Source organism: Anomaloglossus baeobatrachus, chromosome 11 (genome assembly GCF_048569485.1).
Source record: "Anomaloglossus baeobatrachus isolate aAnoBae1 chromosome 11, aAnoBae1.hap1, whole genome shotgun sequence".
Taxonomy (NCBI): Eukaryota; Metazoa; Chordata; class Amphibia; order Anura; family Aromobatidae; genus Anomaloglossus; species Anomaloglossus baeobatrachus.
This window is the reverse complement of record NC_134363.1, coordinates 22,537,460-22,609,548: the sequence shown is the minus strand read 5'-3', so window position 1 is coordinate 22,609,548 and position 72,089 is coordinate 22,537,460. Positions and strand designations below refer to the sequence as shown.

The window sequence follows — 72,089 nt, the reverse complement described above, 5'->3', positions numbered from 1 at the left end:
GCTACAAAATCTGAAGGTCACACATAGTTGTCTAGACTGCATACAATTGCTTCTTATCTGGACAAAGCTCTGTGAGCTCATTACTGTAGTTTTTAGTTGTTTGCTATTAAGTCTGAAGGTCACAGATAGTTATATAGACTGCATACAATTGCTTCTTATCTGGGCAGTGCTCTGTGAGCTCATTACTATAGTCTTTAGTTGTTTGCTACTATGTCTGAAGGTCAGAGATAGTTGTCTAGACTGCATACAATTGCTTTTTATCTGGACAATGCTCTGTGAGCTCATTACTGTTGTTTTTAGTTGTTTGCTACAAAGTCTGAAGGTCACACATAGTTGTCTAGACAGCATACAATTGCTTCTTATCTGGGCAATGCTCTTTGAGCTCATTACTTTGTTTTTTAGCTGTTTGCTAGAAAAGCTTGAAAGTCATAGATAGGAAGCAATTGTATGCAGTCTAGACAACTATCTATGACTTTCAAGCTTTTCTAGCAAACAGCTAAAAAACAAAGTAATGACCTCAAAGAGTATTGCCCAGATAAGAAGCAATTGTATGCAGCCTAGACAACTATGTGTGACCTTCAGACTTTGTAGCAAACAACTAAAAACAACAGTAATGAGCTCACAGAGCATTGTCCAGATAAAAAGCAATTGTATGCAGCCTAGACAACTATCTGTGACCTTCAGACATAGTAGCAAACAACTAAAGACTATAGTAATGAGCTCACAGAGCATTGCCCAGATAGGAAGCAATTGTATGCAGTCTAGAAAACTATCTGGGCAATGCTCTGTGAGCTCATTACTGTCGTTTTTAGATGTTTGCTACAAAGTCTTCAATTTTAACTATCTTTGTTATATTGCTCTTTTTCTAAATATCATTTTCCTTCAGATAATGTGGTCAGATGCCCCTGAGTTTCTGCACCACTATAAAGCGTTGTGAAATATTGGAATTCTAATGCTACAGTATAGGAAGTAAGAGAGTGAGGAAGTCGTGCAATATTTTGTGAAATTTTCATCTGAATCATTTCCAGGTTTTGATTTGGAAAAACAGTGACACATAACAAAGACATGACAACCAATATAAACATGGACTGTAATAGCATGGAAATATAGAGAGAAGCCTGGCTCAACCGTCACCGGTGATCAGAAGTAAAAAACAGTCAGTAAAAATATATATATAATACTTCGGCACTCTGATTGAACAAAGGAAAAAATTTCAAGTTCCGGATGTAATAACTTTGTTTTTATTAGTTTAATAGTGATCATCGGAAAATACAGCATCCAACGAACGTTTCGGCTTTTTTTGGCCCTTGTCAATGTACTGTCTAAATAATATAAACAAAACATTGTTTACAATGTGGCAAATTATATTGAATAATGAAATTGTAAATAATGTTTTGTTTGTTTTGCTTGTATTATTTAGACAGTACATTGACAAAGGCCAAAAAGAGACGAAATGTCCATGTCACGTCCGTCTCCACCGGAGTCAACGTTTTCTTCAAGCATTAGTCGCCGCCACATCACCACTGTGGGCGCCGCTGGGGATGAAGGAGCAGTCAGTGGCTCTGCAGGGCGCAGACTCCACTCATCTATTAGGCTGGGTTTCACTAGGACCTGCAGTACCAATGGTTGACTGTGGTGGTGTGTTTCTTCTGGCTAGAGTAGCTACCTTTCAGCTGGGGCCAATGGGAAGGCACCACACCCCTCCTATGCTTTCTCTCTTCTGCTGGCAGGTGCCAGATATAGTCCTGTAATTCCCTGCTAGACTCTGGTTGCTTGCTGTTTGTTTGTATTCCCGTAAATTGACCTTAGCTCGACTACCTGACCACTCTTCTGCCTGCTGTTCCTGTACTTTGCTGCTAGCTCCGGTTTTGACCCTTAGCTTGTTTGCCTGACCACTCTTCTGCCTGCCATTTCTGTACTTCGCTGCTAGCTCCGGTTTTGACCCTTAGCTTGATATCTGACCACTCTCCCGCCTGACGATGTTTGTCCCTGTTCTACCTTCTGGACTTGACCCTGCCTGGTTACTGCTCTTGTCAGGACCGCAGTCTTCTGTGCTCAGCGATCACCTGGGCCCTGTCGTAATTCCAAATCTCTGTATAGGGGTTAAAGGGTTGCGGGGTCCGGCTTCCTGCTTTGTGGGTGGTTGCCTCTCTTCACTTCTTTTACCGATCCTGAGTCCGTGGCTCCAGGCAGGCGTCACAGTCCATTGGATGCTGTCTTTTCCAATGATCACTATTGAACTAATAAAATCAAATTTATTAAATCTGGAACTTGCAATTTTTTCCTTTGTTCAATCAGAGTGCCGGAGTATTGTATACATTTTCTCTAATAGCATGGAGGCACTCCAAAGCAAAACCGAGAGTGTCCATCCAGCTCGAAGGTTTGAGTTGTGTGGTTCCTAATAGATAGGTTTAAAAACATATACATATATATTTTGTGATATTCTGTCAGGAGTTGTTTATGCTGTACATGTTCTTCTGCATATGTACAAATTGTCATCAGTACATTGGATTCAATTTTCATCTATTTTAGGTTTACTTGAATAAGAGATTTTGACCTGAAAATCATAAAAAAAGTACGTCTCAATTAGTCTGCAAAACGTCCCATAAAATATATCTCGAATAGTGAATACGATGTTTCCAGTTATTTTATTTTAATGGGAATCAAATATAAGTGTTTGTATTGTCAACGCATCTCAAGTGCATGGATCAAGTATGCAAAGACTTCAGTCTTGGGCCTTCCCTTTGCAAGTGCACCACTCCACTCCGGGTGGGCTAAGAATATCAGGAATATCATGGTACTTACATGTCTACCCAATACTGTTTTAAGTTGTCCTGTTCATTAGAAAATCTGAGATTTGATCTGGTGGTGTGTTGACATGGCATTGCGAGAGCATGAAACTTGTAGGTGGCTAGTCCAAATCTCTGGCTTCTACATCACTGTCACCATTAAGGCTGCTTTCACACATCCGTTTTTCGCCGTGCGGCACAATCCGGTAAAACCCGGGAAGAACGGATCCGGCGTTTATTGCCGCCAGATCCGTTCTTTCACCCCTAGACTTGTATTAGCGCCGGATTGTGCCGCTTGGCCTCGCGTTGCATCCGGCTTTTGCCGGATCCAGCGTAAATAGCTGATCCGGTGGCCGGATGGAACGCTGCTTGCAGCATCTTTTGTCTCCAGCGAAAAAACCGCATGGCGCCGTGAGTTACAATGAAAGCCTATGGGCACCGGATCCGTCATCATCTGACATATGACAGAATCCAAAGACGGATCCCGTTTTTTGAACTGCGCATGCTCAGTAGCACAACGGATCCGTCAAAAAACGGAAGGAACGCATGGAAAAAAACTGATGCAATGGATCCGTGTTTTCGCCGGATCCGTTGCATCAGTTTTTTTGCCGGATTGCGCCGGACGGCAAAAAACGGATGTGTGAAAGCAGCCTAACAGTAAAGGTTGTAGCCTTAACCCTTTGTCAGGAACAATGCCTTCACTAAAAAGTTTAAGCTACCAAAGCTGCGCCTGTCAGATAAGTTGTTCCTGACGGAGGGGTTACTTTTGTTGAAAATCTAAAGGAAAACCTAACGCATAATCAAGACACTTGAAGGAGGTATACAGCCTAAACTTACACTATTGCTCATTAATTTTAGGGAACATTTCCATGTTCCACAACTTGGGACCAATGACGCTCTGGAGTCTACATTTTGATGCAATACTACTGATTAGTCCTCTGTTATGGAAAGGTGAGTACAAAGCTTCTCTTATTTGTCGTATTTGGTCTATTCTTTAATGTTGAGATATGTGTAGAAAATGATTTAGGCTCTGGAGTTACCCAACCGTCTTCATGGCATTGTACGGTGAAATAATGAGTAATTTAAGAAAGGAAGTCTAGAAATACTTTCTTAGTCATGTTCTTAGTACGGAGGCTTTCCCTATAATACGAGATGGAGAATTTGAAAAAATAAGATGAAGAGGTATTATTTTAATTGGTTTCATAGTAACGACTCAAACCTTGCAATAGAAAGGAAGTAAAATGTCACACTAGGTACGGGGAAGTACCAAGCACACGGCGAAAGGGAAAGGAAGGGAAACCCTGTGTCTAAGGAGAGAGAAGATGGTGACCTCCTGACTGAACCTACTGCTGGTCCCCTGTGTCCCTCACCACTTTAGATAGGTTCTGCACTTATGTACCGAGCAGGATACCTGACCCTATGTATCCCTAGTGCTGGAGAAAGGGAAAGGAAGGGAAACTCTGTGTCTAAGGAGAGGGAAGATGGTGACCTAGTGACTGAACCTACCGCTGGTCCCTGAAGTCCCTCACCACTCTTGATAGGTTCCACACCTATGCGCCAAGCAGGATACCTGACCCCCGGTATCCCTAGTGCTGGAGAAAGGGAAAGGAAAGGAAACCATGTATCTAGGAGAGGGAAGATGGTGGCCTAGTGACTGAACCTACTGCTGGTCCCTGTGGGCCTTCACCACTCTAGATAGGTTTAACACTTATGCACCAAGCAGAATACCTGACCCTAATAGGGTATGGGTTGGATGGGATCTTCCTCAACCCCACTAAACACTATAAAAGACACAAGGAGGACACACAGGGGGAAAATGCATGAACTACTTATCATTAGATGACTCAGGTAGAAGTTCAGCAGAGTTTTCAGCAACGATACAACAGAGGAGTACAAGCCACCTGCTTGAAACCAAGGCTTGAAGTAACTGAAAATATCACGAGCACAATTCCAAAGGAAGGGGTGTTTAAACACCAAGAGAATACAGACAATCAACAGCTGGGTGGAAGGTGAGCGATTGCTGGGTCCAAAAAAGAGAGAGATGAATCCAGCAGGAAAGCTACTGAGAGGAGAAACATTAGAAAGGCAGGGAGCATTCTGCGCAGCCAGACGTTGTGACCTTCAATGGCAAGAAACCACATGACTGTCTGTCACACGTGACACACCCATGACATAAAATCTAGAGACTTTGATTTTTTTCTTTTGAAAAAAATGTGATTACAAAGTAGAGTTGACCATGAAAATTTGCAGGACCTTGGCTCAGCAGCCATGTCGGTAGACCTTGGCCTCCACACCTGAGACCTGTGAAAGTCTTCCTAACCTGCCAAACTTCTTTCTACCCGGGCTCTTCTTCTGATCCCTGGATCAACCTCTAGCATGCATTACACTACAGCGATGACTTACTAAACAGAATAGGGGTCAAGTTTGCCAGCCGGTGGGAAGAAGTTCATAGAGCTCAGGTTTCAAAACCACAGACTAGTGACGTGGCTGCTGAAATAGGGTCCTGAAATACATTCTGGTCAACTATAACAATACAAAATATAATCATCAAGGAAACATTACCTAATTTTAACTAGAAGTAAATTTGAAAGAGCCTCTTTCCAATCAGCCCACATTTAAATATGGCAATGATCCTGTAAATTGAGTGAGAAGGTTTCAAAGTGAAGACCACAGAAACTTTCTGGAGTACCCCCAAAAATACTGAAAGTTGTATGCAAAATAAAGTTTACTCTAAAAAAATAGTAAGTAAGCAATTTGTAAACTACCGTCCACATTCCAACTAAACTTGTCTAGCCTCAATCAATCCACATGTGTTGAACAAGGCTGGGCACTTTTTGTCGCCATGTGATCACATGTATGCTCATCAGGTCCCCAAGAATCCTGACAGCATGCACACTTCACGCTGTGAGGACTCACAAGTAGAGATGAGCGAACCTGAGGTTTGATGTTCGGAGATTGTGTTTGGAAACCGACTTCCATAAAAACAAAGTTTGGCTTCGAAGGTTGAAGGTCGAATGCTTTGCTTGGGAATGTGTGATGCTCAGCACTATGCGAGCCACTGGCAGTGTTTGGACGGCTTTGACTGGGGGCAACAACAGTGTGATTAGATGACAATAAAAGAAATCAAAAATCTCCACCCACCCTCCCTCGGAAGTGGTCTGGTGGGTGGAGCCATGAACTGCTGAATTACTTACTTCCATTGAGGTTCAGATCAAGTCAAGGTCACAAATCAAATTTTTTTAGGGTTCGATTGTACCTGCCAAACCAAACTTCCAAAGGTTCACTCATTACTACTCCCAAGATTTCAGTTAGATAGTATGACTGCAAACTTTAACCCAAAGTTTGGACAACCGGTTTAAAAAACTTCTGAGGAAAATTTAACAAACATCTTTGTGGCTGAAAAAGTGAAAATGTTGGGCATTTTGTGGGTCAATTCTTGAATTTTTTGTCTATGTTCTTATCTTGTCTTAGATGTAGGATCACAGTATAATTTGGGAATTTCGATAACGGCTCCAACAAATGTCGTTGTCCAGGCAGCTCTCTGTGTGCATATTCCATGCTCATTTAAATTGCCACCGTTCACCCCCATCCCCAGGAACGCCCGAGGAATCTGGTTCAGGGGAAATTTTTTGTCCTCACAAACTGTTGCTGTTAAAAGCAATTCTGAACTTCGGAATAAAAGTGACAGGTTCTTTCTTACCGGAGATGTCTGGAGAGGAGATTGTTCTTTGATGATCAACGATGCAAGGGAGCAAGATTCGGATTTTTACAGTTTTACAATTGAAGATGGAGTCAGAGCTATTACTTTCCCTGACTTCAGAACCTCTGTGAGAGTGACGAGTAAGTACTAGATTATATAATCTTTTATCGTTCCCATTTCTTCAAAGCTATGCCTTCATAGTTTTAAATAGTGAGGACACAACCCACTGCTCTTTCTTAAGTTATCTTGGTTAGTGCTTGGAAAAGAATAGAGTTACCAACAAGATTGGTACCAGATGCTCATAGAGTAACCAACCATGGTGATGGTCTGTTGGACAAACTGAGGTTCATATTCAGTCTATGGTGGTAGCATCGGCAGATCTACCATTGAGGCAGCAACTTGTACAGCCGTAGAGGGATCCAAGAAGTAAGATTGTCCTCTTCCACTGTCAGGTCAGGTTGAATTGTGCTTTATGATGATCTATTGGACTTCAAATGGACCATATATTGTTCTTGCAAAGTGGCCTCTTCTGTCTGTGTCTGTCATTGTGTGGTATATCTGTCAATCAAGTCTGAACTCCTGAATATCAAGACTTTTTTCATACTTTATGTAGATAACAAATATTTACCAAAACAGATCTAGATCTATCAGGATAACTGATGTCCCCCTGTGTCAAGTGACTCAAATGTGAAGTCTTCAATGAATGGAATAATTCCCTCAATTTTCCATTAAAACATAGACTACTACATTAACTTGTCCTGATGACCGTAGAGCTTGTTGCCCTTTGCTCTCATGGCCATCTCTAGCCATTATAGTGAGATAAAAAAAATTTAGATCCCTAAAATTCATAATCACTAAATAAATTCAAACACCAGACCTCAGGAAATTTGAGTCAGACCCAAGTCTAGACCCTTACATTAATTGAGTTTTTACAGTAGAACTGAGACTGTGAAATATTTCAAACCCTAGAACAGACCACTCAGTCAGCTAGAACCTCAGGTTACACCAATCAAATTAGGCTCTAGAATTCACCCATAAATATATTCAAACTCTAGAGCTGACATACTCGATTAATTCAGACCTCAGACCAGACCACTCAAACAAGTCAGACCCCAGACCTCACGCATAAATATATTCAGACTCTAGTGCTGACATACTCGATTAATTCAGACCTCAGACCACACTACTCAATCAACTGATACCCCAGACCTCACCCATAAATACATTCAGTCCCCAGAGTTCACATCCTCCATTAATTCAGACCTCAGACTAGACCAATCATTCAACTCGCACCCTAGACTAGACTATTCAGTCAACTCAGACACCACACTAGACCACTCAGTCAACTCAATGCTCAGACTAGACTAGACTAGTCAAATCAGGCCCTAGAAGTCACCCAAAAATACATTCAATCTTTAGAGCTGTGATCCTCCATTAATTCCGACCTTAACCTAGACAACTCAATCAACTCAGACCCAGACCTCAACCATAAATTTATTCAGACTCTAGAGCTGTCATCCTCCATTAATTCAGACCTCAGTCCAGACCACTCAATCAACTCAGACCCCAGACCTCATCCATAAATACATTCAAATCCCAGAGCTGACATTCTCAATTAATTCAGATTCCAGACTAGACCACTCAATCTACTCAAACCCCAGACTAGACAATTCAGTCAACTCAGACACCAGGCCACTCAGTCAACTCAATGCTCAAACTAGACTAGACTAATCAAATCAGGCCCTAGAAGTCACCCAAAAATACATTCAATCTTTAGAGTTGTGATCCTCCATTAATTCAGACCTTAATCTAGACAACTCAATCAACTCAGACCCAGACCTCAGTCACAAATATATTCAGACTCTAGAGCTGTCATACTCCATTAATTCAGACCAGACCACTCAATCAACTCAAACCCCAGTACATTCCAATAAATACATCCAGACCCCAGAGCTGACATTCTCAATTAATTCAGATGCCAGACTAAACCACCCAATCAACTCAAACCCCAGACTAGACCATTCAATCAACTCATACCCCAGACCAGACCAATACATAAATTAAGATGCCATACCAGATCCCTCAATAAATTCCAATGACAGATTAGACCCCTCAATTAATTCATATTGTAGAATAATCCCCTCAATTATTTTAAACTGCAGACCATGCCCATGAATTTAACTTTGACACCCCGAACAGACCCCTACTTCAATTCAGACCCTCGAACAGACCCCTAAATTCACCTTTCTCTCTTTTGGTAGAGTTATCAGATAAACCGGAGATATCTCCTGCGGGAAGGATTATTGTTGGCCAGGAGATAACACTGACTTGTACAAGTCCTGGGAGATGTTCTGGAATATCTCCGACCATCACATGGGAAGGAGAAGTTAAAATGAAGACAGAGAAAATCTACTCAATAAATAATGAAGATGGCACCACCACACATGTTTCTAACATCACGTTTGTTCCATCGACCGAAGACAACCAACTTTCCCTCACCTGCAGAGTCACCTTCGAAAGTAATGTGACCACAAGTAGAAGCATCTCTCTAAATGTAGAAGGTGAGTTTTCCTGAACAAGAATGGCACCTCTATTGAAATAGAAGTATCCACATACCGTCATGTTATTGAAATACACTGTGTGCAGAATTATTAGGCAAATGAGTATTGTGATCACATGATACTTTTTATACATGTCGTCCTACTCCAAGCTGTATAGGCTGAGAGCCAACTACCAATTAAGTAAATCAGGTGATGTGCCTCTCTGTAATGAGGAGGGGTGCGGTGTAATGACATCAACACCCTATATAAGGGGTGCTTAATTATTAGGCAACTTCCTTTCCTTTGGCAAAATGGGTTAGAAGACAGATTTGACTGGCTCTGAAAAGTCCAAAATGTGCGATGTATTGCAGAGGGATGGAGCAGTCTTGAAATTGCCACACTTTTGAAAAGTGATCACCGAGCAATCAAGCGTTTCATGGCAAGTAGCCAACAGGGTCGCAAGAAGCGTGTTGGGCAAAAAAGGTGCAAAATAACTGCCCATGAATTGAAGAAAATCAAGCGTGAAGCTGCCAAAATGTCATTGCCACCAGTTTGGCCATATTTCAGAGCTGCAACGTTACTGGAGTATCAAAAAGCACAAGGTGTTCCATACTCAGGGACATGGCCTAGTTAAAGATGGCTGAAAAACGACCACCTTTGAACAAGAAACATAAGATAAAACGTCAAGACTGGGCCAAGAAATATCTAAAGACTGATTTTTCAAAGGTTTTATGGACTGATGAAATAAGAGTGACTCTTGATGGGCCAGATGGATGGGCCAGAGGCTGGATCAGTAAAGGGCAGAGAGCTCCACTCCGACTTAGATGCCAGCAAGGTGGAGGTGGGGTACTGGTATGGGCTGGGATCATCAAAGATCAACTTGTGGGACCTTTTCGGGTTGAGGATGGAGTGAAGCTCAACTCCGAGACCTACTGTCAGTTTCTGGAAGACAATTTCTACAAGCAGTGGTACAGGAAGAAGTCGGTATTGTTAAAGAAAAACATCATTTTCATGCAGGACAATGCTCCATCCTGTGCATCTAACTACTCCACAGACTTAGGGGTACTTTGCACGTTGCGACATCGCTACTGAAATATCGTCGGGGTCACAGTTGTTTTGACGCACATCCGGCGCCGGTAGCGGCATCACAACGTGTAAATCCTAGGAGCGACGATGAACGAGCGTGAAACAGTCAAAAATCGCTGATCTGTGTGTGACACCGCAGGAACGATGAATATCTCCTTACCTGCGTCCACCAGCAATGCGTAAGGAAGTAGGGGGGGCGGGATGTTACGTCCCGCTCATTTCCGCCCCTCCACTTCTATTGGCCGGCCGCTTAGTGACGTCGCGGTGACGTCGAACGCACATCCCCTTTGAAGGAGGGATTGTTCGGCGGTCACCGCGACGTCGCCGACCAGGTACGTGCATGTGATGCTGATAATGTTCGCTACGGCAGCAATTACAAGATATCGCATGTGTGACGGGGGCGGGTGCTATCGCGCTGCACATCGCTAGCCGATGCTAGCAATGTCGCAACATGAAAAGTACCCCTTAGTTTCATATTGATAACCAATAATGTGTGTTTTTTTTCCAACAGGTGCTCACCAAAAGGATATGTCTATACCTGGTGAGTTTACAGCTAAAACTCAGTGGTTGATGCATTATTTTATAGTCATCTATCTATCTATATATTATCTATCTATCTATTTATCTATATATTATCTATCTATCTATATATTATCTATCTATCTATCTATCTATCTATATATTATCTATCTATCTATCTATATATTATCTATCTATCTATTTATCTATCTATCCATCCATCCATCTATCTATCCCTCTATCTATCTATCTATCTATCTATATATTATCTATCTATCTATCTATCTATCTATCTATCTATCTATCTATCTATCTATCTATCTATCTATCTATCCCTCTATCTATCTTTCCCTCTATCTATCTATCTATCCCTCTATCTATCTATCTATCTATCTATCTATCTATCTATTATCTATCTATCTATATATTATCTATCTATCTATTTATCTATCCATCCATCCATCCATCCGTCTATCTATCTTAACACCAGCCTGTCTCCTCTTCAGCTTTAGACTCCTGCAATGAAGAGACCTTTGGTCACATAATGTGATATCACAAAGGTCCTTAAGCAGTCTTATTATCAGGATTTAAACTCTGAGGCCCCTAAGAGAGTGGGGCTCCTTTGAAATTACCCAGTTAGCTCTCCCTTCTCCCTAATGCCAGTCCTGCATACCAGCCTGTCTCCTGTTGACATGTTTTATTTTCCTGGAATGAAAAGACCTTTGGTCACATGACTGTGAAGTCACCAAAGGTCCTTAAACAATCTTAACCTCGGAATACAAATGTTGGGGTCCCTAAGAGAGTGGGTGCCCTGAGAAATTACGCAGTTTGACTGGCCCTAATGATCCAGAGCTGTCATGAAAACACGCTGGCATCCCTCAATCACATCACAGGTGACCAATGAGTGGTCAGAATGCAAAACCGTAGTCAGAGAATGAAAATGGAATTTATTAGGTTGAGACCACCAGCTAACCCATGGCTGTTAGAGGCAGATGAAGGCTGAATAATTTAAGGGGGTGTTGCATGCAGTGATATCGCTAGCGATGTCGCTGGTGAAAGCACCCGCCCCTGTCGGTTGTGCGTCACGGGCAAATCGCTGCCCGTGGCGCACAACATCTCTCGGACCCGTCACACGGACTTACCTGCTCAGCGACGTCGCTGTTGCCGGCGAATCGCCTCCTTTCTAAGGGGGCGGTTCGTTCGGTGTCACAGCGGCGTCACTAAGCGGCCGCCCAATAGAAAAGGAGGGGTGGAAATGAGTGGGATGTAACATTCTGTCCACCTCCTTCCTTCCGCATTGCTGGCGGCCGCAGGTAAGCTGTTGTTCGTCATTCCTGGGGTATCACACGTAGCGATGTGTGCTGCCTCGGGAACGATGAACAACCTGCGAGCTCAACAATCAACAATTTTTTGAAAAGTAACGACATGTCAACGATGGACGATAAGGTGAGTATTTTCCATCGTTAACAGTCGCTCCTTGCTGTCACATGCAACGACGTCGCTAACGATGCCAGATGTGCGTCACAGAATCTGTGACCTCGGCGATATATCGTTAGATATGTCATTGCGTGTAACGGGGCCTTAAGTCTTCATCTGCAGGAAAAGATGCAGGCTCAGCACGTGAGCCTAAAACAAATGAAGGGAGATGACTTATGACATGCATAGCACGTCATAAGTCGTTAAGATGGCAATCCATCATATGATTCCAGAAATATGAGCCTTTTTAAGGTCTTTAGAAGAGGAGGTGCTCTGAGGATCCTCAGGGGTGTGTTATTTAGTCTGCTTTACATTTATACCTTACCTTGTGAGCACAATAAAGAACATAACAACTAGTGTTAAATAAAAAGGCCAATATCTCTGGAACCAAATAGTGAAAAATAAAATATAAAAAAAATAAAAAAAATAAAAAAACAGGAATTCCCAGGGGAACAACAGTAATAAAATAAGAGCAAAAGTGTAAAACATTTTGACCTTGTGATCGATCAGTTTATGCGATCACTGTATAATCAGCTATTAGATGAAAATTAATTGTGAAATTGTTTCCTGTGCAATAGTTGTCGACAGTTTGCGTACAACGGTGGTGAGTTGGTTCTAGGAACAGTTGTATAGATCTACTGTTGCAATAACTCACATGTTTCTGTGTAGTTTGCAGGTCTATAGATTCTGAAGTCATTGCTGTGATGGCCGTTGGTAACGTTGTGATCCTGCTTTTGATTTTTATGGGCACCTACTACTTTTTGAAGAGACAACTGGAGAAAAGATCAGATGGTAAATATGGTATACATTCTCCAGCCATCTGGAAAATACCATAAATGTTAAGGCCGCTTTACACGCAACAATATCGCTAACGAGATGTCGTTGGGGTCACGAAATTCGTGCTGCACATCCGGCCTTGTTAGCGACGTTGTGTGTGACACGTATGAGCGACCGCTAACGATGCAAAATACTCAACAAATCGTTGACACGTCGTCCATTTCCCAAATATCGTTGCTGATTTTGGACGCAGGTTGTTCGTCGTTCCTGAGGCAGCACACATCGCTACGTGTGACACCCCAGGAACGACGAACAACACCATACCTCCGTCCTCCGGCAATGAGGTGGGCGTGACTTTCATGCGGCTGCTCTCCGCCCCTCCGCTTCTATTGGACGCCTGCCATGTGACGTCGCTGTGACGCTGCACGAACCACCCCCTTAGAAAAGAGGCTGTTCGCCGGCCACAGCGATGTTGCTAGGAAGGTACCGTATATGCCGGCGTATAAGACGACTGGGCGTATAAGACGACCCCCAACTTCTGCCCTAAAAATATAGAATTTGGGATATACTCACTGTATAAGACTACCCCGCTCCCAAATGAAAAAAAGCCTGCTTTGATTGCAACATGTTAATTTTAATTCCGCGAGAGCCGTACAATATGTTTTTAAAGGGCCATTGACAGATCAATCGCTCCAATGTTCACTTAGTACAGCAAGGAATGCTCCTCCCTGCTGTATAAAGCCACAACTGGACTGAAACAATGGTACTACACTCTGCTACAAACAGACACACACAACTCTGCTACAAACAGACAAACACACACAACTCTGCTACAAACAGACAAACACACACAACTCTGCTACATACAGACAAACACACACAACTCTGCTACATACAGACAAACACATACAACTCTGCTACATACAGACAAACACATACAACTCTGCTACATGCAGACAAACACACACAACTCTGCTACATGCAGACAAACACATACAACTCTGCTACATGCAGACAAACACACACAACTCTGCTACATGCAGACAAACACACACAACTCTGCTACATGCAGACAAACACACACAACTCTGCTACATGCAGACAAACACACACAACTCTGCTACATGCAGACAAACACACACAACTCTGCTACATGCAGACAAACACATACAACTCTGCTACATGCAGACAAACACACACAACTCTGCTACATGCAGACAAACACACACAACTCTGCTGCTCTGTGGGGCCTGCACCCGCGGCTCGGCGGGTACAGCACCCGCGGCATCGGCGGGGGGGGGGGATTGGCAGGGCATACATCTGGGGGGTTAGAAGCAGCTCACCGGGGCCCATAATAGGCACAAGTCCCCCTGTGTTAGATATCTCCCCCATAGTGCTGCCCATGGCCCCTATATAGATCGCACAAGTTCCCCTGTGTTAGATATCTCCCCCATAGTGCTGCCCATGGCCCCTATATAGATCGCACAAGTTCCCCTGTGTTAGATATCTCCCCCATAGTGCTGCCCATGGCCCCTATATAGATCGCACAAGTTCCCCTGTGTTAGATATCTCCCCCATAGTGCTGCCCATGGCCCCTATATAGATCGCACAAGTTCCCCTGTGTTAGATATCTCCCCCATAGTGCTGCCCATGGCTCCTATATAGATCGCACAAGTCCCCCTGTGTCAGATATCGCCCCCATAGTGCTGCCCATGGCCCCTATAGATCGCACAAGTCCCCCTGTGTCAGATATGGCCCCTAGGCTGCTGCCCAAAGTAAAATAAAACCCTCTTTCCTTATCTCCTGTCTGCTCCGTGCTTCTGTTCTTCCACTTCCTGGTTCTCAGTGCGGTCATGTGATCGGCACAGCAGCCTGAGATCTCTGCCTGATCACAGTGGAAGCAGGGACACGGGGAGAAACGCTGCAGGGGTAAGTAAAGCCAGGGCTGTATTTTGCCTTCATGCTGCCCTAGGCACTTTAAGTGGTCGCGCCCCTTAGTGACAACGTAAAACTGAGTTTTCGCACACGACATCTGTTTAAGGCAGATCTACTCTGTAGCACACTTTAAAAAGTATCAATAAGAAACGAACCCCCCCCCAATGGGAATCATCACAGGCACATCAAAACATAGCATGAGTATAAAATATTCCCACCACACCGTCCCCACTTATATACTGTGACTGTGACACTGCCCCTAATAAACACCACACTGCCCTCCCTTATAAACTACTGTATATCCACCACACCTTCCTCGATTATGAAATATGATCTGTACGTTGTGAGGAGGGAGCAGCATGATGTGAGGACAATGTCCCATGCATGGTGCCCCCTCCTCACAATGTCCTATGCATGCTGCCCCCTCCTCACAATGTCCCATGCATGCTGCCCCCTCCTCACAATGTCCCATGCATGCTGCCCCCTCCTCACAATGTCCCATGCATGCTGCCCCCTCCTCACAATGTCCCATGCATGCTGCTCCCTCGTCACAATGTCCCATGCATGCTGCTCCCTCCTCACAATGTCCCATGCTTTCTGCCCCCTCCTCACAATGTCCCATGCATGCTGCCCCCTCTTCACAATGTCCCATGAATGCTGCCCCCTCCTCACAATGTCCCATGCATGCTGCCCCCTCCTCACAATGTCCCATGCATGCTGCCCCCTCCTCACAATGTCCCATGCATGCTGCTCCCTCCTCACAATGTCCCTTGCATGCTGCCCCCTCCTCACAATGTCCCTTGCATGCTGCCCCCTCCTCACAATGTCCCATGCATGCTGCCCCCTCCTCACAATGTCCCATGCATGCTGCCCCCTCCTCACAATGTCCCATGCATGCTGCCCCCTCCTCACAATGTCCCATGCATGCTGCTCTCTCCTCACAATGTCCCATGCATGCTGCCCCCTCTTCACAATGTCCCATGCATGCTGCTCCCTCCTCACAATGTCCCATGCATGCTGCCCCTCCTCACAATGTCCCATGCATGCTGCTCCCTCCTCACAATGTCCCATGAATGCTGCTCCCTCCTCACAATGTCTCATGCATGCTGACCCCTCCTCACAATGTCTCATGTATGCTGCTCCCGCCTCACAATGTCCCATGCATGCTGCTCCCTCCTCACAATGTCCCATGCATGCTGCTCCCTCCGCACAATGTCTCATGCTTGATGCTCCCTCCTCACAATGTCCCATGCATGCTGCTCCTTCCTCACAATGTCCCATGCATGCTGCTCCCTCCTCACAATGTCTCATGCATGCTGCCCCCTCCTCAGTGTCCCATGCATGCTGCCCCCTTCTCACAATGTCCCATGCATGCTGCCCCCTCCTCACAATGTCTCATGCATGCCGCCCCCTCCTCAGTGTCCCATGCATGCTGCCCCCTTCTCACAATGTCCCATGCATGCTGTCCCTCTCCATGAGCTCCTAATGCTGCCTTCCTCTTTTCCATAATGAGACCTTCATGTTGCCCCACTCATGCTAAGACCACCACACTAACGCTTATGCTGAGACCCCCCACACACACACTACCCCACTCTTGATATTGACTCCCCTACATTGCTCCACTCCATACTGATCCCACACATGCTGCCCCTTCTTCACAATGAGCTCCCAATGCTGCCCCCTCTTATTCTGAGTCCTTACACTCCCCCCACCCAATCGATTTTGTCATTGCACTATCCCTCATCCCTTGTCCTCTGTCTCTAGCATTAGCCCCTCTCTCCCACTCCCCCAGCATCAGCCTCTCTCCCCCAGCATCAGCCTCTATCTTCCCTCAGCATCAGCCTCTCTTCCCCAGTCTCAGCCTTTGCCTCCCCCCAGCCTCAGCCTGCCCCAGTCTCCGCCTCAGCCTCCCTCCAGCCTCCCTCCAGTCTCAGCCTCAGCCTCCCTCAAGTCTCAGCCTCAGCCTCCCTCCAGTCTCAGCCTCAGCCTCCCTCCAGCCTCCCCCCAGTCTCTGCCTCTGCCTCCCTCCAGCCTCCCCCCAGTCTCTGCCTCTGCCTCCCTCCAGCCTCCCCCCAGTCTCAGCCTCAGCCTCCCTCCAGTCTCAGCCTCAGCCTCCCTCCAGCCTCCCCCCAGTCTCAGCCTCAGTCTCCCTCCAGCCTCCCCCCAGTCTCAGCCTCCCTCCAGTCTCAGCCTCTGCCTCCCTCCAGCCTCCCCCCAGTCTCTGCCTCTGCCTCCCTCCAGCCTCCCCCCAGTCTCTGACTCTGCCTCCCTCCAGCCTCCCCCCAGTCTCTGCCTCTGCCTCCCTCCAGCCTCCCCCCCAGTCTCTGCCTCTGACTCCCTCCAACCTCCCCCCAGTCTCTGCCTCTGACTCTCTCCAGTCTCAGCCTCTGCCTCCCTCCAGCCTCCCCCCAGTCTCAGCCTCTGCCTCCCTCCAGTCTCAGCCTCTGCCTCCCTCCAGTCTCTGCCTCTGCCTCCCTCCAGCCTCCCCCCAGTCTCTGCCTCTGCCTCCCTCCAGCCTCCCCCCAGTCTCAGACTCTGCCTCCCTCCAGCCTCCCCCCAGTCTCTGCCTCTGCCTCCCTCCAGCCTCCCCCCAGTCTCTGCCTCTGCCTCCCTCCAGCCTCCCCCCAGTCTCTGCCTCCCTCCAGCCTCCCCCCAGTCTCTGCCTCTGCCTCCCTCCAGCCTCCCCCCAGTCTCAGCCTCTGCCTCTCTCCAGCCTCCCCCCAGTCTCAGCCTCTGCCTCCCTCCAGCCTCCCCCCAGTCTCTGCCTCTGCCTCCCTCCAGCCTCCCCCCAGTCTCTGCCTCTGCCTCCCTCCAGCCTCCCCCAGTCTCAGCCTCTGCCTCCCTCCAGCCTCCCCACAGTCTCAGCCTCTGCCTCCCTCAGTCTCAGCCTCTGCCTCCCTCCAACCTCCCCCCAGTCTCAGCCTCTGCCTCCCTCCAGCCTCCCCCCAGTCTCTGCCTCTGCCTCCCTCCAGCCTCCCCCCAGTCTCTGCCTCTGCCTCCCTCCAGCCTCCCCCAGTCTCAGCCTCTGCCTCCCTCCAGCCTCCCCACAGTCTCAGCCTCTGCCTCCCTCCAGTCTCAGCCTCTGCCTCCCTCCAACCTCCCCCCAGTCTCAGCCTCTGCCTCTCTCCAGTCTCAGCCTCTGCCTCCCTCCAGCCTCCCCCCAGTCTCAGCCTCTGCCTCCCTCCAGTCTCAGCCTCTGCCTCCCTGCAGTCTCTGCCTCTGCCTCCCTCCAGCCTCCCCCCAGTCTCTGCCTCTGCCTCCCTCCAGCCTCCCCCCAGTCTCAGCCTCTGCCTCCCTCCAGCCTCTTCCCAGTCTCTGCCTCTGCCTCCCTCCAGCCTCCCCCCAGTCTCTGCCTCTGCCTCCCTCCAGCCTCCCCCAGTCTCAGCCTCTGCCTCCCTCCAGCCTCCCCACAGTCTCAGCCTCTGCCTCCCTCCAGTCTCAGCCTCTGCCTCCCTCCAACCTCCCCCCAGTCTCAGCCTCTGCCTCTCTCCAGTCTCAGCCTCTGCCTCCCTCCAGCCTCCCCCCAGTCTCAGCCTCTGCCTCCCTCCAGTCTCAGCCTCTGCCTCCCTCCAGTCTCTGCCTCCCTCCAGCCTCCCCCCAGTCTCTGCCTCAGCCTCCCTCCAGCCTCCCCCCAGTCTCTGCCTCTGCCTCCCTCCAGCCTCCCTCCAGTCTCAGCCTCTGCCTCCCTCCAACCTCCCCCCAGTCTCAGCCTCTGCCTCTCTCCAGTCTCAGCCTCTGCCTCCCTCCAGCCTCCCCCCAGTCTCAGCCTCTGCCTCCCTCCAGTCTCAGCCTCTGCCTCCCTCCAGTCTCTGCCTCTGCCTCCCCCCAGTCTCTGCCTCTGCCTCCCTCCAGCCTCCCCCCAGTCTCTGCCTCTGCCTCCCTCCAGCCTCCCCCCAGTCTCTGCCTCTGCCTCCCTCCAGCCTCCCCACAGTCTCTCCCTCTGCCTCCCTCCAGTCTCCCCCCAGTCTCAGCCTCTGCCTCCCTCCAGCCTCCCCCCAGTCTCTGCCTCTGCCTCCCTCCAGCCTCCCCCCAGTCTCAGCCTCTGCCTCTCTCCAGCCTCCCCCAGTCTCAGCCTCTGCCTCCCTCCAGCCTCCCCCCAGTCTCTGCCTCCCTCCAGCCTCCCCCCCAGTCTCTGCATCTGCCTCCCTCCAGCCTCCCCCAGTCTCAGCCTCTGCCTCCCTCCAGCCTCCCCACAGTCTCAGCCTCTGCCTCCCTCCAGTCTCAGCCTCTGCCTCCCTCCAGCCTCCCCCAGTCTCAGCCTCTGCCTCTCTCCAGTCTCAGCCTCTGCCTCCCTCCAGCCTCCCCCCAGTCTCAGCCACTGCCTCCCTCCAGTCTCAGCCTCTGCCTACCTCCAGCCTCCCCCCAGTCTCAGCCTCTGCCTCCCTCCAGCCTCCCCCCAGTCTCAGCCTCTGCCTCCCTCCAGCCTCCCCCCAGTCTCAGCCTCTGCCTCCCTCCAGTATCTGCCTTTGCCGCCTCCCCCCCCGCATGCGCAGATCTCTGGTCTGCATTAGAGACACACCCACGCTCCTTATGAATCCACTTACCTGCTCCAATGCCCGCCGCCATCTTCCTGGCTCATGTGAGTATCCTCTTCTGACACCGGCTTCCATCACGGCGTCCTCCGCGGCGTCCTGCTGTGAGCTCTGCATGTGACGTCCACACAGCAGTGGACGCAGCACAGAGGAAGGAGCTGATTGGCGCGCGCCTGTGACCCCGGAAGTGCAGGCGCCGGCAGTTCCGGGGTCAATCAGCTCCCTGTGCTCGGCGGCCACAAAAAAAAAAAATGTAAAAAAAAAAAAAAAAAAAAAATTTTTTTTTTTTTTTTTTTTTTTTGCTGCCAGAAGGTGCCGCCCCTCACAATCTGCCGCCCTAGGCACCGGACCACGGGTGCCTAATGGTAAATACGGCCCTGAGTAAAGCTTTTTTATTTTAGAATGAGCAGCAGCCTGGGGGCCAAATCTAACACATGGGGGACATGTGCGATCACACTGGGACGCAGACTCATAGAATATGCACCGCTGCTCCAGCCCCTCACTGCGTGCGATTTCAGCACCATTGGAGATGGACAGCGGCTGTGCATATTATATGAGTGGGTGCAGGAGATCAAAGGCTGCAGGCCGCAGCGTTCCCCTGTGCTCCAGAGCTGCTGCCCCCACCTCCCCTGGACGCTGCAGTGTACATACACACCCCCCCCCCGTATATCCGGCGTATAAGACGACCCCCCACTGTAGCCATTATTTTAAGGGGGTAAAAAGTCGTCTTATACGCCAGTATATACGGGTATGACGGGTACTAGCGATTTTGCTCGTGACGCACAAATGACGGGCGCAGGTGCGAATGCTAGCGACATCGCTAGTGATGTCGCAGTGTGTAAAGCCCCCTATAGTGTTAATAGAAACACATTGCTGGGACCATAACATTATGTTGGATAAGCCCTCAACTCTCTACCACCATAGTGTCAACCATGGTTACCCTAGTAGATTCCTTATCACATTGCACCATTACAGCTCCAGCCAATGCCACCATAGGGTCCCTATAAGTCTTAAGAAGTGTCCCAATTAGACTTTTAGAATCAATGCTCCTTTAAACAATGGAATCCCTAAAGCAGTGCTATGCCAAAATGTCCCCATAAGAGATGAGCCAACTCGAAATTCGGTGTTCTTGCCAAACACAAACTTTACACAAAACAGAATGGAGCTCGGGTGCTTTACGTATGAACACAACTCGTGTGAGTAACGTTGTGCTCGGGTACACTCGGTGCTCAGCCCAGTGCGAGCAGTTTGCAATGTTTGAACGGCTCACACTGTGGGGACAACAGCATGATCAAATTTGGTGCGCACCAAAAAAATGGAAAAACACCACCCACCTGGCCCCGGAAGTGATCTGTTAATGGCTAACTGCATGTGGGCGGAGACCCAAACTGCCCAACTGGTGACATCCATTGGGGTTCTTCAGGCCAAGTCCATGTCCCAAAGCGATCTTACGCAGGTCCACACATCTCTAGGCACCATCACTTTATTATGAGCAACCATCGCACATAATACACGTTTGACCTTTTGGGTATTAGTGGTGGGTCCAGGGGTTCACAGCCAAAAGGGGTAATTGAGATAAATGTTAACTCTGTTAAAATACAACTATATCAGTTCATTAAGGGTCCATGACCAACATTTCTTTGAAGACTAGACCACTTTCAGTCTATGTTTACAATTCCATACCAATACGTCACAGCCGATGTGCTGCCACGTTGGGTTCCAGCCACAGTGTTAGCCACAATTGCCCCAAAAATTAGTAGCCACTATACCCCAATGGTTTTTTGTTGAAATATACCAATAAGCTGATATCTTATCAATTATGTTCTCTAGGAAAAGTATCTCAAAATCAAACACAAGGACAAGAAAGCAACTATCAGGTAAGTTAGTGGTAATCGTATTGGAAGAAATCCAGCTAAACTGACATAATAAATGCAAAAATAATAAATAAAATACAATTATATAATAAACACATCAAATACTCATTAAATTTCATGTGGTTGAGTTCCCCTTCCCACTTTCTCGATTCTCATTTTTACGTGACCTTGGAAACTAAATATTTCAGAAAGGAATTTGAAATGTACATATGGTATGTTAATATCATATCTATTCCAGTCCCCTGAATTAGAGGTACTGCAAACAATAAAATTCTGCCTTCCTTCAGCCACCACTAGAGGGAGTTAATGAGCTTACTGCATACTACTTATACATTGACCTTAATAATAACACTGTCGTCAGTCAATTCTTGCGCTTCCACTTGTGGTGGCTTCAAGCAAAAAAACCTGTAACCTTTAGCTCGAATGTCCCAATTTATCAAGAATGGCGTTTGTTACGGTTGCTGTGGCTCTGGAGACTATGTCCGGATTTCTTGCTACTGCACATGTGCAAGCGCTGGAGACTAAGTCCTATCTTGGAGCCATTGCACATGTGCGGGTGACATCATCGCTGACACGAGGTCACATGTCTCTGACACCTTCTAAGATGATTGGCCACTGGTCATGTGCTTGTGACACGTGGTCACATGTCTCTGACACCTTATATGCCGATTGGTCGCTGGTCATGTGCTTGTGACACTTTGCTCGGTGATAGGCCAGCGTGACGTCATTGCTGTCATTCTGGCAGCGGATTGGCTCTGGTGTCTTCCATCTTGGATGAGGCACAGAGTCTATATAAGACCCTGACGCCCGGCGCTCAGTCCTCTTGGTTCATGCATGAGGGTAGAAGCCCTGTGCATGTCCCTCTAGGCATCTCTCTGTCTATGCTAGGTGAGCGCTACCGGCAGGGTAGCGTTCTTATACCTTACAGCTTCGGCTGCAGTCCGTATCCTTACCTCTTAGTGGAGCGGACATAGGCAGGTGCCTGAGGCACATGGTCCGGCTGGGCCTTGTGATTCTACTCGTAGGTGGATGTTGCCGCTAGGGTAACGTTCCTTATACTGTGTCTGGCAGTTGTTCGTATCCTCGCACACTAGGGGAGCGAACAGAGGTAGGAGCTTTGTGCGGCTTATGCTGCTGTCCGTCTCTTTTGCACCACTAGAAGAGCGGACCTAGGCAGGTGCCATATCTAGTGGTTCGTGTCCTCGCACACTAGTGGAGCGAACGCAGGTAGGAGCTTTGTGCGGCTTACGCTGCTGTCCGTCTCTTTTGCACCACTAGAAGAGCGGACCTAGGCAGGTGCCATATCTAGTGGTTCGTGTCCTCGCACACTAGTGGAGCGAACGCAGGTAGGAGCTTTGTGTGGCTTACGCTGCTGTCCGTCTCTTTTGCACCACTAGAAGAGCGGACCTAGGCAGGTGCCATATCTAGTGGTTCGTGTCCTCGCACACTAGTGGAGCGAACGCAGGTAGGAGCTTTGTGCGGCTTACGCTGCTGTCCGTCTCCTGGCACCGCTAGAGGAACGGACCTAGGTAGGTGCCATTTTACACTCACTGCTTGTGTCTCTGTGACCATTAACAGAGACCATTCCACACACCCTCCAAGTAAGGGAGGAATTGCCTTATTTACTAATTATATTCCTCTGTGAGTTTAACAGAGGTATTGCACTCTGCACTTGTGCTATTATTTTTTACAGTTGCACACTTATATACCCCTTATCCTCTGCCATAGTCTGCAGCAGAGTCTTTGCACGGTGGACCCTGACTGTCTGATATTCCTTTAGGTTTTATTATCAGACAGCCCCCGTAACAGCGTTCTTCATTAAGAGAACATGAAATATACACAAATCAGGGACTGGATGATATTTGTGTTATAATTTACGTTACTTTTGTAGTGTAAACTATGTTGAATTTGTTAGCCATGAGCCTCCAAGGCAAGACTTGCAAAAAATTTGTGGAGTTCGGAAAAATTTTGGTAAAATTGCCTAAAGTCAGACAATATCAACCAGTTATAGTTAAAGCACCAATAAAACATTTTTTTTGTGCCCTGCTGGAGTAGTACTTTAAATCTACATCCCCTGCATCGTGTCTGATACTCACCTTCCGGTATCTTCACATTTTTCCAACAGAGATCCGGTCGATCTGTGGGAATTTGGGACCTGCTGGTAGCTCCAATGTTTCATGGAGCGCACTGGTGGTCACAAGTCAATGTAACTCTATCAGAGCATTGTTCTGGCCTTGTTTTGGCTCTCATAGACTTGAATTGAGCTCCTGTGACGTAACTTCTGACTTACACCCTGTCACAAGCTACGGACACTGGAGGGGCATCGGTAAGAGGTGGGTGAGTATATGGCTGAGGGCAGGGGCCTTACATTTAAGGCACCACACCAGCTCTGAAGAAAAAACAAAACAAAAAACTGGAGTGGTAAGAAAAAAACAATATGTTTAAGCAGAAGATATAGAACAAAAAACATACTAAATGTAATTTAGTTAATTAAAGAAAATGTTTACTAATTTGATATAGACTTCCTATTGTCAGAAGAGGTCATCAATATCAGATTGGTGGGTATCAGGCACCCGACACCCCTATCGATCAGTTGTGCGCACTGCCGGCCGGATTTAAACAGTATGTGGAGCCGGCACATCACTGATCCATAGCCTATGTAGTGGCGGTTCTTGAGTCCTGAACTCAGCTCCTAATGAGCTGAGATGGAGGACCTCAGATTCTCCACTACTGTCACGGGGGTGTATGGATGGAACAGGGGCTCCTAGGCTTACCCTAAGACTGGGGCCCCTATGCTATCCTTTATCTCGATGGTAGACTTGATTTTAGCCAGGTTTGAGCCCCCAACATGACCCTGTCTCCTGTCCGAGCCCTGATACTACTTCCTCCCACCCAGGAAGCAGGACAGAAACCCAGTAACCAAAATGCCATAAATAATCACAGACAAGGGTAAATGAAAACCTATGCACACTGTACTCAAACACAAAGGAGGGCCACTATGTGCACTGGGGAGTAAAGCAAAAGGGGTAGGAAATATGTACACATCTTGAGGACTCACAAAGCACACAGAACCCGTAACTTCTAGATCACCATAGAACTGGATAATCACAGGAACCAGGAAGCAAAAAGCTATATCCGGCACTCAGCCCCAGAATCCAGAACCTTATAAAGGGTCAGGGCTGGTGATGATCAGCAGCCTGTGCTCCCAGTAGATGATCACGAGCCAGCAGGAATTAACTCTTGCTCTACTGGAGGGCAGTGAAACCAGAACTAGCCGACGCCCAATACAGGCTGTGCAATTAAGTGATCCCAGGCTATTTGTCAGACTCCGTAGAGTTAATAGAGTACGATGCTGCCATGACACCCAGCGAGTGCAACGCTGAACACCACATGACAACTACAGTTTACATTTATTTACCTTAAGGTCACTCCTCAACCTCCTTTAAAGTGCCAAAACACCACTTATATAATATTTATACACAGAGACAACCGTGGCATAAATTTTGAATAAATAATCTTTATTATACTCATATTAAAATTAATACAGCAAGTGAGTCCTCAAGAGGGTTTAGCTGGACTGCTGGAGTGGGTCAATAACAGTAATTGTGGTTAGTTTACATCACGACTGTATACAAAATGATCACAATTGCTAACTGATATAATACAATACAGTAGTTTGTACATAGATTTGTATTATGCTTCCTATTAATACTATTTAGTGGTCATGTACTCCAACTGACAGTTATTAGTTGCAATCACAGTTTTAAATATTATATATCTATGGTCATTGTGGTATAGCCAAAGCTTCGCCCATGTGGTAAGAAACACTTAGTGATCAAGAAGCGGCAATGCCATGATTTATAAATTGTCCCCAGCTGCAGCGATGCTACCAGTACATTGCAACAATTCTAACTGACCACTTGTCTAGTGTTAGTTAAGTTGCTGGAAATAAGTCACCAGCAATAGCCTATGACTAATCCACACCAAGTACCTCATGCAGCATAGCCATCAAGGTGTAATATAGTAGATTGTACATAGACTAGTGCCAGTTACAACCACAGTTTTATATGTCAAGACCATGCAATGATTACCTCATAACCTAGGCCTCGCCCATGTGGCTAAGGACAACAATAGTCAACCAACAAGACCATAGCCTGTATTCTAACCATAAACATAGTAAATAAGCAGTACTGACCAATTCACAGCAAGTCCAGGCAAACACCAGTCCCTACGCGCGTTTCACCTCTTCTTCAGGGGACGTGTGATGGACTATGTGCAGGCTAGGTATATATAGTGTATTATATTGGTCTTAATTAGAAAAGGAGGAACTTCCTGCAATTGGCTTGGCCAGAATCAAGGCTTGCCATTGGAGGAGTTAGATGTCACTCAATAGCCCAGTTGCATTCTGGCCCATACACAGCTGTAGATACTACATATGATTCCCATTTAATCCAGCCGCCAGTGATCGCATGCCGTGCTACCGCCAACGAGACATGTCTCTTAGCAACAAAGAACGTCATATCCGATGACGCTAACAAGAGCCCAGTTAACTGCGTTGTGATAAGCCTACGTCACTGAGACACATTCCTCAGTAGTGAAGGCACGCCCCAACCTAGGACGTTAGTAGGGGGGGGCGGAGTCAACCACGTCACAGGAAGTGACGTTTGTTTATGGAAGAGTCCGCCCAACCCATGCACGTCATCCGTGGGTTCGCGCAATCGTATGGTGCCGTCCCATCATAGCGGCCGCTAGTGGAGGACAGAGACAGACAGTCCATCCACATCACAGCACAATGGCGTCTGGTCCCGGCAAGGTCCGCCCCTCACCTTCGTGTCATCAGACAGGACGCATATCATTAGAGCAACCACGACCAATGTTAGATCCTAACATCTAATCAATGTTATGTCAGTCCGCCTGTCCAACGCGACCACAGTGGCAGTGGATCTCCAACCAGAGGGCACTTATCCCATGCGAACCAGCTCAGCTCATGCCATCACCGGCACACACTCGGGGTCAGTCAGCATGACGGCGACAAAACTCACAGCCTCAGCCACGCGTCCATATAGATCTGACACCCAATTACAGGCAAGCACCATAGTTCATCCCTTTAGATCAACAACCAGCATTCAAAATGAACAAGGGATGCATGCCCACAGATGTCGGGCCATCAACCCCGTGACATGTACAACCGCACCACCAATTCAACCAACCCCAGTGACAACAACGACATCTGTGCAAATTTAAGCCCAGAACAAACACCAGAAGCCTCACCCCTCTTCAAACTTGAATAAGCCAATCGCGGCACCCTATATCAGATTCCAGACCGATACCTATATCCAATTCCACATATCAAGATCATATTTATATTGCGACAGGAATAACCCCCATTCCAAATTAATTCACATCCATCCAAAAGTGTCAATAACATTCCATTTGGTCATGGATGGTGTTCAACAATGTGATTCCAGATTTATGCAGTGTAGGTGGTGTCGCCAGATTGAGCGTCCCCAAGTGGCAGCAACCACCCACTACTACTCTAAGGTTTTAATGGCGTGGTAGTCCCGAAGGACTCCAGAGCCACCTCCCCCACCCGGCCCATAGGGGCCGGGTGAGGGAGGGGCATCCAGACTCCATCAGGGCATCCACGCTCCACCTTAATTCTACATATGACCAAAGAAAAAGGAGTCAATTATTACACTTATACTACCATGCCTACATATATCCCCAATTTGTGCAATACAGTGCAATACAAATCAAAAGAAAGGATGTAATTCTTGACGTAGAATTTTTTCATAAATTCTTCTTGCTCAGATATGGTTGTATTTTCTTGATCCCATTTTGTCATCATGAATTTTCCTTATTCAAATATGGTTACTTCCTCACCATCCCAATTTATTATCATGTGGATGAATGGACCAGGTATCTATAGATCTTTAAATAAAAGGATAGAATGTTAATATAATTCCTTCAATTTCATTTACACAACTTGTCAGTCACCTTAATGATTCCTAGTTCCATACCCAGCCTGCACAGAATTATTACATTAAAATAATAATAATAAAATTGTTAAAAAATTACATTTAAATCCCATGCAACCTACAGAAAGGAACTGAATCCAAAATGCTCATTTAGTCCGACGGGAGCAACCGTACCCAATGTGTAGATCCACCTACTTTCCAATTTACTTAGAACAGTGCCCAGATCACCACCTCTCAAGTCCGTTTTTACTTGGTCAATGGCTTTGATTTTTAAAGAGGTAGGATTGGAGTCATGGTACTTTTTATAGTGTCTTGGTAGGGTTTTAAGATGTTCTGTGTCCTGTGCTGTTTTAGATTTTTCTATGTCACGGACGTGTTCACGTACCCGAATTTTTAGCTCTCGACTAGTGAGGCCAACATAATACTTACCACATCCACACTCCGCTTGATAAACCACATTTTTTGATGAACAGGTCAAGTGTGGTCTGCTGGTATATTCTTTTGAGTCTTTCAGACCAAAGAATGTTTTAGACTTAACCATATTCAGGCATCCTTTACACAACCCACATGGGAAAAACCCAGGAGAAAGTTGCGGATGGAGTTTCTTTTGGTGACCCTGATAGCAGCTATGGACCAAAAGGTCTTTCAAGTTTTTAGACCGTTGTGCTGTGATCAAAGGACGATCTGGTAGACATTTTCTCAGAATTGGATCAACCATTAGAACACTCCAATGTTTTTGAAGAATCGAGTGTAAATCATACCACCTGCTGTTGAATGTGGTAATAAGTCTGACAGGATGTTCTGTCTGAGTCTCTGATGGTTGGGGGTAAAGTAATTTCTCCCTCGGGGTTTTAAATGCCCTTCTGTAGCCCTGTTTTATGCATCTCTTACTGTAACCTCTATTTAGAAAACGATTTGTCAGGTCTTTAGCTTGTAATTGAAAACTATTCGTAGAGGAACAAATACGTTTTGCTCTTAAAAATTGTGACGTGGGTATACCCCTAATTGTGGCTGTAGGATGGCAGGATTGGGCATGTAGTAAAGTATTAGTAGAGGTCTTTTTTCTGTAGACATCGGTACTAATATCTCCATTGGGAGAAGCCTGAATTCTTATGTCTAAGAACTCTACTTCACGTCCATATTTATAGGTCAAGTAGATGTTTTGATTGTTCATATTTAACCGACCCATAAATCGTTCTAATTGTTCAACCGTGCCCTCCCAGATGAACCAGATGTCATCTATGTACCTGATCCAATTCTGGACCAGGTACACGGACTCATCTGGCTCAGTCTGGAAGATCTGGCGCTCCCAGGCTCCCAAAAACAAGTTTGCATATGAGGGGGCACATGATGCCCCCATAGCGGTTCCTTGTGTTTGCAGAAATGTCTCCCCCTTAAACATAAAACAATTATGTTTAAGAATGTAATTAAGTAGGAGGAGGATCAGTTCTACAAGTTTTGGGTCCAAGTTGCTAGATTGTAGAAAAAATTCTACAGCCGAGATTCCATCCTGATGCCTAATTGAGGAATATAAAGCTTCCACGTCCGTGGTTACCATCAGAGCCTGTGTTCCGATGTTAAGGTTATCTAGTCTCTGAAGGGCTGCAGTCGTATCTTTAATGTGAGAGGGAAGTGTGAAAACTAGCGGTTGAAGATAATACTCAATTAAATCACATACCCTCTCACATAAACCCCCATTCCCAGATACGATTGGACGTCCTGGGGGGTTTTCCTGATTTTTGTGCAGTTTGGGAATAATGTAGAATGTTGGCATTCTGGGATTGGATATTAGTAGAGAGTCCATGACCTTCTTAGGGATTGTTCCTTCTTGAAAGGCTTTATCCAGAATGTCATGAAGCTCTGCTTGATATTTAGATAGTGGATTATAAGTTAGTTTCTTATAGTTGTTAGTATTCCTAAGAATTTTATAGGCCTGTGTTTCCTACTGGTCATTGGGCCAGATAACCAAATTCCCGCCTTTGTCGGCGGGTTTAATGGTTACATCTGGCAGACACTGTAGTTCTTTTAATGCTCTCCTCTCAGAATAACTGAGATTGGAGGACCGATGAACATTACTCGCCAAGCTTTCTATGTCACCACTAACTAGTTTGACAAAAATATCCACCGCTGGACATGAGCTAAAAGGTGGGAATTTTTTCGATTTGGGGTATAGATGTTTTGGAAATTGTACCGCCATTGATGTCCCCTCTGATCGATCGTCAATAGAGGGTTCATCAGTGGATGAGGGTTCCTCAATTAATGGTGTACTTACATTGTCAAAATCATCAGTGTCACCTTCCATGGCCAGAGAATTTAGAGCTGATAATGCTTCTTGCTCTTTTTCGGAGCCATATACTTCTCCAGTATTGGAATGATGGAAAAACCGTTTTAATAAAATCTTTCTGGCAAATAAATGCAAGTCTTTGACAGCAGTGAATTTATCAAGGTTGCTGGAAGGTGAGAATGACAATCCCCTCTCCAGTACCTTGTTTTGACAATCTGTGAGTTTATGGGATGAAAGGTTTATTACCTTAAGTTGATCATCCCGAGTGAACCCATCATGGTGGTAGATCTTGGGTTGATTCTTAGTCTTATCTCCATTTCTCGTTCTCATGTATCTCTTATCCCATGTTTCTACTTCATAAGCTGATGACTCCCCTTCACTGGTTGAGGCGGCGGAAGATATGGATGCATTTCTTATTGATGTTTTTTCACTTTTTTTTGGAATCTGCCATCTAAATATCTTTTTGGATTCGAAATCTGCCATATCTCGATGATATTTTTTCCCTTTCAGTTGACTGATTTCAGTTTCCCATTTCACGATGTCTTTATCCAATGTGGTAAAGAAATCTTTTAGAATTGTTCCTTCCATATCTCTGGTCATAACTTGTTGCAACGCCTCCAATTCTGAGTCCAAGGTTTTAAGAAGGATTGTGTTTTTGTCTATAATGATTTTCATGAACTCATTAGAGCAAGTAAGAGATGCCTCAATCCATCGCTTCGTCAGTTCCTCATCCTCTAAAGGAAAAGTGGGGTGGGTCTGAATCCTCAGACCTCTGGGCACTGTTTTGGAAATCAGGTAGTTCTCCATGGACACTTTCGTCCACCAGATTTTCATTTTTTTGTGTGTTAAATTTTTAAATTTTATCAAATTCTCTTTCTCAGTTGCATGGGAATTATTAAAATCATGGGAGACTCCTTGCTGAAAAATGTTAGTAGCCTTATTCCGCCAGGACAATTCCTGAGCCTTGAAATCCATTATGGTCACAAGTGACCTAATTCTGTAATAAAACAGATGATTAATCATTTACCTTAAGGTCACTCCTCAACCTCCTTTAAAGTGCCAAAACACCACTTATATAATATTTATACACAGAGACAACCGTGGCATAAATTTTGAATAAATAATCTTTATTATACTCATATTAAAATTAATACAGCAAGTGAGTCCTCAAGAGGGTTTAGCTGGACTGCTGGAGTGGGTCAATAACAGTAATTGTGGTTAGTTTACATCACGACTGTATACAAAATGATCACAATTGCTAACTGATATAATACAATACAGTAGTTTGTACATAGATTTGTATTATGCTTCCTATTAATACTATTTAGTGGTCATGTACTCCAACTGACAGTTATTAGTTGCAATCACAGTTTTAAATATTATATATCTATGGTCATTGTGGTATAGCCAAAGCTTCGCCCATGTGGTAAGAAACACTTAGTGATCAAGAAGCGGCAATGCCATGATTTATAAATTGTCCCCAGCTGCAGCGATGCTACCAGTACATTGCAACAATTCTAACTGACCACTTGTCTAGTGTTAGTTAAGTTGCTGGAAATAAGTCACCAGCAATAGCCTATGACTAATCCACACCAAGTACCTCATGCAGCATAGCCATCAAGGTGTAATATAGTAGATTGTACATAGACTAGTGCCAGTTACAACCACAGTTTTATATGTCAAGACCATGCAATGATTACCTCATAACCTAGGCCTCGCCCATGTGGCTAAGGACAACAATAGTCAACCAACAAGACCATAGCCTGTATTCTAACCATAAACATAGTAAATAAGCAGTACTGACCAATTCACAGCAAGTCCAGGCAAACACCAGTCCCTACGCGCGTTTCACCTCTTCTTCAGGGGACGTGTGATGGACTATGTGCAGGCTAGGTATATATAGTGTATTATATTGGTCTTAATTAGAAAAGGAGGAACTTCCTGCAATTGGCTTGGCCAGAATCAAGGCTTGCCATTGGAGGAGTTAGATGTCACTCAATAGCCCAGTTGCATTCTGGCCCATACACAGCTGTAGATACTACATATGATTCCCATTTAATCCAGCCGCCAGTGATCGCATGCCGTGCTACCGCCAACGAGACATGTCTCTTAGCAACAAAGAACGTCATATCCGATGACGCTAACAAGAGCCCAGTTAACTGCGTTGTGATAAGCCTACGTCACTGAGACACATTCCTCAGTAGTGAAGGCACGCCCCAACCTAGGACGTTAGTAGGGGGGGGCGGAGTCAACCACGTCACAGGAAGTGACGTTTGTTTATGGAAGAGTCCGCCCAACCCATGCACGTCATCCGTGAGTTCGCGCAATCGTATGGTGCCGTCCCATCATAGCGGCCGCTAGTGGAGGACAGAGACAGACAGTCCATCCACATCACAGCACAAGGCGTCTGGTCCCGGCAAGGTCCGCCCCTCACCTTCGTGTCATCAGACAGGACGCATATCATTAGAGCAACCACGACCAATGTTAGATCCTAACATCTAATCAATGTTATGTCAGTCCGCCTGTCCAACGCGACCACAGTGGCAGTGGATCTCCAACCAGAGGGCACTTATCCCATGCGAACCAGCTCAGCTCATGCCATCACCGGCACACACTCGGGGTCAGTCAGCATGACGGCGACAAAACTCACAGCCTCGGCCACGCGTCCATATAGATCTGACACCCAATTACAGGCAAGCACCATAGTTCATCCCTTTAGATCAACAACCAGCATTCAAAATGAACAAGGGATGCATGCCCACAGATGTCAGGCCATCAACCCCGTGACATGTACAACCGCACCACCAATTCAACCAACCCCAGTGACAACAACGACATCTGTGCAAATTTAAGCCCAGAACAAACACCAGAAGCCTCACCCCTCTTCAAACTTGAATAAGCCAATCGCGGCACCCTATATCAGATTCCAGACCAATACCTATATCCAATTCCACATATCAAGATCATATTTATATTGCGACAGGAATAACCCCCATTCCAAATTAATTCACATCCATCCAAAAGTGTCAATAACATTCCATTTGGTCATGGATGGTGTTCAACAATGTGATTCCAGATTTATGCAGTGTAGGTGGTGTCGCCAGATTGAGCGTCCCCAAGTGGCAGCAACCACCCACTACTACTCTAAGGTTTTAATGGCGTGGTAGTCCCGAAGGACTCCAGAGCCACCTCCCCCACCCGGCCCATAGGGGCCGGGTGAGGGAGGGGCATCCAGACTCCATCAGGGCATCCACGCTCCACCTTAATTCTACATATGACCAAAGAAAAAGGAGTCAATTATTACACTTATACTACCATGCCTACATATATCCCCAATTTGTGCAATACAGTGCAATACAAATCAAAAGAAAGGATGTAATTCTTGACGTAGAATTTTTTCATAAATTCTTCTTGCTCAGATATGGTTGTATTTTCTTGATCCCATTTTGTCATCATGAATTTTCCTTATTCAAATATGGTTACTTCCTCACCATCCCAATTTATTATCATGTGGATGAATGGACCAGGTATCTATAGATCTTTAAATAAAAGCATAGAATGTTAATATAATTCCTTCAATTTCATTTACACAACTTGTCAGTCACCTTAATGATTCCTAGTTCCATACCCAGCCTGCACAGAATTATTACATTAAAATAATAATAATAAAATTGTTAAAAAATTACATTTAAATCCCATGCAACCTACAGAAAGGAACTGAATCCAAAATGCTCATTTAGTCCGACGGGAGCAACCGTACCCAATGTGTAGATCCACCTACTTTCCAATTTACTTAGAACAGTGCCCAGATCACCACCTCTCAAGTCCGTTTTTACTTGGTCAATGGCTTTGATTTTTAAAGAGGTAGGATTGGAGTCATGGTACTTTTTATAGTGTCTTGGTAGGGTTTTAAGATGTTCTGTGTCCTGTGCTGTTTTAGATTTTTCTATGTCACGGACGTGTTCACGTACCCGAATTTTTAGCTCTCGACTAGTGAGGCCAACATAATACTTACCACATCCACACTCCGCTTGATAAACCACATTTTTTGATGAACAGGTCAAGTGTGGTCTGCTGGTATATTCTTTTGAGTCTTTCAGACCAAAGAATGTTTTAGACTTAACCATATTCAGGCATCCTTTACACAACCCACATGGGAAAAACCCAGGAGAAAGTTGCGGATGGAGTTTCTTTTGGTGACCCTGATAGCAGCTATGGACCAAAAGGTCTTTCAAGTTTTTAGACCGTTGTGCTGTGATCAAAGGACGATCTGGTAGACATTTTCTCAGAATTGGATCAACCATTAGAACACTCCAATGTTTTTGAAGAATCGAGTGTAAATCATACCACCTGCTGTTGAATGTGGTAATAAGTCTGACAGGATGTTCTGTCTGAGTCTCTGATGGTTGGGGGTAAAGTAATTTCTCCCTCGGGGTTTTAAATGCCCTTCTGTAGCCCTGTTTTATGCATCTCTTACTGTAACCTCTATTTAGAAAACGATTTGTCAGGTCTTTAGCTTGTAATTGAAAACTATTCGTAGAGGAACAAATACGTTTTGCTCTTAAAAATTGTGACGTGGGTATACCCCTAATTGTGGCTGTAGGATGGCAGGATTGGGCATGTAGTAAAGTATTAGTAGAGGTCTTTTTTCTGTAGACATCGGTACTAATATCTCCATTGGGAGAAGCCTGAATTCTTATGTCTAAGAACTCTACTTCACGTCCATATTTATAGGTCAAGTAGATGTTTTGATTGTTCATATTTAACCGACCCATAAATCGTTCTAATTGTTCAACCGTGCCCTCCCAGATGAACCAGATGTCATCTATGTACCTGATCCAATTCTGGACCAGGTACACGGACTCATCTGGCTCAGTCTGGAAGATCTGGCGCTCCCAGGCTCCCAAAAACAAGTTTGCATATGAGGGGGCACATGATGCCCCCATAGCGGTTCCTTGTGTTTGCAGAAATGTCTCCCCCTTAAACATAAAACAATTATGTTTAAGAATGTAATTAAGTAGGAGGAGGATCAGTTCTACAAGTTTTGGGTCCAAGTTGCTAGATTGTAGAAAAAATTCTACAGCCGAGATTCCATCCTGATGCCTAATTGAGGAATATAAAGCTTCCACGTCCGTGGTTACCATCAGAGCCTGTGTTCCGATGTTAAGGTTATCTAGTCTCTGAAGGGCTGCAGTCGTATCTTTAATGTGAGAGGGAAGTGTGAAAACTAGCGGTTGAAGATAATACTCAATTAAATCACATACCCTCTCACATAAACCCCCATTCCCAGATACGATTGGACGTCCTGGGGGGTTTTCCTGATTTTTGTGCAGTTTGGGAATAATGTAGAATGTTGGCATTCTGGGATTGGATATTAGTAGAGAGTCCATGACCTTCTTAGGGATTGTTCCTTCTTGAAAGGCTTTATCCAGAATGTCATGAAGCTCTGCTTGATATTTAGATAGTGGATTATAAGTTAGTTTCTTATAGTTGTTAGTATTCCTAAGAATTTTATAGGCCTGTGTTTCCTACTGGTCATTGGGCCAGATAACCAAATTCCCGCCTTTGTCGGCGGGTTTAATGGTTACATCTGGCAGACACTGTAGTTCTTTTAATGCTCTCCTCTCAGAATAACTGAGATTGGAGGACCGATGAACATTACTCGCCAAGCTTTCTATGTCACCACTAACTAGTTTGACAAAAATATCCACCGCTGGACATGAGCTAAAAGGTGGGAATTTTTTCGATTTGGGGTATAGATGTTTTGGAAATTGTACCGCCATTGATGTCCCCTCTGATCGATCGTCAATAGAGGGTTCATCAGTGGATGAGGGTTCCTCAATTAATGGTGTACTTACATTGTCAAAATCATCAGTGTCACCTTCCATGGCCAGAGAATTTAGAGCTGATAATGCTTCTTGCTCTTTTTCGGAGCCATATACTTCTCCAGTATTGGAATGATGGAAAAACCGTTTTAATAAAATCTTTCTGGCAAATAAATGCAAGTCTTTGACAGCAGTGAATTTATCAAGGTTGCTGGAAGGTGAGAATGACAATCCCCTCTCCAGTACCTTGTTTTGACAATCTGTGAGTTTATGGGATGAAAGGTTTATTACCTTAAGTTGATCATCCCGAGTGAACCCATCATGGTGGTAGATCTTGGGTTGATTCTTAGTCTTATCTCCATTTCTCGTTCTCATGTATCTCTTATCCCATGTTTCTACTTCATAAGCTGATGACTCCCCTTCACTGGTTGAGGCGGCGGAAGATATGGATGCATTTCTTATTGATGTTTTTTCACTTTTTTTTGGAATCTGCCATCTAAATATCTTTTTGGATTCGAAATCTGCCATATCTCGATGATATTTTTTCCCTTTCAGTTGACTGATTTCAGTTTCCCATTTCACGATGTCTTTATCCAATGTGGTAAAGAAATCTTTTAGAATTGTTCCTTCCATATCTCTGGTCATAACTTGTTGCAACGCCTCCAATTCTGAGTCCAAGGTTTTAAGAAGGATTGTGTTTTTGTCTATAATGATTTTCATGAACTCATTAGAGCAAGTAAGAGATGCCTCAATCCATCGCTTCGTCAGTTCCTCATCCTCTAAAGGAAAAGTGGGGTGGGTCTGAATCCTCAGACCTCTGGGCACTGTTTTGGAAATCAGGTAGTTCTCCATGGACACTTTCGTCCACCAGATTTTCATTTTTTTGTGTGTTAAATTTTTAAATTTTATCAAATTCTCTTTCTCAGTTGCATGGGAATTATTAAAATCATGGGAGACTCCTTGCTGAAAAATGTTAGTAGCCTTATTCCGCCAGGACAATTCCTGAGCCTTGAAATCCATTATGGTCACAAGTGACCTAATTCTGTAATAAAACAGATGATTAATCATTTACCTTAAGGTCACTCCTCAACCTCCTTTAAAGTGCCAAAACACCACTTATATAATATTTATACACAGAGACAACCGTGGCATAAATTTTGAATAAATAATCTTTATTATACTCATATTAAAATTAATACAGCAAGTGAGTCCTCAAGAGGGTTTAGCTGGACTGCTGGAGTGGGTCAATAACAGTAATTGTGGTTAGTTTACATCACGACTGTATACAAAATGATCACAATTGCTAACTGATATAATACAATACAGTAGTTTGTACATAGATTTGTATTATGCTTCCTATTAATACTATTTAGTGGTCATGTACTCCAACTGACAGTTATTAGTTGCAATCACAGTTTTAAATATTATATATCTATGGTCATTGTGGTATAGCCAAAGCTTCGCCCATGTGGTAAGAAACACTTAGTGATCAAGAAGCGGCAAAGCCATGATTTATAAATTGTCCCCAGCTGCAGCGATGCTACCAGTACATTGCAACAATTCTAACTGACCACTTGTCTAGTGTTAGTTAAGTTGCTGGAAATAAGTCACCAGCAATAGCCTATGACTAATCCACACCAAGTACCTCATGCAGCATAGCCATCAAGGTGTAATATAGTAGATTGTACATAGACTAGTGCCAGTTACAACCACAGTTTTATATGTCAAGACCATGCAATGATTACCTCATAACCTAGGCCTCGCCCATGTGGCTAAGGACAACAATAGTCAACCAACAAGACCATAGCCTGTATTCTAACCATAAACATAGTAAATAAGCAGTACTGACCAATTCACAGCAAGTCCAGGCAAACACCAGTCCCTACGCGCGTTTCACCTCTTCTTCAGGGGACGTGTGATGGACTATGTGCAGGCTAGGTATATATAGTGTATTATATTGGTCTTAATTAGAAAAGGAGGAACTTCCTGCAATTGGCTTGGCCAGAATCAAGGCTTGCCATTGGAGGAGTTAGATGTCACTCAATAGCCCAGTTGCATTCTGGCCCATACACAGCTGTAGATACTACATATGATTCCCATTTAATCCAGCCGCCAGTGATCGCATGCCGTGCTACCGCCAACGAGACATGTCTCTTAGCAACAAAGAACGTCATATCCGATGACGCTAACAAGAGCCCAGTTAACTGCGTTGTGATAAGCCTACGTCACTGAGACACATTCCTCAGTAGTGAAGGCACGCCCCAACCTAGGACGTTAGTAGGGGGGGGCGGAGTCAACCACGTCACAGGAAGTGACGTTTGTTTATGGAAGAGTCCGCCCAACCCATGCACGTCATCCGTGGGTTCGCGCAATCGTATGGTGCCGTCCCATCATAGCGGCCGCTAGTGGAGGACAGAGACAGACAGTCCATCCACATCACAGCACAAGGCGTCTGGTCCCGGCAAGGTCCGCCCCTCACCTTCGTGTCATCAGACAGGACGCATATCATTAGAGCAACCACGACCAATGTTAGATCCTAACATCTAATCAATGTTATGTCAGTCCGCCTGTCCAACGCGACCACAGTGGCAGTGGATCTCCAACCAGAGGGCACTTATCCCATGCGAACCAGCTCAGCTCATGCCATCACCGGCACACACTCGGGGTCAGTCAGCATGACGGCGACAAAACTCACAGCCTCGGCCACGCGTCCATATAGATCTGACACCCAATTACAGGCAAGCACCATAGTTCATCCCTTTAGATCAACAACCAGCATTCAAAATGAACAAGGGATGCATGCCCACAGATGTCGGGCCATCAACCCCGTGACATGTACAACCGCACCACCAATTCAACCAACCCCAGTGACAACAACGACATCTGTGCAAATTTAAGCCCAGAACAAACACCAGAAGCCTCACCCCTCTTCAAACTTGAATAAGCCAATCGCGGCACCCTATATCAGATTCCAGACCAATACCTATATCCAATTCCACATATCAAGATCATATTTATATTGCGACAGGAATAACCCCCATTCCAAATTAATTCACATCCATCCAAAAGTGTCAATAACATTCCATTTGGTCATGGATGGTGTTCAACAATGTGATTCCAGATTTATGCAGTGTAGGTAGTTTCGCCAGATTGAGCGTCCCCAAGTGGCAGCAACCACCCACTACTACTCTAAGGTTTTAATGGCGTGGTAGTCCCGAAGGACTCCAGAGCCACCTCCCCCACCCGGCCCATAGGGGCCGGGTGAGGGAGGGGCATCCAGACTCCATCAGGGCATCCACGCTCCACCTTAATTCTACATATGACCAAAGAAAAAGGAGTCAATTATTACACTTATACTACCATGCCTACATATATCACCAATTTGTGCAATACAGTGCAATACAAATCAAAAGAAAGGATGTAATTCTTGACGTAGAATTTTTTCATAAATTCTTCTTGCTCAGATATGGTTGTATTTTCTTGATCCCATTTTGTCATCATGAATTTTCCTTATTCAAATATGGTTACTTCCTCACCATCCCAATTTATTATCATGTGGATGAATGGACCAGGTATCTATAGATCTTTAAATAAAAGCATAGAATGTTAATATAATTACTTCAATTTCATTTACACAACTTGTCAGTCACCTTAATGATTCCTAGTTCCATACCCAGCCTGCACAGAATTATTACATTAAAATAATAATAATAAAATTGTTAAAAAATTACATTTAAATCCCATGCAACCTACAGAAAGGAACTGAATCCAAAATGCTCATTTAGTCCGACGGGAGCAACCGTACCCAATGTGTAGATCCACCTACTTTCCAATTTACTTAGAACAGTGCCCAGATCACCACCTCTCAAGTCCGTTTTTACTTGGTCAATGGCTTTGATTTTTAAAGAGGTAGGATTGGAGTCATGGTACTTTTTATAGTGTCTTGGTAGGGTTTTAAGATGTTCTGTGTCCTGTGCTGTTTTAGATTTTTCTATGTCACGGACGTGTTCACGTACCCGAATTTTTAGCTCTCGACTAGTGAGGCCAACATAATACTTACCACATCCACACTCCGCTTGATAAACCACATTTTTTGATGAACAGGTCAAGTGTGGTCTGCTGGTATATTCTTTTGAGTCTTTCAGACCAAAGAATGTTTTAGACTTAACCATATTCAGGCATCCTTTACACAACCCACATGGGAAAAACCCAGGAGAAAGTTGCGGATGGAGTTTCTTTTGGTGACCCTGATAGCAGCTATGGACCAAAAGGTCTTTCAAGTTTTTAGACCGTTGTGCTGTGATCAAAGGACGATCTGGTAGACATTTTCTCAGAATTGGATCAACCATTAGAACACTCCAATGTTTTTGAAGAATCGAGTGTAAATCATACCACCTGCTGTTGAATGTGGTAATAAGTCTGACAGGATGTTCTGTCTGAGTCTCTGATGGTTGGGGGTAAAGTAATTTCTCCCTCGGGGTTTTAAATGCCCTTCTGTAGCCCTGTTTTATGCATCTCTTACTGTAACCTCTATTTAGAAAACGATTTGTCAGGTCTTTAGCTTGTAATTGAAAACTATTCGTAGAGGAACAAATACGTTTTGCTCTTAAAAATTGTGACGTGGGTATACCCCTAATTGTGGCTGTAGGATGGCAGGATTGGGCATGTAGTAAAGTATTAGTAGAGGTCTTTTTTCTGTAGACATCGGTACTAATATCTCCATTGGGAGAAGCCTGAATTCTTATGTCTAAGAACTCTACTTCACGTCCATATTTATAGGTCAAGTAGATGTTTTGATTGTTCATATTTAACCGACCCATAAATCGTTCTAATTGTTCAACCGTGCCCTCCCAGATGAACCAGATGTCATCTATGTACCTGATCCAATTCTGGACCAGGTACACGGACTCATCTGGCTCAGTCTGGAAGATCTGGCGCTCCCAGGCTCCCAAAAACAAGTTTGCATATGAGGGGGCACATGATGCCCCCATAGCGGTTCCTTGTGTTTGCAGAAATGTCTCCCCCTTAAACATAAAACAATTATGTTTAAGAATGTAATTAAGTAGGAGGAGGATCAGTTCTACAAGTTTTGGGTCCAAGTTGCTAGATTGTAGAAAAAATTCTACAGCCGAGATTCCATCCTGATGCCTAATTGAGGAATATAAAGCTTCCACGTCCGTGGTTACCATCAGAGCCTGTGTTCCGATGTTAAGGTTATCTAGTCTCTGAAGGGCTGCAGTCGTATCTTTAATGTGAGAGGGAAGTGTGAAAACTAGCGGTTGAAGATAATACTCAATTAAATCACATACCCTCTCACATAAACCCCCATTCCCAGATACGATTGGACGTCCTGGGGGGTTTTCCTGATTTTTGTGCAGTTTGGGAATAATGTAGAATGTTGGCATTCTGGGATTGGATATTAGTAGAGAGTCCATGACCTTCTTAGGGATTGTTCCTTCTTGAAAGGCTTTATCCAGAATGTCATGAAGCTCTGCTTGATATTTAGATAGTGGATTATAAGTTAGTTTCTTATAGTTGTTAGTATTCCTAAGAATTTTATAGGCCTGTGTTTCCTACTGGTCATTGGGCCAGATAACCAAATTCCCGCCTTTGTCGGCGGGTTTAATGGTTACATCTGGCAGACACTGTAGTTCTTTTAATGCTCTCCTCTCAGAATAACTGAGATTGGAGGACCGATGAACATTACTCGCCAAGCTTTCTATGTCACCACTAACTAGTTTGACAAAAATATCCACCGCTGGACATGAGCTAAAAGGTGGGAATTTTTTCGATTTGGGGTATAGATGTTTTGGAAATTGTACCGCCATTGATGTCCCCTCTGATCGATCGTCAATAGAGGGTTCATCAGTGGATGAGGGTTCCTCAATTAATGGTGTACTTACATTGTCAAAATCATCAGTGTCACCTTCCATGGCCAGAGAATTTAGAGCTGATAATGCTTCTTGCTCTTTTTCGGAGCCATATACTTCTCCAGTATTGGAATGATGGAAAAACCGTTTTAATAAAATCTTTCTGGCAAATAAATGCAAGTCTTTGACAGCAGTGAATTTATCAAGGTTGCTGGAAGGTGAGAATGACAATCCCCTCTCCAGTACCTTGTTTTGACAATCTGTGAGTTTATGGGATGAAAGGTTTATTACCTTAAGTTGATCATCCCGAGTGAACCCATCATGGTGGTAGATCTTGGGTTGATTCTTAGTCTTATCTCCATTTCTCGTTCTCATGTATCTCTTATCCCATGTTTCTACTTCATAAGCTGATGACTCCCCTTCACTGGTTGAGGCGGCGGAAGATATGGATGCATTTCTTATTGATGTTTTTTCACTTTTTTTTGGAATCTGCCATCTAAATATCTTTTTGGATTCGAAATCTGCCATATCTCGATGATATTTTTTCCCTTTCAGTTGACTGATTTCAGTTTCCCATTTCACGATGTCTTTATCCAATGTGGTAAAGAAATCTTTTAGAATTGTTCCTTCCATATCTCTGGTCATAACTTGTTGCAACGCCTCCAATTCTGAGTCCAAGGTTTTAAGAAGGATTGTGTTTTTGTCTATAATGATTTTCATGAACTCATTAGAGCAAGTAAGAGATGCCTCAATCCATCGCTTCGTCAGTTCCTCATCCTCTAAAGGAAAAGTGGGGTGGGTCTGAATCCTCAGACCTCTGGGCACTGTTTTGGAAATCAGGTAGTTCTCCATGGACACTTTCGTCCACCAGATTTTCATTTTTTTGTGTGTTAAATTTTTAAATTTTATCAAATTCTCTTTCTCAGTTGCATGGGAATTATTAAAATCATGGGAGACTCCTTGCTGAAAAATGTTAGTAGCCTTATTCCGCCAGGACAATTCCTGAGCCTTGAAATCCATTATGGTCACAAGTGACCTAATTCTGTAATAAAACAGATGATTAATCATTTACCTTAAGGTCACTCCTCAACCTCCTTTAAAGTGCCAAAACACCACTTATATAATATTTATACACAGAGACAACCGTGGCATAAATTTTGAATAAATAATCTTTATTATACTCATATTAAAATTAATACAGCAAGTGAGTCCTCAAGAGGGTTTAGCTGGACTGCTGGAGTGGGTCAATAACAGTAATTGTGGTTAGTTTACATCACGACTGTATACAAAATGATCACAATTGCTAACTGATATAATACAATACAGTAGTTTGTACATAGATTTGTATTATGCTTCCTATTAATACTATTTAGTGGTCATGTACTCCAACTGACAGTTATTAGTTGCAATCACAGTTTTAAATATTATATATCTATGGTCATTGTGGTATAGCCAAAGCTTCGCCCATGTGGTAAGAAACACTTAGTGATCAAGAAGCGGCAATGCCATGATTTATAAATTGTCCCCAGCTGCAGCGATGCTACCAGTACATTGCAACAATTCTAACTGACCACTTGTCAAGTGGTCAGTTAGAATTGTTGCAATGTACTGGTAGCATCGCTGCAGCTGGGGACAATTTATAAATCATGGCATTGCCGCTTCTTGATCACTAAGTGTTTCTTACCACATGGGCGAAGCTTTGGCTATACCACAATGACCATAGATATATAATATTTAAAACTGTGATTGCAACTAATAACTGTCAGTTGGAGTACATGACCACTAAATAGTATTAATAGGAAGCATAATACAAATCTATGTACAAACTACTGTATTGTATTATATCAGTTAGCAATTGTGATCATTTTGTATACAGTCGTGATGTAAACTAACCACAATTACTGTTATTGACCCACACCAGCAGTCCAGCTAAACCCTCTTGAGGACTCACTTGCTGTATTAATTTTAATATGAGTATAATAAAGATTATTTATTCAAAATTTATGCCACGGTTGTCTCTGTGTATAAATACAGTTTACATTTAGTCATCACTGATGCATCAAACACTTAATAGGTCATGGTTCCAGGTATTTGTCCCCCACTAATCAAATTTCAATATCAAATTAGTCGAAAACTTCGCTCAAGGTTTCCATTTGGGTGCCTCCAATACTTCATGGAACACTATGGAGTATCACTAGATTAATAATGCTTCTTTTTACTTTTTTTTAAAGAACTTACAAGGACAGGCGAACGACGTCTACTACAGCTTAAGGATGCCCTGAATAATTAGAAGGACGTCATGTTGTAGAAGATCGACCAAAGATTGCAAATAGCAGTGATTTCATGAAAACATCAACTTCATTATTTCTCCATAAACCTACGTGTATTTTTGTATGTTACTTATATGGTCCTTATCATGGTAGTTATTTATGATACAATGGTACCCTATAAACAATAAAAATGAATATTTCCTCCACTTCTTAATCAGTTTCAGATTTTCCAAGTACCTATGTTACATGTCACTGCCGATGATGTGGCACATTCGAGAACTTCCCTTCTTACTCCTTTATGTTGTAAGCCTTTAGGTGTCTGAAGCAGTAAATGATGTTGTCAAGAACCGTCCAATGAAGATCTACGGATCTCGGTTGCACCATGGTTTGCGACATCAATATGTAACGGAACACTTTTGAAAAGGATTAAAATGCTGCAATATTCTACAAAACAAAATACCTACCTTATAGCTAATCCATTACGTGTGCTGTTACGTGTGGTGCACCATACCATTATTGTGAGGTCGGGCACCTTCTAGGTGTACGATAGAAATCACTATGTGTTTATAAAGTGTACAGTACAGACCAAAAGTTTGGACACACCTTCTCATTCAATGAGTTTTCTTTATTTTCATGACTCTAAAAATTGTAGATTCACATTGAAGACATCAAAACTATGAATGAAAACATGTGGAATGAGATACTTAAAAAAGGGTGAAACAACTGAAAATATGTCTTATATTCTAGGTTCTTCACAGTAGCCACCTTTTGCTTTGATTACTACTTTGCACACTCTTGGCATTTTCTTGATGAGCTTCAAGAGGTAGTCACCGGAAATGGTCTTCCAACAGTCTTGAAGGAGTTCCCAGAGATGCTTAGCACTTGTTGGCCCTTTTGCCTTCACTCTGCGGTCCAGCTCACCCCAAACCATCTCGATTGGGTTCAGGTCTGGTGACTGTGGAGGCCAGGTCATCTGGCGTAGCACCTCATCACTCTCCTTCTTAGTCAAATAGCCCTTATACAGCCTGGAGGTGTGTTTGGGGTCATTGTCCTGTTGAAAAATAAATGATGGTCCAACTAAACGCAAACCGGATGGAACAGCATGCCGCTGCAAGATGCTGTGGTAGCCATGCTGGTTTAGTAGGTCTTCAATTTTGAATAAATCCCCAACAGTGTAAGAAGCAAAGCACCCACACACCATCACCCCTCCTCCTCCATGCTTCACGGTGGGAACCAGCCATGTAGAGTCCATCTGTTAACCTTTTCTACAAAGACACGATGGTTGGATCTAAATATCTCAAATTTGGACTCATCAGACCAAAGCACAGATTTCCACTGGTCTAATGTCCATTCCTTGTGTTCTTTAGCCCACACAAGTCTCTTCTGCTTGTTGCCTGTCCTTAGCAGTGGTTTTCTAACAGCTATTTTACCATAAAGGCCTGTTGTACAAAGTCTCCTCTTAGGAATACTTTGCACGTTGCGACATCGCTACTGCGATATCGTTGGGGTCAAATCGAAAGTGATGCAGATCCAGCGCTGGTAACGACATCGCAACATGTAAAGCCTAGATGCGCCGATAAACAATCGCCAAAGCGTCGTAAATCGGTGATCTGTGTAGCGTCGGACATTTTCATAATGTCGCACCAATAGGAGATACGATGTTGTTCCTCGTTCCTGCGGCACCACACATCGCTGTGTGTGAAGCCGCAGGAGCGAGGAATATCTCCTTACCTGCCTCCACCAGCTATGTGGAAGGAAGGAGGTGGGCGGGATGTTTACGTCATGCTCATCTCCGCCCCTCCGCTTCTATTGGCCGCCTGCCGTGTGACGTCGCTGTGATGCCGCACGACCCGCCCTCTTAAGAAGGAGGCGCGTCGCCGGCGACGTCGCAGGGCAGGTAAGTGCGTGTGAAGCTGCCGTAGCGATAATGTTCGCTACGGCAGCAATCACAAGATATCGCATGTGCGACGGGGGCGGGGACTATCGCGCTCGGCATCGCTATCATCGGCTAGCGATGTTGCAGCGTGCAAAGTACCCCTTGATAGTTGTTCTAGAGATGAGAAGGGGTGTCCAAACTTTTGGTCTGTACTGTATGTATGTATAGTTTATTTGCATGCATAATGCATATTTGTTTGACATGAATGTGTATTTTGTAACTATATGAGATACATTTTTATATGCATTCACAATGTTTATATGTGATCATATGGAAATGTTTATGTATTGTGTAAATAAATGAGTAATGTATATACCGTACATATTTATTATGTGTGTATTTTATATATGAGTGTACAATGGCCCATTGGTATCAGTGTTCTGACCTGGTGTTGTACATTCAAAGGAAACCTGTCGCCAGATTTGGAAACTATATGCTGCGGCCACCACCAGTGAGCTCTTATATACAGCATTCCAGAATACTATATAGAAGAGCCCAGGCCACTCTGTAGAACATAAAAATCACTTTTATAGCACTCACCTAGGGGGATGGTCCGGTCATCCTTTTTAATTATTGCCATAACATTGTTCTTTAAATCTCTGAGATTTCTCCCATATAGCTTTATATTATTCATCTGTCCAGTAATGGTTCCTCCAGTCTTCCCCGCTCCGGCCAGCTCCTCCTACTCCTCTGTTGATCAGGGTAAACCCCAGAGGAAATATCTCCCAGCACAGGTGGTAGTACATGGTCAGAATATTTAGGCAATAAGGATCTTCACACCCAAAAAGGATTTTTTTGCTTGACTGATATATTATAGACGAGCAAAAGGGTAACAATGTTTTGAACCTTTGAATTTCAGGCTTCATATCTTTCCATCCACTACAGCTCTCATCATGAGATGACCTTCATTTTATAGACAATCATCTTGGCTATCTCATAAATAAATGTGACTTGCAACTATTTAGTATATGATTAGTTATGCAGATTCTTGTCATGTCACTGCATTGTTACTGTTTTGCTCCTAAAAATCGAAATTTTAATTTTTATTATTTTGTAAATCTACCTTTGGCTTTCAACACTGGCTGAAACATTCTATGCATGGTTTTGATCAGATACAAAACTGTCTCAACCAAAATCTGACTCCAGGTTACTTCTCCACGTTCCCAGTGTTGGTGTATACTGGTCAGGTGTCTTCTCCATGTTCCCAGTGTTGGTGTATACCGGTCAGGTCTCTTCTCCACGTCTCCAGTGTTGGTGTATACTGGTCAGGTCTCTTCTCCACGTTCCCAGTGTTAGTGTATACTGGTCAGGTCTCTTCTCCACGTTCCCAGTGTTGGTGTATACTGGTCAGGTCTCTTCTCCACGTTCCCAGTGTTGGTGTAAACTGGTCAGGTCTCTTCTCCACGTTCCCAGTGTTGGTGTATACTGGTCAGGTCTCTTCTCCACGTTCCCAGTGTTGGTCTATACTGGACAGGTCTCTTCTCCACGTTCCCAGTGTTGGTGTATACTGGACAGGTCTCTACTCCATGTTCCCAGTGTTGGTGTATTCTGGTCAGGTCTCTTCTCTATGTTCCCAGTGTTGGTGTATACTGGTCAGGTCTCTTCTCCACGTTCCCAGTGTTGGTGTATACTGGACAGGTCTCTTCTCCACGTTCCCAGTGTTGGTGTATACTGGTCAGGTCTCTTCTCCATGTTCCCAGTGTTGGTGTATACTGGTCAGGTCTCTTCTCCACGTTCCCAGTGTTGGTGTATACTGGTCAGGTCTCTTCCCATGTTTCCAGTGTTGGTGTATACTGGTCAGGTCTCTTCTCCACGTTCCCAGTGTTGGTGTATACTGGACAGGTCTCTTCTCCACGTTCCCAGTGTTGGTGTATACTGGTCAGGTCTCTTCTCCACGTTCCCAGTGTTGGTGTATACTGGTCAGGTCTCTTCTCCACTTTCCCAGTGTTGGTGTATACTGGTCAGGTCTCTTCTACATGTTCCCAGTGTTGGTGTATACTGGTCAGGTCTCTTCCCCATGTTCCCAGTGTTGGTATATACTGGTCAGGTCTCTTCTTCACGTTCCCAGTGTTAGTGTATACTGGTCAGGTCTCTTCTCCACATTCCCAGTGTTAGTGTATACTGGTCAGGTCTCTTCTCCATGTTCCCAGTGTTGGTGTATACTGGTCAGGTCTCTTCTCCACGTTCCCAGTGTTGGTGTATACTGGTCAGGTCTCTTCTCCACGTTCCCAGTGTTGGTGTAAACTGGTCAGGTCTCTTCTCCACGTTCCCAGTGTTGGTGTATACTGGTCAGGTCTCTTCTCCACGTTCCCAGTGTTGGTGTATACTGGACAGGTCTCTTCTCCACGTTCCCAGTGTTGGTGTATACTGGTCAGGTCTCTTCTCCATGTTCCCAGTGTTGGTGTATACTGGTCAGGTCTCTTCTCCACGTTCCCAGTGTTGGTGTATACTGGTCAGGTCTCTTCTCCACGTTCCCAGTGTTGGTGTATACTGGTCAGGTCTCTTCTCCATGTTCCCTGTGTTGGTGTATACTGGACAGGTCTCTTCTACACGTTCCCAGTGTTGGTGTATACTGGACAGGTCTCTTCTCCACGTTCCCAGTGTTGGTGTGTACTGGTCAGGTCTCTTCTCCACGTTCCCAGTGTTGGTGTATACTGGACAGGTCTCTTCTCCACGTTCCCAGTGTTGGTGTATACTGGTCAGGTCTCTTCTCCATGTTCCCAGTGTTGGTGTATACTGGTCAGGTCTCTTCTCCATGTTCCCTGTGTTGGTGTATACTGGACAGGTCTCTTCTACACGTTCCCAGTGTTGGTGTATACTGGACAGGTCTCTTCTCCACGTTCCCAGTGTTGGTGTGTACTGGTCAGGTCTCTTCTCCACGTTCCCAGTGTTGGTGTATACTGGACAGGTCTCTTCTCCACGTTCCCAGTGTTGGTGTATACTGGTCAGGTCTCTTCTCCATGTTCCCAGTGTTGGTGTATACTGGTCAGTTCTACACATTCCCAGTGTTGGTGTATACTGGTCAGGTCTCTTCTCCATGTTCCCAGTGTTGGTGTATACTGGTCAGGTCTCTTCTACATGTTCCCAGTGTTGGTTCATACTGGTCAGGTCTCTTCTACGTGTTCCCAGTGTTGGTGTATACTGGTCAAGTCTCTTCTCCATGTTTCCAGTGTTGGTGTATACTGATCAGGTCTCTTCTCCACATTCCCACTGTTGGTGTATACTGTTTGCTCTCTTGGGGATGTATACAGCTTTTTCTTCAAATCTACCCACAAGTGTTGTATTGGGTTGAGGTTTGGGGACTGTGGGGGACAATCCAGCTCCTCTACTTCATTGTCACTGAGCCATGTCTTCCCTAATCTCGCCATATACTTCGGGTCATTGTCCTGCTGGAACAATATGTCGTCCTTTTCATACCCATCGTACTGAAGTGTACTGAGTAACTCGTCTTGTAGAATCCTCACATATAGCTCAGCATTGAGACCACCATCCATCCTGGTCAAGTATCCAATGCCTTTGCCTATAACACACCCCCATATCATCAGGCTTCCTCCACCATACTTAGCAATTTTTCGATACCTTCACCCCTTTTTTCATTGTTTCTCCCAGGCCCATTTTCCCCATCAAAACCATCTATTAACTTTATTCTCATTGCTCCAAGTCACCCATTTTCTATATTTTCCTGCCCACTTTTTACAAACTTGAGCTGATGCTCCTTATGGTGATATTGAAGTCAAGGCTTCTTCACCTTTTTTCGGGCCACCATTCCAGACTTGTGTAACATGCGTCGCTTGGGGCTTGTATGGATGTCTGTGATCTTGTCGCGGGCGGGGAGGACGCTGCGCTCACCACGCTCGGGTCCGGCGCTGCTGCTGCTGCTCGGTGGCTCGAGCGTTGGGCCGGATCCGGGGACTCGAGCGGCGCTCCTCGCCCATGAGTGAAAGGGGTGGTTGGTTGGTGTTTGGGATGTCGGTTTGTGACGCCACCCACGGTGTGTGGTGAGGTTGGGGCACCACCGCTGCTCTGTACGGAGATCCCAGGAGCGATGGCAGGGAGCTGCTGAGATGTTTTCTCCCCTCCGTGGGTAGGGGAGTTTGATGGTCCCGGGGCCCGGTGGTGGAGGTCGGAAGGTGGGTTGCGGGGCCTGGCCGGGTGCAGGGTCGCGGGGCAGCGCAGTGCCAGATGGCATGGTGGTACTCACTCAGCCAGTAATGCACACGGAGTCTCTGATGAAACAAACGGCTGGATGGATGGGTCCCACAGGCGGCTGTGGTGTTTTTTTTCCCTGACCCCAGGTTGGTAGTGTAAGTCCTTTCCTGCACCTTCGTGTACGCTCTTCCTGCGCTCCGTTTTCCAGCTGGCTCCCCAGTTCAGTACCGGTGGGCCACCGCCAAACCTCGGCTATCTACGGTTCCACCAAGACTGTCTTCCCGGCTCCCGCAGATGGCCACTACCATCTGCCTGACTGGCTACACGAGAGCCCTAGGCTCCAACCTAGGCCCCAGTCTGCGTCTGCCTCTCTGCAGACCTCCTCTCTCTTCCTCTGCCTGGACTTCACTCTTGTTTCCTCCCTCACAGACGCTGCGAGCACCGCTACCGGTGACAGGGGTAACAGGTCGGTCGGGGCGTTGGCCGCGGGCATGGGCACTGAGGTTTCAGCAGTGCCGGATGGACGGGACATCTCGTGCAGCGCTGCTCCAGGAACCAAATACTTGCAGAGTCCTGGCGTCCCTGCTTCCACAGCCGCGGTCTACTTGCAGCCAGACGCCATCCGTGCCCCCTTGGTGTTTTTCTGGCACCTCTTCTTCAGGGGCGGAGCTTCGGCTTTCGCGCCTCCACTGCTCGGGAAGACGCTCAAGCGGGGACTTTTCGCGCCCAATATGGCGGCTTCCGAAAATTTTCGGCCGGACACCTCCGCCGGGACACAAGGCGCACTTCCACCAGGCGGTAGAACAGTAGGATCCTTTTTGTGACGCCAAGTTGTCGCGGGCGGGGAGGGCGCTGCGATCACCACGCTCGGGTCCGGCGCTGCTGCCGCTGCTCGGTGGCTCGAGCGTTGGGCCGGATCCGGGGACTCGAGCGGAGCGACTCAGCCAGTAACGCACACGGAGTCTCTGATGAAACAAATGGCTGGATAGACGGGTCCCACAGGCGGCTGCGGTGTTTTTTTTCCCTGAACCCAGGTTGGTAGTGTAAGTCCCTTTTGAAGAAGCGAGGCAAAACGGCGTCACGGGTGGTGGAGCGCTCACCCAATATACCCTCTCCTCCAGGTATATAGTCCGTGATTATACTATGCAAATGTTATGTGCTGATCTTCTTAATAAAAAGATCGATTATTTAATGTATTATACATCATCTGTTGCTGGTCAGCAGATGTTATAACTTCAAACATTTATTAGAATGGCAGCACCTTATTTACAATTCACAATTATGTTGCCATTTGCTGGTTGATACAGTAGCTATATTCCAATTGGGTTTATATATACCCTAAGAAATTAATAGATATATATTGTCTCTGTTATCAGCCAGCAGTGGCTATGTATAGTGACATATATCTGTGGATTTATATGTATGTTCCTTTGAGGGTTATTAACTGGGGATGATGCGCCCCACTTTGTGGGCTCTTTTCCTGTTTTATATTTGACTTTGCAATCAATAAAGTTTTGTACTGCTAATGACTTATAATGCATTCAGTACCACTTCTTATCTGAGCATTATGGTGCTCAGATTGTAGTTTTGGCCACTACCGTCTGCCTGACTGGCTACACGAGGGCCCTAGGCTCCAACCTAGGCCCCAGTCTGCGTCTGCCTCTCTGCAGACCTCCTCTCTCTTCCTCTGCCTGGACTTGTCTGGACTTGTTTCCTGCCTCGGACCAGCTAAACTCCTCGGTGGGCGTGCCCATCTGCCTGACTCTGCCCACCTGGTGTGTCTGTCTGAACCCGAGGGAAGAAATCAGGTCTCACTGGGGATGACTGCTGTGAACTGCTGGGGGTGGGGGTGGGGGGGTGTTGTTACCTGTGACCCCTGGCTAGTCCAGGGCACCACAATCTCACTATTATGAAGCATACGAGCGGCCTCCACTGCCGGATTTGTCACCAGAACTGATAGACCTTCTGATGAGCCAACTTGTTGACTCCGATATTTTGCCTGGGCGTCTCCTCTTGGCTTTTGAATGGATGGACGGATTTCATTTCATATTCTTCCAACTGTTATGGCCTCACATGATGCAGTTTGGCAATTTTGTTGGCCGAGAGACCATTATCGATGAGCTGGATGAGGCTGTTTCTCTTTTCTTGGGAATTCTTCTTCATGGCTGTTCCTCGATTCGATCTAGTGACCGGTCACTTGGGAATCTTTGATCTTATACTTCGCTGTTCAGTGCTTCTAAGAACTGACACTTTCTGCTCTGCTACATTACCAAGTTTTCTATATTGTGCCATTTTCTGGACCTTGCTTCGTGAACTTTTGCTCGCTTTGTTACTGGCTTACTATTGGACCACTTATCTTCTGCTCTGATTGCTGTCCAGTCTCTATAGCGTCACTAATCCCTCCTGTCCACTGCACCAATATCATATTTATGTTGTAATAAAGCGACTCACTCATCTGCTTGTTGAGGTAGAGACAGGTACTGTTTCTTTTTAAATGTTGGCTGGTTTATTCCATCTTCATAACCATAAGATAAGCACAAACAGCTTCTTCCAGGTACACAGTAACAAACAAAATAGCAAGTTCACAGGGTACTGTGAGGTCTGCCCATTCAGAATAATATGTCTGTACCAAGAGTAACACTACTGGAGGTCTGCACACCTCCACACACATACACTTAACTGAACTCACAGGTTTACATTCTATCTCATGGACCATGCCCTAGGGTGGAGACATGTGAACACCCATCCCACCCATCTCTTTGACTGTTCGCAAAAACCCAACCTTGTCATGGCCTCTTAACCCTCTCAGCATTTAACATGTTGGCACCTGCTTTCAGGTTTACATCACTGAGGCTATCAATCTCAGTGATACATATCTCCCCTACAAGATTTTGCCAAGATCATCTTACACTGTGCTGCATAGAAACTGCTCTTTAACAAGAGTAACACCACTGGAGATCTGCACACCTCCTCAAACAGACATGAAAATGAACCCACAGACCTTCATTCTACCTCATGGACCATGCCCTAGGGTGGAGACATGTGAACACCCATCCCACCCATCTCTTTGACTGTTCACAAAAACCCAGCCTTGTCATGGCCTATTACCCTTCTCAGCATTTAACATGTTGGCACCTGCCTCCAGGTTTACATCACTGAGGCTATCAACCTCAGTGATACATATCTCCCCTACAAGATTTTGCCAAGATCATCTTACACTGTGCTGCATAGAAACTGATCTTTAACAAGAGTAACACCACTGGAGATCTGCACACCTCCAAACACACACACCTAAAATGTCCACCCATTCAGAATAATGTGTCTTTACCAAGAGTAACACTACTGGAGGTCTGCACACCTCCATACACAGACACTTAAATGAACTCACAGGTTTACATTCTACCTCATGGACCATGCCCTAGGGTGGAGACATGTGAACACCCATCCCACCCATCTCTTTGACTGTTCGCAAAAACTCAGCCTTTTCATAGCCTATTACCCTTCTCAACATTTATCTTGTTGGCACCTGCTTCCAGGATTACATCACTGAGGCTATCAACCTCAGTGATACATATCTCCCCTACAAGATTTTGCCAAGATCATCTTACACTGTGCTGCATAGAAACTGCTCTTTAACAAGAATAACACCACTGGAGATCTGCACACCTCCACAAACAGACACCTAAAAGAACCCACAGGCCTTCATTCTACCTCATGGACCATGCCCTAGGGTGGAGATATGTAAACACCCATCCCACCCATCTCTTTGACTGTTCACAAAAACCCAGCCTTGTCATGGCCTATTACCCTTCTCAGCATTTAACATGTTGGCACCTGCTTCCAGGTTTACATCACTGAGGCTATCAACCTCAGTGATACATATCTCCCCTTCAAGATTTTGCCAAGATCATCTTACACTGTGCTGCATAGAAACTGCTCTTTAACAAGAGTAACACAGGTGGAGGTCTGCACACCTCCAAACACAGACACCTAAAATGTCTTCCCATTCAGAATAATGTGTCTTTACCAAGAGTAACACTACTGGAGGTCTGCACACCTCCACACACAGACACCTAAAATGTCCGCCCTTCAGAATAATGTGTCTTTACCAAGAGTAACACTACTGGAGGTCTGCACACCTCCACACACATACACTTTAATGAACTCACAAGTTTACATTCTACCTCATGGACCATGCCCTAGGTTGGAGACATGTGAACAGCCATCCACCCATCTCTTAGACTGTTCACAGAAACCCAACCTTGTCATGGCCTCTTAACCCTCTCAGCATTTAACATGCTGGCATCAGTTTCCAGGTCTATATCATGGAGGCTATCAATCTCAGTGATACATATCTCCCCTTCAAGATTTTACCAGAGATCATCTTACACCATGCTGCATAAAAACCACTCATCCATACTAAGGTTTTATAAAATCCATTTTTATTTTTTTTGCATTCTGCTGGGAATTTTATTTTTATTTTTTTTGCATTCTGCTGGGAATTATTTTTTTAATCTACCATTGTATAAGAAGATTTGATCTTTTTTCTGATTTTAAGTAAATTTTACGTTTCTCATGCTATGATAATGCTATAAATGTGCAGCAAGAGAAAGTGAAGTCATACTGATTGGTAAAAAGTTAAAGGTGGACATTTGTGAAAGAAAGAAATGAAGAAATGCAGGAAATAAAGAAAAAGGAGAAGTTGATGAAAACTTTTAGAAAAAAAAAATCATATGAGAGAACACTTTATACAATCGAGTAGTAATCTCCGTATCAGGATGATGCAGATGAGCGGCTTTGACATTTGGGTCACTTTTTCCATTTTCCTTTCTCTACTCTTGAAAAGTAAGTGTTTTTTTAATATTTCACAAAATCCTACCTGTAAGATGTGACGGGAGAAGTTACTTTTACCTTCTTAGTGATCAGTAAAGAAATGATGTTTGTACATTGCACTAGTATCGATCAGCCCATTGACAAATTATTGGGAGCGCCATTGGTCATCACAGAAGCAGTGGAATTCAATAATGGGACTTACTAAATGTCCAGTCTTTATGATAAGTTTGAATGTCTTTGTAAAGATTATACGTGTAATTTTTCCTTAAAGGGGTTTTTAAGGGATAAAATTATTTGTTAAAGGGATCAAGCTGATTTAATACTGGAGATTCCATGGGTAGTAAGGAAATAATAGGATGTGCACACTGCTGTCCCCCCTTTCTATTTGATCTAATACTGAAAATACCAGAGATGCTGAGGTAAGAAGAGACTGTTCACACTGCTGTCCATTCTGTCTACACAATCTAATACTGGTATACCAGGGATGCTGAGGTAAGAAGAGAATGTTTACATTCCTGTCCATCCTGTCTATACAATCTAAAACTAGTATACAAGTGATAAGAGTGGGTAAGAAGAGACTGTTCACACTGCTGTCCATCCTGTCTATACAATCTAACACTGGTATACCAGGGATGCTGAGGTAAGAAGAGACTGTTCACACATCTGTCCATCCTGTCTATACAATCTATCACACGTATACAAGTGATAAGAGAAGGTAAGAAAAGACTGTTCCCACTGCTGTCCATCTTGTCTATACAATCTAACACTAGTATACCAGTGATAAAAGAAGGTAAGAAGAGTGTTACGAATCGGCGCCGCCATAACCGCAGGCAGCCTGCTGAGGTTCCAGTTGCGCCCAGGCGCCGGCTGCCGTTTTTGTCCGTGCCTCGGGTCGTCCAGCTGGCTGCTTGCACCTCCACGTCTAAGTGTGCAGAGGCGGCTAGTGCGCATGCGTGTGCTGATTTACCCCAGCCGGAGCCTAAGTCCAGTGTTTCGCCTAGGGAGCATGCTCAGCCTGATAGTGCCATTTCTCAGGCTAAGTCCTCGGTTCGGACTACTGAGCATGCTCCTACACTTAGTGCGAAAAGCCTCTTTGCACAGGTACTTGGACGGCGTGCTGTGTCTAAGTCCTGTGTTGTGCCTACGGAGCATGCTCAGGCTGATAGTCTGATTTCTAAGACTGTTGTCCAGGCTACTGAGCATGCTCAGGCACTTAGTGCATTGGAGGGAAAGTCCGGGAAGGACTTCACTGGGCATGTCCGTGAGGTGGCAGGCCCTGATAGGCCAGAGGGTGTCAGATGTCCTGATGACGTGGCAACTCCGGACTGGCTCGCAGAGGCCCGCCCCTATGATCTGGCACCTCACCATTGGTTGTCAGACGATGACTGGTGAAGTGTTTGGGGCGTGGCTGCCATGAGGTCATCAATGACGTGGTGGTTCCGGATAGGCCGCTGGTGACGTCACTGATGACATGGCACTCTGCTATTAAACCTTGGTGGTTCCAACCTGGCTTTGGGGTGGACCCAGGTTATAAAAGGGGCTGGAGACAACATGGAGGGGCGCAGTCTTCACATTTGCTCAGTCAGAGCATACCTCCATGTTAGAGCCTCATTGCGGCATAAGTCTATGTTGGGAAGCGGTAGGTAGGGTTAGGCGATTCGTGGCTCAGTCCTAATGTTACGGGGGGCTGTCTGATAATAAAACCCAAAGGAATATCAGACAGTCATGGTCCATCGTGCAAAGACTCTGCTGCAGACTATGGCAGAGGATAAGGGGTATATAAGTGTGCCACTGTAAATAGTAATAGCACAAGTGCAGAGTGCAATACCGCTGTTAAACTCACAGAGGAATATAATTAGTAAATAAAGCAATTCCTCCCTTACTTGGAGGGTGTGTGGTATGGTCTCTGTTAATGGTCACAGAGACAAAAGCAGTGAGTGTGAAATGGCACCTACCTAGGTCCGTTCCTCTAGCGGTGCCAGGAGATGGACAGCAGCGTAAGCCACACAAAGCTCCTACCTGCGTTCGCTCCACTAGTGTGCGAGGACACGAACCACTAGATATGGCACCTGCCTAGGTCCGCTCTTCTAGTGGTGCAAAAGAGATGGACAGCAGCATAAGCCGCACAAAGCTCCTACCTCTGTTCGCTCCCCTAGTGTGCGAGGATACGAACAACTGCCAGATGCAGTATAAGGAACGTTACCTTAGCGGCAACGTCCACCTACGAGTAGAATCACAAGGCCCAGCCGAACCATGTGCCTCAGGCACCTGCCTATGTCCAGTCCACTAAGAGGTAAAGATACGAACCGCAGCCGAAGCTGTAAGGTACAAGAATGCTACCCTGCCGGTAGCGTTCACCTAACATAGACAGAGAGATGCCTAGAGGTACGTGCACAGGGCGTCTACCCTCATGCATGAACCAAGAGGACTGAGCGCCGGGCGGCGTGCGTCAGGGTCTTATATAGACTCTGTGCCTCATCCAAGATGGAGGACACCAGAGCCAATCCGCTGCCAGAATGACAGCAATGACGTCACGCTGGCCTATCACCGAGCAAAGCGTCACAAGCACATGACCAGCGGCCAATCGGCATAGAAGGTGTCAGAGACATGTGACCACGTGTCACAAGCACATGACCAGCGGCCAATCAGCTTAGAAGGTGTCAGAGACATGTGACCTCGTGTCAGCGATGATGTCACCCGCACATGTGCAATGGCTCCAAGACATTGTCTCCAGCGCTTGCACATGTGCAGTAGCAAGAAATCCGGACATAGTCTCCAGAGCCACAGCAACCGTAACAAAGAGACTGTTCCCACTGCTGTCCATCCTGTCTATACAATCTAACACCAGTATACAAGTGATAAGAGAAGGTAAGAAGAGCCTGTTCCTACTGCTGTCCATCCTGTCTATACAATCTAACACTGGTGTACCAGAGATGCTGAGGTAAGAAGAAACTGTTCCCACTGCTGTCCATCCTGTCTATACAATCTAACACTAGAATACCAGAGATGCTGAGGTAAGAAGAAACTGTTCACACTGCTGTTCATCCTGTCTATACAATCTAACACTGGTATAGTAGGGATTCTGAGGTAAGAAGAGACTGTTCACACTGCTGTCCACCCTGTGTATACAATCTAACTGGTATACCAGGGATGATGAGGTAAGAAGAGCCTGCAGATAATCCAACTCACTGCCAGCTGACCTCACCGTTCCTTAGTCTCGGACACCGGCCCTGCCCTGGCCGCAAAGCCATAAACAGAAGAATGATCCAGCTGAGTGCAAATGGTGATTTATTCGTGCATAGTCATCTGTGCACTGTCTGACTATGCACAAATAAATCACCGTTTGCACTCAGCTGGATCATTCTTCTGTAAGAAGAGGCTGCTTACACTGCTGTCAATAATATATTACTGAATGCTAAGAGGTAGCTCTGACCTGGATGTTTGTGATACAGGTTATCTCCATGTCACCTTCTATCTTTTATTCTATATGTAATAGTGATGTCTCCTTGTATAGTACTCAGAGAAGGCATTTGGTAGTCATGGTATCAGTGGCATGTGCAAGGCTCGCTGACAAAAAATAGGCTCATGGTTAGAAAAATGAGATACCTAACTTTTGTGATTAGAGACAGATTTCCATACTGTACGATTGAAAATGACTATCCATGACACCAGCTTAAATTGCTTTGTAAGAGATGGAAGTGTACCGCCCCCGTGCCAGTGGCCGCCACTGCTCGGATATCCGGACCCACTGTGTGTGTCTGTGGCTCGAGTGATCCTCCGGACCTGGGGGTCACGCGGACACGCCGAATAAAAGGGGGGACGTAGATGTACGGCTTGGCCGTATTAAGTTTGTGACGCCACCCACGGTGTGTGGTGAAGTGGGACACCACCGCTGCTGTTGTAGGGCACCCGGGGGAGATGTAGTGGCAGCTGTATGTTAACCCCTCCGTGGGTAGGGATGGTTGCCCTGGGACCCAGTGTCTTTGTGCAGGGTATGGCAATGGCAAGGGCTGGTGCGCCCGGACGTGCGAGCGGATGTTTCGTTAGCAAATGAATCATGCAAGTCTTTTGGTACACCAAGGTGCTGGTGGCCGGCCGCCACGGCCGGTTGCATTCAGGTCTCCCATCCGGGCTGGTGGTCGCTGTCCTTTTCCCTCTGCACTTGTTCGTGTATGGTGGACTGCCTGGTCTGGAACTCAGGAGTCCGCGCCCAGCTGGAGATGGTCCTTTTCTGTGTAGGTCCGGGACAGTACCTCCGCCTTTCTCTTCTCCCGGGCCGCAATTTCTTTGTTCAGCTGGCGCCGCTGCTGTTCCCAATACAGAGCACTTGTTTCACGCTCAACTTCCACCTGCACGGGGGCTGGGCCCAGCCGGACTCCCTCGTGGCGGCTACGACTGGCACCACTGGCAATGGATGGTTCCGCTGTGTCATGGCCCGCTTTGCTGCCCCGTAGGTGCATCCCCACTGTCCCTCAGCCGAGGCTGGGAGCTTGGGAGCGGTCAGCGTCTCTGGTGGTGCTGACTTCCAGTCAGGGATTGCCTCCGCTGCGGCTGGGTGGACTGCCGGGGCCATCATTATCGCGGGCGCTGCCTTCTCCGGGGGCAATGTCATCAAGGTTGCGGCTTGGCTCGGGACCGGACGGGACATCTGCCGGGACGTGGTCTGGCTTGGAGCTGGTGCGAGTGCGGGATCGGTGGAGTGCTCGTGGCCTGAAGACTTCGCTGGCGGGTCCTCACAGGCAGATGGGATGGGTACCGCTGCCGTTGCATGTGGCAGCGGACCGAGCGAGGTGTCAGCTGCAGGTGCGGGCAGCGATGGAGGCAGCGTGGTGGACGGGGGCAGACCGGGCTCCTCAGCTTGGTGGGCCGGTCCCAGTGGGACATAGGGGCATGGGTCACTCATCCACTCCTCCAAGGCTGCCTCCACTTCACGGGCCTGAACGGCAGCAGCTAGTTTCGCCATCTCGGCCGCCTGTCACCCTATCATCACATTGGCCTGAGCCTGTATTCTGAGGCACATCCGCGTTGTCTGGGCTTCCACCCAGTTGGCTGTTCCGGGCACAAATCTCTCCATGATTGGCTTGCCAGACTGTTCGGCCATCTTCCTCTGTCGGCATCCAGGAACAAGAAAGTGGCAGAGACCTGGTGTCTCTGCCCTTTATCAGCGCGGGTCACATGCTGCAAACTCTTCACCCGCCCCCCTTGGTCTTTTGCCAGCACTCTTCTGAGCGGCTAGTTAGTTTCGTTTTATGGCCTCGGGATTTACCTTCCGTCAGTGTTCCCAGGGGGCGGGGCTTCGTTTTCGCGCACTTTCTCGAGGAAGAAGACGCTGGGCTGTAGTTTTTGCGCCTAAAAATGGCAGCAAAAATGGCGACTTCTTGAAATTTTTCAACGAATCATCGCTGACTGTCCAATTCAAGGCACACTTCCACCAGGTAGGTGGATGGGTTTGAATCCTGTTCGTGACGGCAAGTTTCGGGGTGTGCTGCCCCCGTACCAGCAGCCGCCGCTGCTCGGATTCGGACCCGCTGTGTGTGTCTGTGGCTCAAGGGATCCTCCGGACCCGGGGGTCACGCGGACACGCCGAATAAAAAGGGGGACATAGATGTACGGGCTTGGCCGTATTAAGTTCGTGACACCATCCACGGTGTGTGGTGAAGTGAAGTGGGACACTACTGCTGCTGTTGTGGGGCACCCGGGGGAGATGTAGTGGCAGCTGGATGTTAACCCCTCCATGGGTAGGGATGATTGTCCCGGGACCCAGTGTCTTTGTGCAGGGTATGGCAATGGCAAGGGCCGGTGCGCCCGGACGTGCGAGGGGATGTTTGGTTACTCACAGCAAATAAATCACACAAGTCTTTTGGTAAACCAAGGTACTGGTAGCCGGCCGCCGCAGCCGGTTGCATTCAGGTCCCCCACCCGGGCTGGTGGTTGCTGTCCTTTTCCCTCTGCACTTGTTTGTGTATGGTGGACTGCTTGGTCTAGAACTCAGGAGTCCGCTCCCAGCTGGCTGTGGCCTAAGGGGCCATGCCCCCAGACGCTGGCCCGTGGGATCTATGGGCCCTGGCAGTGGCCTTATCCCTATCGGTAGGCTGTTGTCTTCTTTAGGGTCTTTGGGTGGTACAGCACCTATAATCCTACCCTCAATAGGTTAATTAGCTAGGCCGCTGGTTTCGGTCCTGGCTTCAGGGTCCGACTACCCCCTCTGTGCTATGGTTTCCGGGTCAGTTCTCCGTGTCGGTACCGGCGGGCTGCAACCCTGTCCTGGTCCACCTCGGATCTGCCGAGCCATCTTCCCGTCTTCTGCTGACGGAGACCACCGTCTGCCACCCACCAAAGGCACCAGGGCTCCAACCCTGGCACCGTTCAACTTGAGCTTCTCCTCCTGCTGGGACTACACCTAGCCCCAGCCTCACTCCTCTCAACTTGAACTCTAGATTAGACTCTTTGTTTTCCCACCCCGGGCTGTCTAGACCCCTAGGTGGGCATTCCCAACTGCCTGGTCCCGCCCACTGGTGTGTCCATCTTTCCCTAAGGGGGGGGTGACTACGGTTTCAGGTCGGCTGTGTGTTACCTGAATGAGGGAAGGTGTTGTGCGGGGGCCTATCTGTGACTACCTGGTTTTGCCAGGGCATCACAGAAGATCAGCTGTGAAGCCAAAACATCTGCTCTAACAAGTGAAATACTTAGTTTTCTTTGAGAATATGGACATTCTGATGAATATGGAAGTATCTTTCAACATGATGTTCTTCATTTCTCTTTCAATAGGTTTCATGTTTGAGGACGTTCCTGGTTACTCCATCAAGGTTATTTCTACCGTCAGTGTCCAAGAAGGTCTCTGTGTCACCATTCCTTGCCAATTTAATGCCAGCTCGAAAAATGTTTTCAAGAATTCTTGGGGTTCTTGGCTGAAGAATCCTATAAATCCAGTTACATTTGTAGCCACTAATGTTAAATCAAGAAATGTGATTAAACAAAACTTTCATCTGACGGGAAATCCTGATGAAGGAGACTGCACATTGACTATAAATAATGCCAAAATGGAAGATGACGGCTCCTACTTCTTTAGACATGAAGACAGTAAAAACCAGTCAGTAAGTTACAGTTTTCGGAATCCGTTGGTCAGAGTGAATGTGATTGGTAAGTGGATTTTTATGAAAGTAATATAACACTCAGAGGAATCGATAAAAGAATATATGAACATGGTGGGAACTGCAGAACCTCGTCAGCAAATTTTTGCCAATAATCTGTAACAAAACACTTTTAAACCTTCACGACCAAGAACATGCCGGTATGTCCTAAATCATGAAGGGGTAATCATCGCCGGCTGCTGCAGTCAGTGGGCTGCAAAACCTGCACAATGCTGCTAATTTGAACAGCAGACATATGCGGCTAACAGGCATGGGTGGAGCCACGATCCACCCTCATCTGTTATCCCCGTAGATCACGCTGTCAAAATGTGACAGCGCGATTTAAATGGCCATGGGAGGGAAATCGCCTTTCCTCGCCGCCATTGGAGGCCCCGTGATGTGGTCATAGGGAGCCAATGGTTGCCATGGTAGCGATGAGTTATATGATGATTCCTGTTGCTATCAGGACGTAGTTCCTGTTATAGCCAGTAGAGCAGCGGCTGTAACAGGAGATCAGCATTTCTGCTGATCAGCGCTGTGCAGCGCTGATCAACAGAAATGAATGAGCAATCATACTGTTGCTCTTATAGTCCCTTAAGGGTATTAGTAAAATAAAAAAAAGAGTAAAAAAAGTTTTAAAAAATTAAAAAAAGATTCAAAAAAACCTAAAAGTTCAAATCACACGCCATTCGCCCCATTTAAAATTAAATGTTTAAAAAAATATACACAAATTTGGTATAAAATAAAATAAAAATATAAAATCAATTAACCTGATTAGTAAATGGTGCAGCAGTAGTCAAATTCGAAATGCCAAAATTACGTTTTTTTGGTTGGCGCAAATTTCACGCAAAATGCAACAGGCGATCAAAACTTAGAATCTGTGCAAAAATTTTACCAATAAAAATGTCAGCTCAAAACGCAAAAAAATAAGCCATCACTGAGCCCCAGATCCAAAAAAATGAGAACGTTAAGGGTCGTGGAAAGTGGCGCAAAAAGTGCGCTACTTTTTGGACAAACTTCTGAATTTTTTTAACCCTTTAGATAAAAGTAAACCTATGCATGTTTGGTGTCTACGAACTTGTACTGACCTGAGGCATCACACCAATACATCAGTTTTACCATATAGTGAAGACGGTGAATAAAATATCTGAAAAACAATCATGCAATCACACCTTTTTGCAATTTTGCCGCACTTGGAATTGTTTTGCTATTTTCCAGTACACTATATGGTAAAACTCATGGTTTCATTTAAAAGTACAAACTCATTTCACAAAAAATAAGCCCTCAGGATGGCAAGATTGATAGAAAAATAAAAAAAAGTTATGGCTCTCAGAAGAAGGAGAGCAAAAAACAAAAACGAAAAACGCAAAATCGTAATGGGTTAAAATTGCAAATTGCGTTATTGTCATCAACATTTTTTGGGTAGCTTAACTGAGGTGTGCTACATATATCCCCAGATCGGGAAGCGTTTTGGCTAGAGAAGGTTGTCATCTGGAGAAATTGTGCACTCATTGTATTTTTCTAATGAAAAGATGGCTATGATCTTAAAATGATGCGTTATGCCCATTTTATTAACTTTGTATACCCTTTAATAATTGTTTTCTAGAATTATCAGATAAACCAGCGATATCTCCCTTGGGAAGGATGGCTGCAGGTGAAGAAGTGACACTGAATTGCACAAGTCCTGGAAGATGTTCTGGGAAGTCTCCGCTTATCACATGGGAAGGAAACATTGAAAAATATGGAACGACAAAGAGATATATAGAAAGGCATGAAGATGGCACAATGTCATATCATGCCAGTCTTACCTTTACTCCATGGATTGAGGATGACAAGTCTTTACTCACCTGTAAAGTCACCTTTGGAAGTAACGTGACCACCAGTGGTAACATCACTCTGTACGTCAAAGGTAAGTCTTAGAAATCATTACAACTGTTGTGATCTCATTGTTTAGAATACAGATAAGAAACTTGTATCCTAATCAGAAAGTGTTCTACAATAGGTAGAAATAAAAATCACAATACTGGAGTGTAAAAAAAATTCCCTCCAAAGGTATCTGAATTGTAAAGGGAAGGAAAGGAAAGAAGGTCAAAGAGAATCTGTCAGCAGGTTTTTTGCTTTGTAAGCAGAAGATAGCGTGCTGAAAGGGTTTAGACATAGAATTCAGGGATGCCTGTCGTGTCAAGGTCCGATCTGTTCTTTATTTGCTATGTTAGTTTAACCAGCAGGACTTCTCATTGCTCAGACAACAATCTGGCACACTCCCTCCTCTGATTGGCACCTGTCATGTCCCCACCAGAGTCCGCTCCTGCGACTTCTGCTCTGATCGCCAGGCGACGCCGTGTTCCCACCATGGATAGTGCTGGTGATGGGAGAGGAGTCGGTGCCTGTGACTCTGCTGAGCACAGGCTCTACTCATCCACTAGGTTGGGTTTCCCTGGAACCTGCAGTACCACTGACAGACAGTAGGTGGCGTGTGTCTTCCAGCTGAAGTTGCCATCATTCACCTGCAGCCAATGGGAAGACACCACGCCCTTCTTATTCCCCCTCCTATCATGTCACCACTGCCAGAGATAGTTTGTATTCCTGGTTCCTGTGCTGTTTGTATTTTGATTCCTGTGTGCTGACTTCTGCGTGTTTTCTGACTACCCTTCTGCCTGCTGTTTATGTACCTCACTGCCCAATCCGCATTTGACCTCTGCTTTGTTTTCTGATTACGTCCTTGCCTGCCGATTCTGTCCCTGTTCTGCAATTCCTGGTTTGACCCTGCCTGACGACTACTCTCCAGGTTGCAGCCCTCCACAGGTAGTGATCATCTTGGGCCCTGTATAATTCCAAATCCCTGTATAGGGGTTAAAGAGTTTCAGGGTTCTGGGGGTCCTGATTGGTGAGTGTCTTCCCTCTAGCCTGTCCGTTACAGCCTGTCTGAGTCCGTGGATCCAGGCAGGCATTGCAGCACCTTACTGTCAATGCTTTCTCAGCTCTGCTAGATGGCTAAATCTGAAAATTCTGATTGTGTCCGAACGTCTGCAGCCAGTAATCTAAGTGATACATTGTTGGATTCAACATCTATTGCCTACATCATGCTGCTCTTAGATGAGGTAGCAAGAAGCTGCTGACCGATTCTCTTTTAAGAATATAAGAAAAGAAGGTGAACCAAAAGGCAAAAAGATGAAAGGAAAATGAGAGATGTGAAATAAAGGGAAAGATATACAAAAGAGGTGAAAAGAATGTAAAACAATGGTGAAAGAAATGTGAAAGAAGAAAGTGAAATTCAAAAAAAGGTTGGAAAAAAATAAGAACGAAAAATAGAGGAATGGAAATGATACATGGTGAAGGAAAGAGAGAAAAGAGGAATAAAAAGAGGGTAAGGGAAAGTGAGGAGGTGAAAGGAATGGAAAGCTGCTGAGGGGAAAGAAGAAAGGTTAATGGAAAAAAAGGTCAAGGAAAAGGAATAAAGGCTTGACCGCAATAGAAAAGAGGTGAATGGAAAAATCTGTAAGGAGAAGATAAAGGTTGGGGAAAAAGAGATGAAGGGCGTGGAAAAGGAAAAGGCTTCAAGGCAATAGAAAAATGATGAAGGGAATTGTAAGGAGAAGATAAAAGTTGAGGAAAAAAAATGAAGGAAAAGGAAAAGGCTTGATGGCAATGGAAAGGAGGTAAAGGGAATAGAAAAAATGTGCAAGGAGAAGATAAAGGTTGGGGTAAAAGAGTTGAAGGAAATAAAAAAGGAAAAGGCTTAACGGCAATAGAAAAAAGGTGAAGGGAATGGAAAAATGTGTAAGGAGAAGACAAAGGTTAGTGAAAAATAGATGAAGCGAGTGGAAAAAGAAAAGGTTTGAAGGCAATATAAAAAAGATGAAGGGAATGGAAAAATGTGTAAGGAGAGGACAAAGGTTGGTGAAAAATAGATGAAGGGCATGGAAAAAGAAAAGGTTTAAAGGCAATAGAAAAAAGAAGAAGGGAATGGAAAAATGTGTAAGGAGAAGACAAAGGTTGGGGAAAAAGGTGAAGGGCATGAAAAAGGAAAAGGCTTGATGGCAATAGAAAGGATGTAAAGGGAATAGAAAAATGTGCAAGGAGAAGACAAAGGTTGGTGAAAAATAGATGAAGGGCATGGAAAAGGAAAAGGCTTGACATCAATAGAAAAAAGGTGAAGGGAATGAAAAAGGAAAAGGCTTTACGGCACTAGAAAAAAGGTGAAGGGAACGGAAAAATGTGTAAGGAGAAGACAAAGGTTGGGGAAAAAGAGGTGAAGGGCATGGAAAAGGAAAATGCTTGATGGCAATAGAAAGAAGATGAAGGGAATGGAAATATGTGTAAGGAGTAGACATAGATTCAGGTAAAAGAGATAAAGGGCATGGAAAAGGAAAAGGCTTGACGGCAAAAGAAAAGAGGTAAAGAGAATGGAAAAATGTGTAAGGAGAACATAAAAGTTGGGAAAAAGAAATGAAGGCCATGGAAAAGGAAAAGGCTTGACGGCAATAGAAAGAAGGTGAAGGGAATGGGAAAAATGTATAAGGAGAAGATAAAAGTTGGGGAAAAAGAGGTGAAGAAAATGAAAAAGGGGTGACGGAAAGAAAAGAAATAAAGCAAATATTTTAAAGGACAACTCAAAGGGATGAAAAGAAGATAAAGTACAAAGAAAATTAAGAGTGAAAGCCAAAATAAAAGGTAAGGAAAAAAAAGAAAGAAGTCAAAGAATGTAGAGAAGAATGAAAAGTTATAAAAGTAAATAAGGAGGTAATAAGAAAGGCTAAAGTATTCCAAAGGAAAGGTAAAAGAAAACAATAGGAAGGGGAAATGTAAGGAAACAGGGTAAGAACTATACAATAAAATATAAACAATCTGCAAGTTTCCTCCAGTATTTTCCTGCTTCTCTGAGTAAAGTGTTTTCATAAAAATACATTTTTAAAATTACTAGACATTGTAAACTTTGTGCTTTTGTGAAAAATTTGTAATTTATATATATATATATTTTATTTCTCCTTGTACTGTTCCAGCTCAGACGATTTCTTGTCCAGGTAAATATATTTGTGTGATAATTCTCCTTTTTGTCATCATTGTCCTCGGTTGATATAATTAATTGAATAAGTTTACATTACTTTGTTAATTAAATAGCCATTGGACATAATTATTCTCTTTCTTGTGCCCCATAAATTCCTCTTCTTTCATCCTCCATCCCTTTACATTCTGTATTAAGTATAACATAAGGTCTGTGTTCCGTCTGGAGTGCGTCTTTCAGATACCCATGCGTCGCTGACTTTTTACATTCTAATTTTCCGCTATTCTTCACAGTTTGCAGATCTGCGGATTCCATCTTTATTACTGGGATGGTGGTTGGTAACATTGTCATCTTGATTCTGATCATTTTGGGGTCGTATTGTTTTCTTAAGAAACATGTGAAGAAAAGACAATTAGGTAAAATGAAGAAGTCACAGATTTTTTTTTCTTGGATATTAATACAGGTGAAATATTGTATCAACATTTTTCACTTTTACAAAAATGAACCTCGATATATGAATAACAAATACAGATAGAGTTAGCCCTTCCCCTGCTCCACCATTGACTCACTACTGCTGCTCTGGTCTCAGTATTTTGGCTGCAATAGCAAAGTCACATTGACAGTTTATATCACTGCTGCCACCAATCACTGAGCTTAGTGACTGCACATAGAACAAGCTGCCGAGCTAAGTGATTGACTGCAGCTGTCTGTCATGCCTTATGGGTGCTTTACATGCTGCAACATCGCTTGCGTTTGCTAGCGATGTCGTGCGCAATATCACCCGTCCCCGTCGTGTGTGCGATATGTGGTGATCGCTGCAGTAGTGAACATTGTCGCTACGGCAGCGTCACATGCACATACCTGTTCAGCGACGTCGCTGTGACCGCCAAACAATCCCTCCTTCAAGGGGGAGGTGCATTTGGCGTCATAGCGACGTCACTGTGGCGTCACTAAGCGGCCGCCAAATAGCATAGATGGGGCGGAGATGAGCGGGCGGAAGAACCTTCCCACCTCCTTCCTTCCTCATTGCTTTCGGGACCCAGGTACAGTGAGTTTTCTCGTTCCTGCAGTGTCCCACATAGCGATGTGTGCTGCCGCAGGAACGACAAACAACCTCGCTACTCACCTGTCAACGATTTTTTGGTTTTGGAGCGACCTCTACAATACCAACAATTTTTACCTCTTTTGCAATCGTTTTAGGTTGCTCAGAGGTGTTACATGCTGCGATGTCACTAACGACACCGGATGTGCGTCACAAACACCATGACCTCGACGATATATCGTTAGCGATGTAGCAGCGTGTAAAGCCCCCTTTAGGATTTGATCTTTCAACCCTTTGATGAGCTTCTTTCTCTGCTGAGCCACAACATATTCAGTCTCTGTTAAAGTGCTGACCATCTTTTACCTTTTGTTTCACTTTTTCTGCCAGCAAGTGTTTCCATTCATTATATAGTCTGTCTTATCACACTGCCGGTGTGGCTATTTACACCTTCTCCTCCCTGGTCTTTACAATGTGTATTCTATTTGGCGTTCCAGTCATACGGTCTATAATTTATGTCCATCAGAAAGAGACCACATACATTTTTTTTTCTCTGCTGTCTTGTCTGTCTATCTTATTCTTTTCTTCTGCCAAGGGTCAAGTTGTAGGAGACTTTTCTTTCTTAAGGCCCCGTCACACTAAGCAACATCGCTGCTAACGAACAACTTTTGTGACGTAACAGCGATGTTGCTAGTGATGTTGCTGTGTGTGACATCCAGCAACAACCTGGCCCCTGCTGTGAGGTCGTTGGTTGTTGCTGAATGTCCTGGGCCATTTTTTAGTTGTTGCTGTCCCGCTGTGAAGCACAGATCGCTGTGTGTGACAGCGAGACAGCAACAACTAAATGTGCAGGCAGCAGGAGCCGGCTTCTGCGGAGGCTGGTAACCAATGTAAACATCGGGTAACCAAGAAGCCCTGTCCTTGGTTACCCGATATTTACCTTTGTTACCAGCCTCCGCCGCTCTCACTGTCAGTGCCGGCTCCTGCTCTGTGCACATGTAGCTGCAGCACACATCGGGTTAATTAACCCGATGTGTGCTGTAACTAGGAGAGCAAGGAGCCAGCGCTAAGCATTGTGCGCTGCTCCCTGCTCTGTGCACATGTAGCTGCAGCACACATCGGGTTAATTAACCCGATGTGTGCTGTAACTAGGAGAGCAAGGAGCCAGCGCTAAGCATTGTGCGCTGCTCCCTGCTCTGTGCACATGTAGCTGCAGCACACATCGGATAATTAACCCAATGTGTGCTGTAACTAGGAGAGCAGGGAGCCAGCGCTAAGCATTGTGCGCTGCTCCCTGCTCTGTGCACATGTAGCTGCAGCACACATCGGGTAATTAACCCAATGTGTGCTGTAACTAGGAGAGCAGGGAGCCAGCGCTCAGTGTGCGCTGCTCCCTGCTCTCTGCACGTGTAGCTCCGTGCGGTGGTAACCAAGGTAAATATCGGGTTGGTTACCCGATATTTACCTTAGTTACCAAGCGCAGCATCTTCCACGCAGCGCTGGGGGCTTGTCACTGGTTGCTGGTGAGCTCACCAGCAACTTGTGTAGCGACGCTCCAGCGATCCCTGCCAGGTCAGGTTGCTGGTGGGATCGCTGGAGCGTCGCAGTGTGACATCTCACCAGCAACCTCCTAGCAACTTACCAGCGATCCCTATCGTTGTTGGGATCGCTGGTAAGTTGCTTAGTGTGACTGGACCTTCACAGTGGTATTTTACTTTCTCTACTCTGCATTTGTGTTTTATGTGTTCTCACCTAGCATCTCTTCTATCTCAGCATGCCTTCCTTATTCAGGGTTATAAAGTTCAGCACCTCTACCATTTCCTAAGGAGGTGCAAGAAATGCTCGACGGCCTTTCATGCAGCCAGGTCCGAGTTGTCATCTCCTAGTTTGTGATCAGGATTGTTCCAGCTTGCACAGAACTGTGCAGCTAGAAAATTGTCTGTACATGAACCAGTAGGGACAGATACAGAGGTTTTGAATTAGGCTCTATTTTTTCAAATAAGTTACCCTGAGAGCATAACAGAGTGGTCTAAGCTGTTGACGTGAACTCAACGCTACAGCCAAACCACTGAAAATGGAGCAGCAGTAGGAAGAAAACTGTAGGTGAGTGCAGATCAGGATGTAATTCACCAATTCAGTGTAGAGTACTTACAATATTGCACAATTTTATGAATATCTATCTTCTATGTTGATCGCAAAACTTTGTTATATTTTCTAGGAAATGGATCGAATAATAATGAACCAAACATACAAGGAACAGAATCTACTTATCAGGTATCAAAGCAACTCCATATAAATATAACATTTACATTAATTTCACTCAAGGATGATTATAAAAGAGACTCAACTGTGATTATACTCTCAGATAGATGGGTGTGCAGACATGAGGGTCAGTGGGTGTTCTCATTCACTGGTTGGCTGTCTTTATAAAGACCGCACGAAACTGAACGCTTGCACTCCTTTCTCGTGGGCAAAAGCCTACTTAGGGAACACAGGGTGAGTGATCCACACACTGCTAGGAATTTTTTGGTTCACCGACAGGCAAAAACATTCTGTACATTCTCAACAAGAAAACAAGATGGTAGAAGCAGCAAAGTCCCACCCTTCCGCTGGCCAACCAAGGATTAGAGTCTTTGTGACTTCCAGTGCCAACTATCTTAGTCCAGCAACACCCCGCTTTTGGTGGGCACTCATTGAGAAGACATAGCGGCAAGCTTAGGAAGCAGTTCTATAAACCTTCAGATGGACCCTAAGCTGAAATCCTATAGAATATTCGAAGTGAAGCAGTTCTGTTTTTCCTCAGTCGCAACCAAAGTTTCTTGGCTGAATGATGTAGAATCCTTAAGTGAAGCACTTCATCGATTCCCAGAGCTGCAACTGAAGCTCTCCAGCTGGGGTCATGTAGAGTCTAACCCTGCTGACAGAAACAAGGCCATTTTATACCACTCAGTTCTCTTACAGGATTGGTGGAGTTGGCTGCTCTCTCATTGGTCTAAAGTTCATGCATAATGTTGTACTCTAAACTTTGCAGTCAGTGGGGCAGAGGCAATACACATTTACTGACAACAAGGCTCTAATGAGTCTGGGAAGAGACAATGGTTAATATCTCTTGATTTAACAACAATAGGACCCATATGTCTGGCCTAATTAAGAAAAGTTCACCCCCACACAAATGGCCAAATGCTGAGCCATCACAATGGGCAGGTAATGTAGTTAGACAGATAAATACATAGATAGATGATAGATAGAGGGATAGATAAATAGATAGATAGAGGGATAGACGGATAGTTTTTTATATATATATATATATATATATATATATATATATATATATATATATATAAAAATATATATATAGATAGATGAATAGAGGGATAGATAGATGGATAGAGGGATAGATAGATAGATAGATAGATAGATAGAGGGATAGATAGATAGAGGGATAGATAGATAGATAGATAGATAGATAGAGGGATAGATAGATAGATAGATAGATAGATAGAGGGATAGATAGATAGATAGATACTAAGGAATATTGCAAATATGATTGAAATTTGAGTTTTGAAAACAATAAACTTTTGTTTTGTAGGAACTAATGGGACAGCAGGACAACCCCTACTACAACATAAGGAAATAATGATTTGAAGAACTTCCTATTTTACAAGTGAATTTTCTAAATGTTCGATCATTGCTCCTCATAACTAATTTGTTTTTCATAAATTCAATGTAATGTATTTTTTCTTAAATTTAAATAAATACAATGACTCCATACTACATTATTATTCAAGTTAGATAATCTTTTTTAAAGATAGATAGATAGATAGATAGATAGATAGAGGGATAGATAGATAGATAGATAGATAGATAGATAGATAGATAGATGATAGATAGATAGATAGATAGATAGAGGGATAGATAGATAGATAGATAGAGGGATAGATAGATAGATAGATAGATAGAGGGATAGATAGATGGATAGATAGATAGATAGATAGATAGATAGATGATAGATAGATAGATGGATGGATGGATGGATGGATGGATGGAGGGATGGATAGAGGGATAGCTAGATGGATGGAGGGATAGATAGAGGGATAGATAGATAGATCGCCCAACGACTCCAGTTCAAAACATTAACCATGACATGCAAAGCCATGCACAACCTGTCTCCTCCCTACATCTGTGACCTAGTCTCCCAGTACCTACCTGCACGCAACCTTAGATCCTCACAAGATCTCCTTCTCTGCTCCTCTCTTATTTCCTCTTCCCACAATCGTGTACAAGATTTCTCCCGTGCATCCCCCATACTCTGGAACGCTCTACCTCAGCACATCAGACTCTCCACTACCGTGGAAAGCTTCAAGAGGAACCTCAAGACCCACCTCTTCCAACAAGCCTACAACCTACAATAGCCCTCAGCCCAGTAGACCACTGCGCAACCAGCTCTGTCCTCACCTATTGTACCATCACCCATTCCCTGTAGACTGTGAGCCCTCGCGGGCAGGGTCCTCTCTCCTCCTATACCAGTCTGTCTTGTACTGT

The 72,089-nt window shown here is 45.2% G+C and overlaps 1 protein-coding gene and 2 long non-coding RNA genes across 3 annotated transcripts; all 3 read left to right on the top strand.

The window, feature by feature from the left end:
- Window positions 1-12,831: 12,831 nt before the first annotated feature.
- On the top strand, window positions 12,832-44,362 carry LOC142256396 (uncharacterized). The gene is made up of 3 exons (XR_012727521.1): window positions 12,832-12,902; window positions 21,185-21,231; window positions 43,417-44,362. It is a non-coding gene; the product is annotated as an uncharacterized LOC142256396 (long non-coding RNA).
- Window positions 44,363-54,308: 9,946 nt separating this feature from the next.
- LOC142255730 (sialic acid-binding Ig-like lectin 14) lies at window positions 54,309-63,468 on the top strand. The gene is made up of 4 exons (XM_075327187.1): window positions 54,309-54,385; window positions 61,142-61,513; window positions 63,110-63,412; window positions 63,458-63,468. Exons 1-4 carry the CDS (start codon window positions 54,319-54,321, stop codon window positions 63,466-63,468), a joined length of 753 nt encoding a protein of 250 aa, XP_075183302.1. The 5' UTR covers window positions 54,309-54,318.
- A 3,344-nt stretch (window positions 63,469-66,812) lies between these two features.
- Window positions 66,813-71,214, top strand: LOC142256262 (uncharacterized). The gene is made up of 3 exons (XR_012727506.1): window positions 66,813-66,924; window positions 69,766-69,821; window positions 71,137-71,214. It is a non-coding gene; the product is annotated as an uncharacterized LOC142256262 (long non-coding RNA).
- Window positions 71,215-72,089: the final 875 nt, after the last annotated feature.

Excerpts from the sequence above, each read along its gene's own strand:
- LOC142255730 (XM_075327187.1), top strand. The coding sequence starts at position 54,319 with ATGATGCAGATGAGCGGCTTTGACATTTGGGTCACTTTTTCCATTTTC. Across the intron at positions 54,386-61,141 it reads CCTTTCTCTACTCTTGAAAA|GTTTCATGTTTGAGGACGTT; the intron begins GTAAGTGTTTTT and ends CTCTTTCAATAG. Across the intron at positions 61,514-63,109 it reads GGTCAGAGTGAATGTGATTG|AATTATCAGATAAACCAGCG; the intron begins GTAAGTGGATTT and ends ATTGTTTTCTAG.